Source organism: Megalops cyprinoides, chromosome 2 (genome assembly GCF_013368585.1).
Source record: "Megalops cyprinoides isolate fMegCyp1 chromosome 2, fMegCyp1.pri, whole genome shotgun sequence".
Taxonomy (NCBI): domain Eukaryota; kingdom Metazoa; phylum Chordata; class Actinopteri; order Elopiformes; family Megalopidae; genus Megalops; species Megalops cyprinoides.
The window spans coordinates 62,944,085-63,011,014 of record NC_050584.1 but is presented as its reverse complement, the minus strand read 5'-3'; the positions used below and the strand labels follow the sequence as shown (position 1 = coordinate 63,011,014).

The window sequence follows — 66,930 nt, the reverse complement described above, 5'->3', positions numbered from 1 at the left end:
AAAGGCAGGTAATTTCACCTTTTTTTTCACTTCATCAACTTCAATGGCACCATCTTATGAGGCTGAGTTGTTTACACAGTGGCTAAGCAAGGCGTGAAAAGCATAATTCAACAAAAACCTATGATGGAGCTCTGAAAGTCCATCACAGGGGTTTTCACTAGAAAATGGGATTATAAGCGTGACAGACATATATATATATATTTTTTTTTTTCCCAAAATATGGGAAATGTTGGTATTTGAAAACTCAGAGTTCTACTCAGTCTCAGTCTGTACAGAGTGTATACACTCTGCACACAATTGCATGAAGTCAAACACGAGTCTAAAGAACACCACAGAAAAGGCAAACTAAGGATGGCCAGACAGTCAGCCAAGATCATGTCCTGTCTGCTGTGTCGGTCAGCCATGAGTGGACACAGTCTGAAGCCATTACCCAGATCCTACATATAGAGCTGGCTTGGTAGGCTGCTGCAAAATGAGCATTTCGCCAATCAGAGAGCGAGAGGGCGTGACCCAAGGGCCATTTCAGTTTCTGTGTGAACAGAACATTTTTGCCGGAAAGGGTACACGCTGTGCTCTCAGAACTCGCCATTCAACTCAAACTTAAAGTAAAGCGGCGCTGAACTGTTCTAAAAATAAAAAAAAAACACGCCATACATTCGCGGCAATTACTTATTTGCTCGAGTGAAAACGGACATGCATGGTTAGTCCGGTCTTTTAAATTATACGGTTAAAAGGTTAAACCCACTTCTCCTTCCCTGCAATCCCCATTGCATCTGTAGCGGCCTGTCTCTCCACCCCCCCCCCCCCCCCCCCCACCTCCCGCCACAGCTGTGGGTCAGACTCGTCCTCCGAGCCCCAGGCTTTTGTTCCAACAGGGAAGTGAGTCACGCTCTCGCGCAGGAAGGAAGACTCAAATGCCAACTGAGAATGTAATTATTCCATTTTGATACATTTTTTCACTAATTGTCCTGAGTGTGTGTGAGAGAGAGAGTGACAGAGAGATGGAGACAGGCAGGGAGAAGTGGGAAAGGATTGCCTTCTATATTTAGGTGAACAGACACAAACCCCCTCCTTGGATCTGTGAGGCAGGGAGGAAAGGGGGGGGGGGGGGGGGGGGGGGGGGGGGGGGGGCAGAGTTCTTCTTGTACTGTACCCTCAGGGACATTGGACCGAGACAGCCTGCGGACTGAGACCAATGTACCAATGCACATACACAGAATATCAACAAGTTGGCCAGAGTGTTGGAGCAGCCTATATAAGACAAGGAAATTGCATCCCTGTTCTGTCCAGATGACCAGGTGCTACTGTCTCACACAAAGCAAGGTCTGTGGCAGAACCCACTGCCTGAGCAGTATTGTCATCTCTAGGCGCTTACAGTAAATCTGTGCAATCTGTGCACAGACTTTTATCATTAAGTCAGATCACAGGGAATCTTTTCGCTTTGGGAGCATTACTCCTAGACAGACCACTAATTATGAGTTATGGCCACGAGTTATGGATATTGTTTCTTAGTGACGTTGTGATATAGGGTAGTGTATGTAATTAATGACTTCCCGTAGTTTTCTAAGATGTCTGGTTTCAGATTAGCACAAGTTAACTTGTGGTGATGCTTCAATGGTGTTGTGCATGAACTTGCTAGACTGGGAGTGTTGTTAGCCTGGTCTGACACTGTTGCTCGTATAACTTGGGTGTATGTGATTCTGTTCTCTTACACTGGAATTTGCTCTGGATAAGAACATCTGCTATATGCATATGATATAATGTAATGCAATGTAGCTAATGTAATGTAATGTAATGTAATGTCGTGACACTTTCTAGTATACCCATGAATGCATTTGAAGAGTCAACATGCCAAAGCTCCTAAACCATGAAGGAACTACCATAAACTCAACCCCAGATGGCACAGCTAAAGTAAAACAGGCAGTCCTTCTCTGCGGGACATACTGTCAAATATAGATTAGAAAAAAAAACTGTGGGATAAAAATCAAATTCAGTGCTTCCATGCGCAGTATGACAGAAACTCTTCAAAGAAGGCATGCTGAGCTGAGCAAGACTATGAAAAATGAGGAGCAAAATTCCATGTCTGCCTGAGTCAGGCTGACCCACATGGCTGCCAACTAAATGTGTATCACATCAACCTGCTCTGCTCGAAGACAGACGCACCTGAGCAACCCATGCTACACGACAAGGTCGACAACACTGCAAACAGTAAAATTACAAACACAAAATTAGAAAAAGAAATGATAAATGTGTGACATGGGTTCTGGGATATGTTTCAAAGTTTCAGGGCTCTATACCTGGGAGTTCATTTATTGTAAATTTTGTATGATGAAAAAATAAATTGGCCACCATATTAAATTTAGGAGCCAAATCCTGTGACGAATGGGGACCTATCAGGTCTCATCAGATGCCACCCATTGCCCTCAACAATCCTGTCAAATTTTATGAGTTTTCAATAAGCTGGGTTTTATTTTTATAACCTAAACAAATCAATGCACCTCTGGTGCTTAGCCCTGTAATAAAACAAAATATACACCGGTATGCTCTCTGGCACTAAAGAAGGACTTCACCCTGAAACAATATCTTGTAAATGATCCCAAACAAATACAGGCCTTAACAAGGTATTCTCGGCGGCCCTCGCCTAGTCTTTCAAACGGCCTGCCATGGGGATGCTCGGTAACTTGAAACACTCCTTGTTTATTTCAGGTAGTGGTCGTGTTGTCTCCGTGATTCAGCTGCTTTGGCGGCGCAAATCATTTTGTTTGTCGTGCCAATAAAGCCAATTAGAGTTTTGAATTTGAATTTGAGAGATCAAGGGGAGAGAGAGAGGGAGAGGGAGAGAGAGAGATAGAGATCCTTATCATCGGTAAGTTCAATAGTGACCCAGGGTTAGCGCCGAGGATGCAAGAGAGCTCAATCCATAAAGACACGCTAATTACCCACTCTTCTAAATAAACGAGTGGAGGACTCTATTCCCCGAACCCCCTGTCAGTGCTTGGGCCATCCAGAGCAATATGCCTGCTGTTCCTCCGATTGATCTTCGAGCCTTCAAAATGCAATCTAGTAAACCACGTTCCTTGATTTGCGAGACCACTTGGGTGATCATAAGGTTAGACAGGATGAGAAGAGAGGCTGGATCAGTAAACAACTACGCTAACACGTTTAGCTGTTAACAAACTGAGTCTGTACTTACGGGACCGAAGCGACCATAAAACTTGCGAAAAAAAAAAAAAACGTCAAGCTGCTTCGACAGGACCTGATTCGCCTTGTCTCTCATAAATCGTATTTACACGATTGACACTAGGCGCTTCCCTCGTTTTTCTCTCCCATCTCCATTCCCATCGGCCTGCTGAGTGCAATTATCTCCCCATGGAGAGACATCTCTGCAGGGCAGCCTCCGCAAGGCCCGGTCAATGGCCGCAAACAGGGAAGAGGCCTGAACTAAGCCCCTCCCCCCGGTTCTGCCATTGGTTGCTGGACATTCCATTCATGGCCCTGAAGCTTCCCTCCGCACTGCTGGGGCCCGCTACTGGCATGAGGCGTAATGACTCCCGTCAAGAACATAACTCTTCACACATAATTTCAGAGCCAGGAAATATTTTCTCAGCTTCTCTCATTTACTGTCACCAGGGGGCTTTCTCCTCTATTATAATTATTATTGTTATTGTCACCAGCTCTGGAAATAATGCACTGTGCAGCTTCATGTGACAATATGTTTTCAAACGGTGCTATGCTCTTGTGTTGATTTAATTTATGGACTGAATTTTCCCACTTAATTCCAGATGTGGGGATCCAAAATAATTGGGGTAACCACTTATTGCATTTATTTTCCACTGGTATTATAATTTGATTTTGCTGTTTATTATTATTATTATTAGTAGTAGTAGTAGTAGTAGTAGTAGTAGTAATAGTAGTAGTAGTAGTAGTCGTAGTAGTAGTTGTCGTAGTAGTAGTACTAGGAGTAGTAGTTTTTATAATGTTAAATAGCACATTTACCACATTATTTGTTTCTAACGACTTTAAAATATTACTCATGTTTAATTAATAGGTTGCCATATATTTCTAAAAGTTTTTAACAATAATAAATATATTTATGTTTTTTTTCTGCCCTTTCAATAAATAAACCAAAATCACTGCCTTAGGAGATATATCTGCATTGGATATGTACTGAATATGAAACAAAATCATATCCGGTGTATGTTCTCGTTTAATTAACCTGCACTTTTAGGATTGTCTGATCTAAAATTATCAAAATGACAGCTCCAATCCCCCTCAGTTAAAATGAATTATGTAACTGGCTTAATGAAGGCTTCAAACAGGTGTTTTAATTAATGCTGGAGTGTTGTGAGGCAACACTCCACCTTGGATGTGTGTTTATTTTCCACGCCTATGGACTCAGTCTCCAGTGATCTCCATTGTTGTCTGCCTTTAAAGACAGCCAGCGTTAATCACCACCCAGCGTTTATATTACAGATTAAGGGTTTCAGATTATTTCAGAGGCATTACAGTCTAAGTGGTTCATGAACATACCATAATAGAAAGAGTGAGAATGATTCCTCTGGGCATAGTCAATCTTAATAACTCAACACCTCTTAATACTTAAAAGCTGTTTTGTCCTTTGGCCAACCTACAAGCAAGCTCTACTGTTACATATGCTGCAACGTACAAAGTAGCCTAGAGCTCAGCATGGCAACTTGCGGTGATGGGAGAGCCATGCTTCAGGAATCCCGTAGTAGGTGGAGCTACCACCAGCTGTCAATCACTGACAAGCATGAAGCAATCAAAAGACTCTCCACGGCTAAAACGCTGGATCGCTATCTCCCCGAACACTAGCAACAACATGATGACAGTATGACATCTGGAAGGCGCCATTTATCCAGAGCAGAAACTCCATCATAAAAGGCAGTGAGACAGCCTGCCACGAGTGAGCATCAGTGCAAGTGACACTACAAAAGCTTGTTCCGTTTCAGTGACACATTACGTCACCGAGTTGGTGTAAAGGCGTTTGCACCGACTTGGGCTAATATTAATCGCTCTTATCAGAGCATTGTTCCACACAAAGCGACAAAGCCAAATTTGCCACTTTGGCAGGGGAATAAATATTATCATTCATCAAATCGTAGATCAAAGCGGTGGAACACAGGGTAACAGACAGTCATTAGTGTGTTTCAGTGCACTCGGGGCTTAGAAACAAAGGACCGCCAGCGTGATAGAAGTGGATTATTAAAACATATTCAAAAAATCTGTCATTGAACAAGGAGGCATTAAACTATCCAACGAAGTTCTTTTCCAATTTCCTATGCTGACAAAATAAATAATATAAAAAAAAATCCATGGTTACTTATGCAAATGCATTGATTTAGGGATGACTGGCGTATTCATCTCTTTAAGTCAGTGAATTTTTTTTTTTTTTTTTTAATTCAAGTGACATGAGCATTCGTCAGTACCAAATCATTATATTCAAAGGCCAGGCAATTCACTGGGGAAAAAACAAATTAAACCTTTTCTGAGAAGATCAAGGGGGGCATCAAAATGTCAAATATATGGTGAGGAGATGGTGGTAAAGACAACCAAACAACACAACTCTGACTTCATCCTTTTTTGCAGTTTTAGAGAATAATATCAAAAATGCTTGATGGGTCCACACTCAAAACGACCACAGTGCACCATAACCTAAAGTCCAACGTACTCTAGAAGACAGACAAAATGACAATCTTTGCTGGGCAAAGTACTGCTTTTTGTCTGTTTTGACTATTTGGGGGTACATTAAATTAAGAACAACAAAAATACTCTGCAATAACTGAAAAATAAATGTATGTGCTTCGTTGGATTCAATCCGGCTCCGTATCGGATTCATGGGTTTGTGCTGTACCGAATTGGTTATTTTAAGGAGGTTCTGCTGTGTCTCGCTTTACCGCTGAGAAACTCTGGGACCAGCACGCCCTATACTCATCTTGAGTGCTGTGTGTCGAATCGCATAATTAATTGATTGCATTCTCTGGAGCTGAAATGAAGAATTCAAATGAACCAGGAGAGTAATTAGTAGTTCCACCTAAGGTATTCCGAGATCAGCGGGTAATGGAGGAAAAATAGGACAGGGTCATGATGGGGTTTTTTTTTGGGACAGCCGTCTTCCATCCAAAGATTTCTTGCACATTCTTTTCCACCGTTCAGGGTTATATATGTGTGTGTGTGTGCGCTTTAAATCCATTTGTGTGTTTTCTTACATTGTTTGGGGGTGTGGACCGGGTGGGGTGTGTGTGTGTGTGTGTGTGTGTGTGTGTGTGTGTGTGTGTGTGTGGGGGGGGGGGGGGGGGTCCATGGGCAGACCCGGCGTTATTGGGGTGCTTAGGGGCACCCCAAGACGGACGTCAGTGCATCCCCACTTATGTCCTTATATCCCGATGTCTACGTACTATTCATGACTTTTTGTGCCCCCCCCTTCTCCTTGGCGCCGAGCATGGCGCGTGGGGGTGGGGGTCTCCTGAAACGAAGAAACTTCAAAAGTGCACGAGTGCATTTAATTAAAGGACAGGCTGAATAACTGCGCCTCATGCAAACAGTCATCTCATTAATCACATTCTACAGGTAGGGGGTTCACGCTATCTGAACTCCCTCACTATACAGCGGAGGCCGTCAATCTCAGCTTCGAGTTATGTAAATAACACTTGGAGGATGTTTATTTTAGAAAACGTGTTTTCCGCCAGGTTCACCTGGGGAAAAAACTTAGTCTCTCAGCATCCAATCAATTCAGAGCGAAGAATGTGACGCATTTAAGACAGGCGCATGTAAAGTGATAGTACCGGGAGTGGCTTTCCGCGATATCATGCATTGTATTGGCCTGTCAAAAAAGATGCGAGCGATTCATTTATTAACGTTTTGATCTTCTCCACGGAACCCCCTATCATTAAATCAGTTTTGCATGCCTCGGGACTTAGCACAGAAAGCTTGGGCCCGTCATTTCAAGACAGAAGGCACCACGGTCGTAGTGTAAATGTGATTAGGCGAGCTAACTGTACGCTGCGTATATTTGGTGGCCTCACCATGTGAAGGCGCGTCGGTACTCTCCACAGGCTCATGTAAACGAGATTAGGACTGGGATAGGAACGGTACACAATAAAACTCCCCAATTTTCTGCTAAATCTACAGGGTGCGTGCAGGCAAAGTGTTAAAAAGGTACCACTGGTGCTTCCGGCAACCTGTCGGTAGTTATGCTGTCCGAATCAGTAGGTAAACGTTTGAATGGCCAGGAAACTGGTTATGAGAAAACGTTAACTTGATTCATGCCCAAAACAACTTATTCACAGTAACCTTGGCAACACAAATTATTGTTCGGAAAGTTTAGGGAAAACACAATCTATTATGCCCGATATGTGGTGCAAGAAGAAGTCGTTGTCCCTCGTGAAAAAGTCATACATCCTTCCACATCCAAACTAGTGTCACACCCACTGCCAGTCAGCCAGCCCAGCCACGCCCAGTTCAGCCCGGCTCAACCTCGTCCACTCATCAAGCGCACCTGTGACTCGTTCTTCAATCAAGTCCTGCCTACATAAGGACTCAGTTTGTGTTGCCTCATTGTGAGGTATTGTTTCTTGCGACACTATCAAGCCTGCTCGCTGCCACTCTGTAGTCTAACTGCCGTGTTTGACCCTCGCCTGTTCTTTGGACCTAGCTTGTGTTTTTTTGGATCTGGTTTTTGTACTGCTGCTTCCTTTTGCCGACCCGTTTCGTCCTAACTACGTTTTGGCTTCCGTGATTAAATCTTATTGACCGCACTTGGATCCCAGTCTGTCTTCATTACAATTAGATCCCAAAGCTACATCCAAACAATATTTCAAATGTACCAGTCAATAGCCTACTCAAGTAAACGAATTGCTTAATTGCCAGTCTATAATTGCCTGTAATGGAATATGTTGTAAAACGTTCCACAGGATAAGAGTAAATTACAGTAAATGGGCGGCTATGGAAAATAAATGGAAATAAATTCTGTATATTTCAGTATCCATTCGACCAGTGTTTCAAATGAACAGTTTGTTATTAAGCAGCTTCAGGAGTTCATAACGAGTTGGTCATTTGAATCAGCTGTGTTGGAGCAGGGAGAGATCTAAAACATGCAGGGCAGGGGGTACTCCAGGAGAGGGTTGAGAAACACTGCATTAGAAAGTATCTTATTGCGTGCTCTATCCTGTATGGACGTAGTTACCACCGTTACACGTATAAAATTCCCATCTTAAATGTGATTGAGTGGTTGAATATTGGGCATGTAAGGCAAGGTTGGGATGTCAGACAAGATCTTCCTCTTCACGTAAACTGTTATTAGCATACGATGAACTAGATGTATTCTTGTCTCCAGGGCTAAAGCTTTTAAATTTTTATTTCTAATGATTCTCTGTGAACTTTTTTCAGCAGTTTTTGGGATCACAAGGGGTTCCGTTTGAACATGGTCTGTTGCCATAGTCTGAAAAGTAATAAAAAATCAACATTGCGTGTGATAATATATTCACACAGACAGGCGAAGTAGAGGTAGAAAATACTGTATTGAAAATATTATATACGCATTGCTATCAGCTCGATATCACCGCGCAACGGCAGTGCGCATTTTCCCCAAACGAAATGTAACTAGTGACTTCTGAGGGCGCACGTCCTCAGCAACAGATCGCTAGCGCTCTTCGCAAACTAAATTGACATCTTTTAAGGGGAGGAATACCGGGACGCGTATGATATTCTCCCTGGTGAATTCCGAGTGCGGCTTTGTGTTCGGGCGATATTTTACCAAGAACCAAGTTACACGGAAGCTCCGGGCAGTGGTCAAAGTGGTCACACGCACTGCTTTTCACTGGAATTTTGGACTTACCGATATGTTTCAGCCTCGTCTGTTTTAAAGCATGTTTTCTGATCTATACAGTTAATGTTACGTGACGGCTGCACATACGAATATCAGTTTCCCACAGCGTTCCACCTCATTCAGCCCATTGGGTGGTACTTTAAAAAATGAATAGGTAATTCTACACTTGATTCGTCTTAATCACGAGCAGACCTAAATGCTCTTGTTATCGATGAAGACTATGGGAGCTGATATCCATGGAATTAACACGAGCTTGAATTCCACTTACGACGATTCTACGGGGATCAGTGGCACCGGCGTAGCTTTTCCAGGATATATCATGGTTATCCTGGCCGTGCTCATGGTAACTCTCGTAGTTGTAGTCGTAGTTGGGAACGCACTGGTCATCCTCGCTTTCGTGGTGGACAAGAGCCTCCGAAACCAAAGCAACTACTTCTTCTTGAACCTGGCGATTTCAGATTTTCTTGTGGGTGAGTATAGTTGGAATGGCACTCACATTCTTCGCTTTTATAAAATTTTATAACTACCCATCTTCGCATGCGCAACCAATGTGCAAAATGAAATGAAAATACCCCACGCGCTCAAAAAAGATCTGTAAAAGGTGTTTTAGTGACCCATATGCATTCTGATTCGGCATGAATGTAGTCATATAGGGGGGCTAATTTATGCATTTCGTTGTTTTATTGACCTGATTTGATCTGGTTTTTAAGCGTCATTAGTTTTATTTAGTTTTGCTCAGACTCGGTACTCGTACGCAGTCACGTTCTTTGCAATCGTTTAGCAGACGCTCTTATCCAAAGCGACTTCCAACACAAGAGAACATAATTTTTGGTTATATTGATTAAATGTTAACATAATGTAACTTCATGCTTGTGACTACTTAGCGTTTTCATACGGCTCTATCTCTTCGAAACAAAATGCCTGTTGAGGCAAACACTGAAAGTAAACATACAAAAAAAAAAAAAAAATCTCTATCCAGCAAAACGAGATTTGGGGAGGTGGCACCCCTAGAGAGAATGTGTCATGGCATGGTCATAGCTGCCAGTATTAAAAACCCTTAACATGTTGTGGCTGTGCGTTTTTAGACCCGTTTGCTTTCAAGCTTTTCCATTTTTCGAAAAAAAAAATGGAAAATGGAAACGATTTTAGTAACAGAGCAGTCAAATTATTTGATGTTTGTCCCAAATGGCTGGAAGCAGTCCAATACAGTACAACAGCAGATTCTGTCACTTACACAGATATGCATTCTATGATTGTTCCACCTGACTTGACTTTTTGGCGAATGTCTAGTTAAGTCATTAGTCTAGTTAAGAAGTACCTACAAAAATCACCGATAATTACCTCACCTCACTCGAAGTGATAAGATTATATTATGTATGGAATCTTAGCACTAACTCTGCATTCGCACAGCTAGATTGATCAATTCCCAACATCTTAAATAATACAAATATTGAAATTAATACTTAATTACCTTGGAATATATTTATATTGTAGCTTTAACAGCGTTTCGTGTCTGAGGGTGGGGGTGTTGGGTTGCCGGCCCCCCCCCCCCCCCCCCCCCCCCCCCCCCCCCACACACACACACAGGGGATGCACCAGAATTTTCATAACATAATAGGAAAGGTGGAAAGGAAAGGAATTACTTAACCAATTACCCAGGGGCTGGCAGTTTGGGAATTGGGACACCGCGGAATCTCTCCTAAAGGTCGTGTCTCCTACAGTAGTCTTCCTATTGCTGCACTTCGCTATTTTTTATTTATTTATTTGTTTATTTATTGATTGATTGCTTTTTTCGTCTTGATCGTACGGAGGAGAGACTGCCCTCTACTGGCCCACCAATATCACATCCAGGTGCAACCTGATTTTTTCCAGGAATGTACCGAGTCTTATCAAAGTACTTAAGAAACCCATCCACACTAAGCTTCAGGTATCAGGGAGGAGAAAAGCTACAGAGTGGTGTGGCGGCTGGTCAATGATGATGTTGTATGTTGCAACAGGTGCTATTTCAAAAATGCACTGCTTCTTTCTGTCAGTGATAACGAATTGCATTTTCTATCACCAACACCTACAAAGAAATTTTAAAATGGGACGACCGTTACATACTCCTCTGAATTAAAATGCTAAGCTAGGCGTATCCGGCGGTCCAAATGTGATAGTAGCCCATTGAACTGAACCCGAACCTCCAAACGTTTCGCGCACTTTAACTCACGAAAGCAATTTCTGACTGACCGCGCTTCTAAGTGGCGGTTCGAAACAATTGGTACACCAGCTGCCCCCTCCCTAATTAATGGAGCTGGACATGACCCAGATCTCTAACCTGAGTATCTGTGGCGACAGCTTGCTGCGTCTCGTTGCCACTTTTACCCGTGAGCGTCTTAAGACGTAGCGCTGCCTCATAAGCATATCGGAGCTCATCACCCCCTTCCATCTCAATCTTTCCAGACCACCGGCAGCTGTTAACATCCTCACTCAGAACTGATAAGACCTTTTCATTCTCTTGTATTACACTTTCATCTCTTTCTTTTTATCTCATCACTTTTAAGCCACGACCTATCAACACTGTAAGCAAGAGCAACACCACAGGACACAACGGCAATAACCGTGAATCTTTATGGATGCGAACTAAATCACACCATTATGCATCATTATGTATATAAAAGCTAGAGGAGCTATGCCTTACTTATGCCAAGAAAATATGTATTTTTAAATATACGGCACATTGTCGTAACATTTGTCCGTGGAAATAACTTCACATTCTATACAGTACTGATGTATATGTAAATATAATTATTCAAATTGCACAACTCTGCGCTCCAATTGTTACTGAGTGGTTATGATGTGACAATGTGGCCATTATGTCCTTTTGCTTACAGCGATGATGTGGGAGGCTGAAAACTAAGGAAGTGAAAAGAGAACAGTGGTACTGAATATAGAACGGAAATTGACGAGTAGAGTTTTTAATGTTAGATGAGGTAAAATGGCTGTTCTTTGTGCTGTCCCTCAGAGGTTCAGGTGTGCACGCACACACACACACGCACACAGCCACACACACCCATCTGGACTTGGATTAATGCTGTGATTGGAAAAATGCTGTTTTTTTTTTTTGCATCCAAAATTCATAAAACACTGTTGCAGTGTAGACAGCCGCGAGGGCAGTGCTGCACCAGAAGTCTCACTTGTAAGTCGCTTTGGATAAAGCGTCTGCCAAATGAATTAATGTAAATGTAAATGTGTTCTCGCCTTGTCATCTCACCAGAAGCATAAACCCCGCAGAACAGCAGTGTATGTTTGCAAAAACAGCCATGTCATCAGTGCCCTCTCCCCATTCCCAGTGCACAATCTTTCATATAGAAATGAATACTTGGATGAATAATAGAAAAAAGTTCTGTGGGGGTGGGCAGTGGTTATGACCTTACCTTTTAAAACACACCGATTTTTTTCTCATCACTTTCTCATTCGATTTACTTACTAATAAATAAACCTAGAATATTTTCCATCATCTACCCCCTTTTTTTCCATATTATGTAAAAAGTCTGCTTTGGCAACATGAGCCAGCCTCCTGAAAAAGACTATAGTATGTCTCTGCCTCACTTGTGAGTTGCTTTGGATAAAAGTGTCTGCCAAATGAATAAATGTAAATGAATAAATGTTTATCATTTGGTTGACAATATAGCCATGTATTCTAGAAGAACCATCTGCCTTCCAGCTACCAGATATAGGTAGCAAAATGAAATGCAACAGATTAGCAAACATGTCTTTGTAGAGTACCTCTGAAGTAAGACCCATGATGACGTAACAATAAAGAACTGAATTAAGCATTGTTTGATTGTCTCTGGAAGAAAAAAAATTAAATGTGCAAAAACTGCATGACAAAAATCCAGGATAATTTGCAAGAACATAAGGATGTTCAATCTATGTATCTGAGCGCTCATAGCACATTATGTTATGTTTCATGGTACAGTACAAGGCATTACATTACATTACATTACATTTCGTGCATTTAGCAGATGCTTTTATCCACTGACTTTCAGCACAATAGGACAGGAGTGTATCCATTCAGTTTAAACGAGCAACAGTGTCAGACCAGGCTCACAACACTCCCAGACCAAATATGGCAGAGCTGAAATTAGTATCTTGCATTAGTCCTGCGTAAAGCCAGTAGGGTGGCGGGTAACAGAGTGGTTTCAGCAATGACATCACTCCCTGAGACCTGGTTAGACCTTGCAGCTGATAGAGCTGGGGGAAAATTGCCTTTAGCTCAACTGGTAACGACATTGGCCACTAGAATTTAGCTGTGTGATGTGAACATGGCTTCGGGTCTCACTTGTGGGAGTGCCAACCTCTTTCACGGTAATTACATGTAGCACTGCTGCCATGCCCTCAAGGGGCTCCATCTGAACTGCTTTAGTATAAATACACGCTCATTACATTACATTACATGCATTTAGCAGACACTCTTGTCCAGAGCCACTTCCAGCACAATATAACAGGAGTGTATCCATTCAGTTTAAACGAGCAACAGTGTCAGTCCAGGCTAACAACACTTTCAGACCAGTGAGTTTGAGCGTAACACTATTCCAGCCCTACCACAGGTCAACTTGTACAATCTGACAGAAGCCAAGTTATAAGCTTTGCAGAATGTAGCATTGAAAATTGCATTGGAACAGGCTTGAGAATTTGTATGTTGAATGTATGTAAGTTAGTCAATGTTTTTAATTTCCTTAGAAGTACTCTTACTCAGAGCATCTTAAATAGTTTGTATTTTTTTTTGGCTATTTACTTAGTTCAGGTCAGGTATCTTACTCATCAACAACGACTGAAAAAGGGCTACCCTACATGAGCATTAAACCTGCAATGTTTTAGTTACAAACCCAATTCCTTTAACACACCTCACCCCCACCAGCCCGCGATCGTGGATAATTTCCATACTATAATATTACATACATGTGTAATTTCAAGCGCCTATTGCCATCTGTTTTCGAAGATGTTTTTCCCAGAGACACTATAAATCAGTGCCATTATGTCAGATTCTGCATATGATTGCGTGGCGTGTCTGACAGGGTGCTTTCTCTGATAGTATGTCTGGCCTGATAACATGGTGTATCTGACAGCATGTTGTCTTCGATAGCGGACTGCCTGATAGCATGGTGTTTCTGATAGCTTGTCATATTTCATAGTGTGGCACATGTGATAGCGTGTTGTGTCTAATGACATGTCATTTCTGATGGTATGAGGTGCATGATAGCATGGTGTTTCTGATGCTGTCATATTTCATAGTGCGGCACGTGTGACAGCATGTTATGTCTGATAGTGTGTCGTTTCTGATAGTGTGACATATCTGACGCTGTGTCTACCAGTGGTCGCATACGTAAGCGGAATCTGGTAGCCCCGTCGCATCTCGCTGTCCAGAACTCTCTCCACCATTGTCCCCCTATGGTGGAACTTCCATGCCTCATCTGTTCTGCCGAGTCCCTCTCTGTCTTCAAGAAACATCCAAAGACACAGCTCTTCCGCTCTCACCTGAGCACCTGAAACACTACCCCTTAAAGCAGTGTTTCTCAACCCTCTCCTGGAGGGCCCCCTGCCCTGCATGTTTTAGATCTCTCCCTGCTCCAACACAGCTAATTCAAATGATCAACTCGTTATGAACTCCTGAAGCTGCTTAATAACAAAGTGATCATTTGAATCAGCTGTGTTGGAGCAGGGAGAGATCTAGAACATGCAGGGCAGGGAGCCCTCCAGGAGAGGGTTGAGAAAGACTGCCCTAAAGCTATTTCTCATGTCTCAAAACTGTTTCCTACTGAACCATATGTAAAAAATGTAATATAATGGTTTAATGCACTTGTTATCTCTACCAGCTAGCTTGTACCTTGTCTGGCCAACGATTGAAACCTGGTCATGTAATGCTTCTGATATTGTTGACTCCTTATGGTTTTTTGCTTGTGTTGTACTCAGCCTCACTTGTAAGACGCTTTGAATAAAAGCATCTGCCAAATTAATAAATGTAAATGTACCTTTCCAGGGGCCTTCTGCATCCCTGTCTACATCCCCTACATTCTGACCGGCCGCTGGATGTTCGGTAGGGGGCTCTGCAAACTCTGGCTGGTCATAGATTACCTGCTGTGCACGGCCTCCGTCTTCAACATCGTCCTCATCAGCTATGACCGCTTTCTCTCCGTCACCAGAGCTGTGAGTATGGCCTCTTCTAGCTTCATTCTGAGCAGGAAACTTCCAAAAGGAGGGAAACCTTCTTCAGTTCATGGTTTGGCTTTGGGTTTTGGCTGGCAGTGGAAGGGCTTGTTGCAGTAAACCCACCTACTTCACCCTACAGCAGCTACAACAACCAATGGGCCACACTCATTGTCATCAAAAAACTGTAGTTCAAACGTTAGTTCACCATAGACCATAACTGACTGTGATATCAGTGTTCACTGTTTAAATGGGGTGGCAGTGTAGGGGAAGCAGTGTTACATAGTGGTAAGGAGTAGGGCTTGTAACCGAAAGGCTGCTGGTTCGATTCCCCATTGGGGAACTGCTGCTGTACCCTTGGGCAAGGTACTTAACCCAGAAGTGCCTGAGTAAATATTCAGCTGTATAAATGGGTAACGTGTCAAAAAATTGTAACCTATATAAATCACTCTGGATACGAGTGTCTGCTAAATGCCAAGAATGTAATGTAAAAGTCAGCAGGTTTGATGTTGCAACAACATTAATGGATCAAATAGCATGCACCTCTCCATTAAATGGGTGTAATACTTTGCTGAAAAGCGACCTCTGTCCTCCCATCCTCTCTGACTGAAGGAATTGCAGTTTCAAGGGGGAGATGTGACTGATCTTCTATTTGGCTGCTCCTGACATTGTGGGTATTTCACAGAGTGACCCTGTGCGTGACAAAGCACAACATTAGCGCAAGTCTAGCGGCGGTGACTCAGACCCGCTCTCTAATGCGATATCGCTTCACAGGAGACCAGCATGGCCTTATGTGCCTGCCTTTCATTTCGAGATACCTCAGCTGCCCGCTCACAGGCCTACTGCTGGCTTCTGGCAGACAGCAGGAATATAACAACCAGTTCTGAAAGTAAGAAGCAAAAACGTATTTACATGATTCAAGGGTGCTTGTTTGTGACAGTTTCAAAACTTTCATAGTGAGTGGTGGGGGGGGTTTAGTATTTTTTTAGTTTGTAGTTCTTTTTTTTGTTTTGTAGATATAAGATATTTTCAACAACAGCAATTAAAACTAAAGCAGACTTGTTTTAATTATTTTTGATGTAATTTTGATTTCAGGACCCCATGTGTCATTTGGCTTGGTTCCCTTGTCTTACTTCTTGCTGTTTTCCTCATTTAATTAGATTAGGAATGTTTAGCGTTTTCACATTTTCAAATAACACAGTCTGTTGGTCAGGCTAAATGGTAATGGTATAAACAAAATAGTAGATAAAGAGTCTGACAACCTTATCAACATTAAAACATTGGTTTTTAAAGGGACGTTAATTAATGCATGTCACTTTGAAAATATAAATAATAAAAATGATAAATAAATAAAAAAGGGAACCTTGTGGCACAGATGAAATTTGTGGTGCCAGAAATATATGAAAAGACATGGAGAAAAATTCAGTCTTCAGTTGTGCATGACACAGAACATATTACATGTTTCCACTCTACAGCTGTACTGTGAGACAAGTCCTTCTCTTTTTCTGACTTATTCTTCAATAAAAACTTGAAATCCGAGATGACCTCTTCGTGCGTATGTAAAATATTGATGTAACAATCATGGATAATTTGTATCTGAGTATTCGTAATGTTGATGTAAAAATAATGGCATAACATCTATTTGAGCATGTATGGTATTAATGTCAAAATCAAGGGTGACCTCTATTTGCTCATGTACGGTAATGACTGAAAAACCATGGTTGACCTGCACGTGATTATTAACAGTGATGTTGGAAGCGGTGTTTACATCAGTAGGGGAAATGGTCTAGAGCCCTGGCAAACCTTTGTAAACCGCACTGGTCATGATTCTTTTATCAGTCTGTAGCTTTATAGTAAGCTTTGATTATGATATTGTATGAAGGGGGCCTACACATATAGATGGTGCTTCATGCCTTGGCAGCTGTGATATATGATAATTGACATGGAAACATGTTTTATTGCCAGCAGATAATCAACCTTTTAATAAGGGCTCTCAAACTGCTCACTAATATGTGATGGCAGTGTTCCATTTATGATGCTTCCAAATTTCATCCAGAATGATTAGCAAGCACCTGGATGGGAACACAGGCACACCGAACCATCTTTAATGGTGCCTGAACATTGCATCCTATTTCAGGATACAATCTTGTTGATTATAGTGTCTTTTTTCAGCAAAAGGAATCAACTGTCACTGTGCTGCTCTTTTCAGCCCTGGATTTAAATGATCAGGTATTTCACTCCGTTTTACAGAAGATGCAGAGATAATATGCTGATTGGTGAAGGTTGGTTTCATGTTACAGGATGTCAAAAGCAGGCAATGATACAATGAGATGTGTGAAATGACAATATTTGGATGCAGGTGGGATAGGAAATTCATAGCTGTTTATCAAGTATGCCTTTCAATGCAAAGCAATCAATTATGATGTGCATTGGCTTGCCCTTGGTGTTTGTTTTGTGTTTTGAATCAGAAGTATTCAGGTCTGCCAGTATCTCAGACCCCCGTTGACACGATTCTAGAGCCAAATTGGACAGGCCTGGGGGTGGAGGGTAGTAATTTATAGGGGGGGGGGTTGTTACTAAACATACGCCAGCTGGTGGTGTTGGTTCCACAGAAAACATCAGGCATGGCATGGTGGTGGCATGGTGGCAGCATGCCCCATCCAATTACAGCAAACACTAATGCAGAGCAACCGGCCTCACACATTTAACTTTACTGCTGTCAGACATACTCAGCAGAGCCTCTGTAAAACAGAATGCCAACAACGCCATAGAGGGGAAGTTACAAAAAAATTGTGTAAAATTAGGCAACATCAGCCACACAATGGCAGCGCCACGCAGCATTTGATGATGATTTATTTATGAGTCAAATTTTATTTTAACACGGACAAGCTGGATATGTTATGATGATTTACGGGTTTGACAGACACAGATGTTTGAACCTCGGATAGTGTTTGATGCAGTCCTCTCTAAAGCGCACTTTGTGATCGGTATGCAGCTCTTCTACACTGCATTTAATGCGACAGGTGTCTGAGGGGGAGAGCATTGTATGCATAGCCTGAGCGGAGTTGTTTACATGTCAGAGATGGTGGGTTGGGGGGTCAGGTTTTGCATAATGTCTTAGCCGAACAGGCAGGCTTACAGCATGAAAGCGGTTTGGCTTTGGGGCTCTTTGTGTTCTCGAGTTTCTCAGGAGCCAGGATATGGCAGCTGCCGTAGCCTGCTATACCCAGATAACGCCCCGGGCCCGAGCCTTCAGCTTCCTTCACGAAAACGGCCAATCTGGAGGCAATCACTCAGCGATCTGTCTCCCCCCGAAACAACAGAATATGCTGTCGAGCAATAAAGGAGTGGGTTTGGTGGCTACCCTGACGTTAAAAAAAGGGGAAAAAATGACATTTCTGATGCGGTAAAGGTCAAGTCGCTCACAGCTGGCTCTGTGCTCCTGCGGCGGTGGTGTTGGTGCCAGCTCCTGGCCGCAGTGACCCAGGGAGGGGCCTCGACGTCCCCCAGGCTGCCGGCGACTCGCCGCCCCCACGACCCTCCACCCGGTGTGCGTCCATCTGTGCAGGTTAATGACTTTCAGGAAACGAGCTCCCAGGAGCCGTCGCCGAGAATAGCCGTCAGCGCCGCACAGCGGCCCGGCTGGCGAAAGTTAGCGGTTCCCCTCTCCGGCCCCGGTGGATCCGTTATGGTACCGGGTGTGCCGGGCCGGAGGGTTGGCGGGTTGGCGGGAGGTCCACATGAGCGCTTTGACGCCTTGTTTGCCATGAGGTGACCAAACATGCAGCATTGATGCTAACGCCTCAAGCACATAACCACCGGTAGCATCTCAGCATGCACCACATGTTCTGAATTACTTACCATTTCCCTTCAGTGTGACTTTATTGAAACTGTAATGCGATTCTGCCATATCTGAGTAACCGCCTCCACCCCGCCCCCAAAGCCTGGCCGCCTGCACAGAGGCAATCCCCAGCTAGCTCGCCAGGCTGTGGCCCTCCGCATAGGATCAGGCTGCATCTAACACTTCTGGGCCCGGGAACCAGAGCAGCAGGATGTGTTTGTGAACGTGAAACCACCTCGTCACAGTGAACCCCCTCCTTCTTCCTCTCCGAACTCCGCAGCAAACACAGACCGCAGTTCACATAATCCGCAGAGGCTTTGGATGTTTTCTCTTTCTCTTTTTCAGTTTTTTTTTTTTTTTTTGCCCTCGTGCACGCACGCAGTGAATCGATGTCGGGGAGAGACACCGTATCATTACGCCCTTTTGTAACGACCCAGCTGCTCCGTCACTCTCAGCTGTCTCCTCGGTTCTTGAAGTGAGAGTCGGCGTTCGGCGTAAAATGCGTTTTTTTTTTTCCCGCTGCAGCATTTAGCTCTGTTTGTGCTTCTCTCCCACAGGCTCTGCTCGTCTTACTTCCGACCGAACTCTGTTGTTAAGGTCATGATAATCTGTGACCTGAGATCTGACACCTGGATGTGACATCTATCTAACTGTCACGCGCTAGGTCAGGTGCGTGTGGTGCGTGTGGAAGTGTTTGTGGCACTGAAACAACACAAGCAATTGTTCGTTTTTTTTTTTTTTTTTTGGTCTGCTAATTTGTCACAGCGTCTTGATCCTGCACGTGGACTGAATGTCGTATCAACCTCGATCTCAGAGGGGGAGAAGGAGATCACAGTGTTGTGAAGTGATAGTGAGGCAAATGTTTGCCTTGTTGTGCCAAGGCGAATGCATTTTGAAGCCTTTAGACAGAGAGGATAGGAGGACAGAGGTCATTTTTCAGCCAAGTATTAAGCCCATTTAATGGAAAGGTGCATGCTGTTTGATCCATTTATTTTGTGCAACATCAAACCTTCTAAAAATGACATTTACATTATATTAGTGGCATTTAGCAGACACACTTACACAGTGTGACTTACATAGGTTACAATATTTGCATGTTACCTATTTATACAGCTGGATATTTATTGGGGCAATTCTAAGGGTTAAGTACCTTGCCCAAGGGTACAATGGCAGTGCCACAGCAGGGAACTGAACCAGCAAGCTTTTGGTTACAAGTCATGCTCCGTACCACTGTGCTACACTGCCACCGTTGTATGATTGCATATATGTATATATGCGTATTATATGTATGTGTGTATGTGTGTGTGTGTGTGTGTGTGTGTGTGTGTGTGTGTGTGTGAGACATATATGCTGGAAATGACATTGGGTGAGAAAGAGTGAGAGACTCTAGCTGAGAAATTAATGATTTTTAAAGGTACATTTTGGGCTTGTTTTTCAGCTGAAATGCTGTAGATTTGATGAAATAAATAAATTTTTGTACCCAACTGGTTGTTCTCTTTGGAGTCTTAGTAGGCTGCACATATGGATAGGCGTGTTTGTCTCTGGAACAACACAACAAAAAGCTTATTTTTTTCCAGCTGGATGATGGATGATAATATGTCATAGAGCGCATATTTGATGGCAGAATTGCTAAAACTACATTTAGACTGTCTAATCTGTTGTCAGTTTTGCCCCATTAGTCTGGGAGCCTTAACCACCCAAATTTGTTCATTGTTTGACTGAGAAAATGTCTACGCTGTCTTAAAATTTGAGCTGGCGGGCTATTATTGCCTTTAAGCAGTCCTTAAATCAGCAACTCAAGGTGTCATAATTAGCAAATCTGACTGTGAGTATATAGACATATTAATATTTCATTACTGCTGTATATTAAAATACCGCTGTATCACAATCTTCATAACTATATTCTCCTTCACTTTATCCTGTAACCCTTTGAACAAGGCTTTCAGACCTTCTGAAGCTATGCTTTGAAATAATATTCAAAGCAATTCACAAAGGAGTTCTCCTTTAACGTGAATATTTCATTTGAAACAATCATTTTGAAGATTTGTGGAAAAAAATTGTATTTCAAAAAAACCTGCCAGCTGTACATTATAGCTAAGCACATATAGCCACACACGTTCCCTGGGTTTCACTTTAAGGAAATCCCCAGGTAACTTTTAAAGCACTCACTGATATGAGAACTAAAAGTGATGAACCCAAAAAGCCATATCGCTTTTCTAGTTCTTCCTCTAAGATGACATAGTAGCTGTAAAATTGATTGTGATTTAAACCTAAATGACAAAAGGCTTGTGGCATATCAAGCTTGTGCCGTGACTTTAGCTCAGTTGCAATGGTGTAATGATGACACAGACCTGTGCTGTTTAAGGTTGCACAGCCTAAACTTAATGTTGTTTGGTAAAAGTTTAAGACCGTATGTCCTTTGACAGCACTTAATTCCATTGTGGCAGTATTTCCAATAATCACACTACATTTCAAAGATGGCGCTAATGTTTTAATATCTGTGCACATAATCGCCTTGCCTATAGAATGCACTTTTGTGAGTTGTTCTGGATAAGAGCGTCTGCCAAGGTACAATGTAGTGCAGTTGTATCCTTTATTTATTCATTTCCCCAGCAGTGTGGCAAAGTGGTCAAACCCAAAGGGTGCCATTTTGATTCCTGCTGCTGCTCTACTTTTGGACTGGGCACTTAATCTAAACTGCTTTGGTAAATATCCAGCTGTATGAATGGATAGCATATAAGTGGATGAGGATAAGAGTGGGAAAAGAGCGGGAAAAGAGCAGCTGCTAAGCTAGTGTAATTCAATGCATCCTTATGAGGATATGCTACTCCCTTTATGCCATGAAGAACTCAATGGCGTGAAAATTATCTGAGTACTCAAAAACAAGCTCGGGGATAATTATTTCTCATCATCCACACAAATTCAGTAAAGCACATTCTCCTTCAAAAATACTTTTTTTTTTTTTTAACCGAGACACACTTGCCCTCACTGTGAAGCTGAGTATCTTATGTGACAGTTTAACAGAGGAACTGACACAGGAACTGAGTGTGGCCTCTGGCTAAAGTGTGAATAGTGTTACTGTCCCATCTGCTTGGACAGTCTTTGCAGTCTGGTGCCCATCTTGCGGTATCTCTTGGCAAATACTTTGTGCGTGAGACTTTGAAGTTTGGCACAATTCAGTGGTGAATCGATGGAGTTACTAACGAAATGATGAAATGTGTTTTCCTTGTTGTGTAAGTTCCTTGTTAAAAAGGAAAAGCACATATTGTTCAGAGTTCACTCGGACAACAAAATGATAGGTTAGCACAGGCGTGCATGATTGGTTGATTGCATTTGTGTGCATTTTGCACCATGTTTTCCCATGCTCACAGCTGCTTTATTGGTGTCTGGCCAGTATTCAGGAGAAATTTTTTTTATTTTGCATCTGTCATGACAACTTGCGCGCCGATGAATGCGAGTCATCTTCCTTGACCTTTCAGTGAAATGATGAGAGAGCCGTCTTTGATCTTCCAAATGCGTTTCTGATGGAGGCACCTTCAATGACTTAAAAAAAAGAAACATTCAATCAAAGGGACACTGGGCATAAGGGGAGAGGAGTATGCTCCCGTTGTATTTTCCTAAAAGCATTTCCCTCTGATCAGTTTGAATAGGTGCAGCAATGCCAGCAATGTGAGTTTGCCTCGCTTTTTGAAGGGGGCGCTGATGGGACTGGCTGCTCCAGGGTCAGGAAGGCTATGGGATCAATCCTGTCTGTTTTCTACCTCTCCTTAAAAAAAAACAGCAAAAATCACTAAACTCCTTGATGATATGATCGCCTTTGTTCCTTTAGCCCAGTAATTGGGGGGAAAGGGGGTCAGGGAACAAATAAAAAACCAGAAGTAGGAACGTTTAGATAGGAGGTAAGAACAGACATGAGATGAGAGATGAGAGCTGATGCCATCATCTTGAAAGAGGAGCGCAAGAGATCTCCGTCCGCCTCCTCTTCTTCTTTTGAAGTGTCACTCCAGGTGAGAACGCTCTTCTTTTGAAGTGGCTCATGGGTCTTAAATGGTTTGACATTCTGGGGAGGGCGTGTTTAGCAAAATCCACTGAGTACAAGCGTGGTCAGGCATGGGCTCTGGAGTAACACAGTGTAGATACCAGGACCTGGGTGCTGGGCCGTGGTCAGTTTGTCACAATGCGGTTGCGTAAACCGAAGGGGTGTGTTGTCATAAGGTGTCCAGGGGCATCCTTGTGTGGTCCTTTCAAAATAAATGAATGCGTGTAATGTAATGACTGAGAGAGGGGGCACAGAAATTAGTTCTGTTGGGAAAAATAACACAGCAAGAAGTGTGGCAGGCTGTTGTGATGGGTGGCACTGTGGCGTAGTGGTAAGGCACAGGGCTTGAACCCGAAAGGTTACTTGTTTGATTCCCTGCTGGGGCGCTTGCCTTCTGCACCCTTACACAAGGCACTTAACTCAGTGTCGCTTCGGTAAATATCCAGATGTCTAAATGGATAATGTGTTTAATTGTGACCTATGTAAGTCACTCTCTTAAATGTAAATCACAATGGCCAGGTTTGGGGCTAGCTATTGGGGGCTGGGGAGAGAGGTCCCAGAAATACTGAGTCTGCCTCCTTCAGAGCTGAAATGCTAGACTAGAATGAGGAAGATTAAAGTCTGCTTTCGTTTGTAACGTTCAAATTGTTGATTTTTGTGTCTTTTCATTTTGGTTCAAATTTGTTGGACAGGCTGTTATTTATTCAGTAAAACACACTTTGATAAAGCACAGACCATGCCTAAAATGTTCTCCACTCTCCAGCGACTTTTTCGACAGTGTTCATTTGCAAGGTGTGAAATTCCTTGAAGAGAAGAGTGGGAAACTCTTTTATCTAACTCTGTAACCATTTTCCTCAGATACAATCAAATCCTTTAATGCTAGTTTGTCACCCTGTCATGAAGGATGCATCTCAAATTCCATTCAAACCATTCAGTGTGCAAATGAAGTGCATTTGGCACAGGTGGTGTTTACAAGGGCGTTTTCTGGACCCTAGGTACAATTCCCAAAGCTGTTATCGACAACAGTGGTTTAAAATACATGCAAAGAAAAAACAAACATTTGGATGCTTTAGTCCAAGACAACCCATGACCAGAAACTCACTAAAGCTCAGTAAAGTGTATTGAACTAGAAGTGTATTTTTAAGGTGAGTCATACATTTTGGAGAGGAAGCCAAACTGCAGTAGAGGCTTTAATATCACTCATATTTAGGTAAACATTTACTGAAGTACGTTGGTTGAGGTATCTTGCTTAAAGGTACCGAGGATGTACCCTGGTTGGCTCAGTTCTTTTTGGCCACACTACTGTTCATGGGAGGGAATGTTACGTTTTTACATTGCATTATTGTCATTTAGCAGACGCCCTTATCCAGAGAGACTTATACAGGTTGCAGTGTTATCCGTTCATACGGCTGGATATTTACTGAGGCAATGCTTGGTTAGGTACCTTGCCCAAGGGTGCAACAGCAATGCCCCAGTGGGGAGTCACTGTAACAACATTTCAGTTGAGTAACTCCTCTACGCCACACCCCTGCCGTTTTACATTACATTACATCATTACCTTTTACATTTACATTTATTCATTTGGCAGACACTTTTATCCAAAGCGACTTACATAGGTTACAGCTCTTTACAATGTTATCCATTTATACAGCTGGATATTTACTGAGGCAACTGTGGGTTAAGTACCTTGCCCAAGGGTACAGCAGCAGTGTCCCAGCGGGGATTGAACCGGCAACCTTTCGGTTACAAGTCCTGCTCCTTAACCACTACGCTACACCGCCGCCCGACAAACTAGCATTAAAGGATTTGATTGTATTTGAGGAAAATGGTTACAGAGTTAGATAAAAGATTATAAGTTTCCCACTCTTCTCTTCAAGGAATTTCACACCTTGCAAATAAACACTGTCGAAAGAGTGGAGAACATTTTAGGCATGGTCTGTGCTTTATCAAAGTGTGTTTTACTGAATAAATAACAGCCTGTCCAACAAATTTGAACCAAAATGAAAAGACACAAAAATCAACAATTTGAGCGTTACAAACGAGAGCAGACTTTAATCCTTCTCATTCTAGTCTGCCAGACACACTTATCCAGAGCAACTTACATAGGTTTCAATTTTATCCGTTTATACAACTGGATGTTTACTGAGGCAAGTCTGGGTTAACTAGCTTGCCCAATGGTTCAACGGCAGTCCCAGAAGGGAATCCACCCAGCAACCTTTCGGTTACAAGCCCTGCTCCTTACCACTATGCCACCCCGCTGTTCTGCTGCTGATCCATAATATGAATGGCTGTGGAGTTTCCCCACAGGCTGCCCAGAGAGACTGAGACAGGGATACTGAGTGAAATGAGGAGTGTGTATTTCCACGTATTTCCGCTTATTTACACTAACCCTAACCCCAACCCAAACCCTCAAATCGAGTCAAGAGAGAATTTATTGTCAGCCCATCCATATACAAGTACAGTGTAGGGTTGGAATAACACACAAGACAATAAATAGACAAAATAACAAGGCATTAAATGGCAAAGTGGCAGGCAGAACAGTGGAAGTAAATTTGTAAACAGAATTACACCTTTTAAAGTGGCTATGTGCATTTTAAACCCTAAACCTAGCCCTAACCCTAGCCTTAGCCTTAGCCTTAGCCCTAACCCTAACCCTAACCACTACACCACACTTTTTAATTGGAATATGTTCTTCCTGTTTGCTTTCACCCTCAGGTGACCTACAGGGCTCAGCAGAGCATGACGAACCTGGCGGTGGGCAAGATGGTGGCGGTGTGGGTGCTAGCCTTCCTCCTGTACGGCCCTGCCATCATCTTCTGGGAGTTTGTGGTGGGCAAGAGCAACGTCCCCGACGACGAGTGCTTCGCCGAGTTCTACTACACCTGGTACTTCCTGCTCTGCGCCTCCACCTTCGAGTTCTTCTCCCCCTTCATCTCGGTGGCCTTCTTCAACCTGAGCATCTACCTGAACATCCGGCGGCGGAACCGGAGCCGGGCCATGCAGATGAAGGAGCGCGGGGGCGGCCACCACTTCCTCCCCTCCTCCCAGGGCTCGTCCGTCTTCTTCGTCAAGACGCGCAAGGTGTCGTCCAGCGAGGGCACCACGGGCACGTCGGCGGCGGCCATTGAAGAGGAGGAGGAGATGTCCCCCTCCTCCAGCTGCCCCAGCCACAACTCCCTGGTGCTGAAGAAGAAGGCCGCGCCTGCCAAGCAGAGGTCCGCCAGTGCCCGGGCCTGCCTGGGCAATGGTGGCCGACGCCGCCACCACCACGGCGCCGCCAAGAGGATCACGCAGCACTCGCGCCTCTCCCGGGACAAGAAGATCGCCAAGTCCCTGGCCATCATCGTGTGCATCTTCGGGGTGTGCTGGGCACCGTACACCCTCCTGATGATCATCCGGGCCGCCTGCAGGGGGCGCTGCGTGGACTACCACTGGTACGAGATCACCTTCTGGCTCCTGTGGTTGAATTCGGCCATAAACCCTTTCCTGTACCCTCTCTGCCACAGCAGCTTCAAGAGGGCCTTCATCAAAATTCTGTGCCCCAAACGCCAATCGGTGCAGCCTCAGATTGAGACGCAGTCCTGACAGGGTTGCTGCCAAGCGATTCCTGATCAGATTAAGATATCCCTCTCCAAAGAAAGCTGAGGGATGGAGGTGGGGACGGGAGGGATTCCTCCGGACAGTCAATGCTCAGCCCGGGCCAGAAGCACAATGTACACGGTAACAGACCCTAATCAAATGCAGAAGCAAACTCCTCTTTGTTCTCCGATGTCCATACCTGTGATGCATATGTTTAAACTTCCCATCGTTTCTGTCAAACAGAAAAAAAATTCACACGCAATGAGTTTATACTGTAAATATCCATTTGTCATATCTGCTTTGCGCCAACATTTTTGGGGGATGATGCTCATCTAGGTTGAATTAATGTGGTGGATTCTAGCAAACTCAGTTGTCCATTTTAAAAATCTCAAAGCAGATGAGAGTCACTCAAAATGTGTCACTCAATATGATGTTATTTTAACTTCTATCCAAAGGAGTGCGTATGTGTAGACACGTGTTTCTCAATGCTTTGAAGAAGTTCACCAACTGTATAAATAATGTGTAGTAATAGTTTCTGAACTCAGTGCATGTAAAATACAATGGAAAAGATGTTTGTTCCTAAATTACAGGATGAAATCGTAATGATAACTCGCACTCACACTGGATATTGGTAAACTATAAAGGGAACAGGAGGATGTGCTGAACACAGAACATTTTGTAAAGTATCTGTTTTTCTTTCACTCACCGTATGTGCCGTCTACATAACAAATTCAGTTGGTACTGTTTGTCCATTTCTTTGAGACAAAAGAGAAAAAAATAGTCAATAGCAAGGATAAATAAGGTCAAGTCAAGTTTTCTCTTTGTGAAGTAAAAGGAAAGAAAAAAAAAATCCAAGAGGATCTACAAGGAGAGTGTTTCCTGTGATTGACACGAATACAGATGCCACAGTAAAGGGAGCAGTGGTTGTACCAGCGCGTTTTTGGATTTCAACCCCCAATGGAGGAAGATGAGCTGGTTCATCCCACCCTGTCATATCTTTGAGATATGTTGTCGTGGAAAATTACGCTGTGGTCCCTATTTCAATTTCAGCAGGCTATCTCCATGTTTATCACAAGGCACGTCGCTCAGCGCTGTGTCTCAATCCGTACCGAGTCACATGTGGTGCCATTTTATCGTCATGGTGATAGCATGATGTGACACCACCAATCAGCATGAAAGCCTCATGACCGATGTATTCATTTCCAAGCGTGAGTGCTTGCCATGAGAGTAAGTGTTTCGTCTTTTGTGCGTGCCCTTCAAAAGATATTCGGGGTCGCATCACGTTGGATGTACAGAAAGGCAATTTCCATCCTGCCATGCTCACACCTGCCTTTCCTGTGCTTTGAAAAACAGGCCGCTGGTACTATACCTTAAAAAAGATGTCATTGGGTGGAAGAGGGAGGGGGTGCGCGCTCAGAGATTTACAATACATCCTTTGATATTTATGTGGTCTGCTACCCTGCTTTGAATGTATGTTGAAAGAACCTCTGGTTTCAGTTGCTCCAGCTAGCCTGTAGAGCTGTTAAAGCTGCAATAGCTGTCGAACGTCATCGGGTTATAATGAGTTCTCAGCGTGGATACATATGTTTGTAATTATGTGCTTTGTCTGGCCAGTATAAAGGACTCATAGCATGCACATTATGTGTACTAATAGAAAGGGGTTGTGACTTTACAAACAAAATGGTTTGTCTCAAAGTGAATTCGCCTTGGGTCTGCTCCATAAGTGACCTTGAATAATGGTTATAGAAAAACAGCATTGTTTTGATCTTTTTAACTGTTCTGCCGTCTTCTGTGTTTCCGTGAATATATGTCTCCGACCCTTGAAACTGAGAAAAAAGACAATTTTTTTAATGTACAGTAATTTAAAACTCAGAAACCATTATAGGCTGTGTAGTCCTTAATTTTGAGTTTTGTGTTTCCAACCAGTTTAAAAAGAACCATTGAATGCATTTTTCTATTAATTATTATTGCTAAGAAATTTGGAGAGGAAGATCTTTTGCTGTGGCTGTTTAGGTGAAAAAGGCCAGTTCAGTGCTTTTTTTCACTTTACTGTGTGCTTACAAACACATACACATCAGGATTATTCTTTCATTTGTCCATGTTTATGTTGGTTAAAGCAAGTTCAATGACCTGATTGTCAATGTGTTGTAGAAGAAGAATTTCAATTAAAAAAAGGAAAGAAGAAGGCCTGTCTCTTTGTTGTAATCCAAACTTGGTTTATCGGGACATTTTGGCTCTTGAAAAGGCACTTAAATGTAGAATTGAACGCAGAAAAGGGGCTAACACCCATGAATCAGAGACACACTTTAATAACAATAATAATAATGATGATGATGATGATGATGATGATGCCAGACCAGGCGACAGAAATTGCGACCAAAACAACAGAAATTTACAGAATATTATTTTCTCTAAGCTGTAAAGCAATGAACATGTGAATGCTTAATTCATGCAACTGTGCAAACCGAATGTTAAAAAAAGAGCAACAATTAAAGTGTTAAAGTATAGAGTGCATCCTTACTGTACTACCGTGTGTAAACTTGAATGATTTTAGATACAAGTTTTCTTGGGATTAGTGTATAAGACATGAAACTGATGAAAATTTCAAAGAGGGATGAATTGGTGGAGGAAAAAGTATTATATTGATGTGAGACGTTCTTTTCGCCGCTAGTGGAAAAGTCAAATATGATGTAATAACTGTTCGCCTCCACAGCATAAAATGAAGATGCAGGCTTCATTTCTACAGCCGAGGCTGCAACACGGGAAAGGAGATTGCCGATTTTCACTGAGAGGAAATGACCGCGATGCGGGAAGCAGGGGACTTTGTAGACGAGCATTCAATGCAGGATTACGGACAAACCCTGGCTACGGGGGCGTTTGACAGTTCTAACGAGTTGTGTGTTTCTTCCAATGCGGACGACCGTGATCCCTTTTCGCTACGGACCTGGAGGATTTCTTTTAATCATGTTGCTTTCTTTCCTCCTTGGGATAAAAATCATTCCGTCTTTGGGATTCCAGAGTGGTAGCGCACGTTCTAGCAACGCGTCATGTGTGTCACAAATTAGCGCGAGGCGGTAAGAGGAGCGAGTCGCGTGATCACCCTTGACTTTCCCCTCTTGACCTGAGATGCTGATTATAAGTACAAAAGCTCTGCCATTTTGGTATCATGGTCTTACTGAGCAGTGGTCACTAGTCATGAACAACATACGGGATAAAAAAAAACAAACAAAAAAAAAAATCAACCGTGCAAACACCTGAGCCTGAGACACGTGGGAAATATAGCTCGTGAAGCTCGTGTCCGTCACACTCTATTAGTATAGTTAAAATAATGGCGAAGCACTCTAATTTTTCATAATTTTCACATCAAACACATCCATTTTCTGACTCAGTTATTGATATATATTGCAGGGTATATTTCTCTGGATGACTAATATATTATTTTGATATTTAGAATATTTTACACAATACCCACGAGTCTGGCTTTTCTTGTTCAAATATTGTAAAAAAACAAACAAACAAACAAAAAAAAAACAGATTTCATGCACATCAGTAAGGGCTTCTGCTTTGCCTGACAACATGGCCTTTGGTCAGTTAGTGGGTAAAACCCCTCTCTCTATCTATTTTTTGGCTGTCAGTTCATAGATTTAATGGTGTTTCATCTCCTTGCTCGAGTGACTCCCCTTCATCTCGGTGGCCTTCTTCAACCTGAGCATCTACCTGAACATCCGGCGGCGGAACCGGAGCCGGGCCATGCAGATGAAGGAGCGCGGGGGCGGCCACCACTTCCTCCCCTCCTCCCAGGGCTCGTCCGTCTTCTTCGTCAAGACGCGCAAGGTGTCGTCCAGCGAGGGCACCACGGGCACGTCGGCGGCGGCCATTGAAGAGGAGGAGGAGATGTCCCCCTCCTCCAGCTGCCCCAGCCACAACTCCCTGGTGCTGAAGAAGAAGGCCGCGCCTGCCAAGCAGAGGTCCGCCAGTGCCCGGGCCTGCCTGGGCAACGGTGGCCGACGCCGCCACCACCACGGCGCCGCCAAGAGGATCACGCAGCACTCGCGCCTCTCCCGGGACAAGAAGATCGCCAAGTCCCTGGCCATCATCGTGTGCATCTTCGGGGTGTGCTGGGCACCGTACACCCTCCTGATGATCATCCGGGCCGCCTGCAGGGGGCGCTGCGTGGACTACCACTGGTACGAGATCACCTTCTGGCTCCTGTGGTTGAATTCGGCCATAAACCCTTTCCTGTACCCTCTCTGCCACAGCAGCTTCAAGAGGGCCTTCATCAAAATTCTGTGCCCCAAACGCCAATCGGTGCAGCCTCAGATTGAGACGCAGTCCTGACAGGGTTGCTGCCAAGCGATTCCTGATCAGATTAAGATATCCCTCTCCAAAGAAAGCTGGGGGATGGAGGTGGGGACGGGAGGGATTCCTCCGGACAGTCAATGCTCAGCCCGGGCCAGAAGCACAATGTACACGGTAACAGACCCTAATCAAATGCAGAAGCAAACTCCTCTTTGTTCTCCGATGTCCATACCTGTGATGCATATGTTTAAACTTCCCATCGTTTCTGTCAAACAGAAAAAAATTCACACGCAATGAGTTTATACTGTAAATATCCATTTGTCATATCTGCTTTGCGCCAACATTTTTGGGGGATGATGCTCATCTAGGTTGAATTAATGTGGTGGATTCTAGCAAACTCAGTTGTCAATTTTAAAAATCTCAAAGCAGATGAGAGTCACTCAAAATGTGTCACTCAATATGACGTTATTTTAACTTCTATCCAAAGGAGTGCGTATGTGTAGACACGTGTTTCTCAATGCTTTGAAGAAGTTCACCAACTGTATAAATAACGTGTAGTAATAGTTTCTGAACTCAGTGCATGTAAAATACAATGGAAAAGACGTTTGTTCCTAAATTACAGGATGAAATCGTAATGATAACTCGCACTCACACTGGACATTGGTAAACTATAAAGGGAACAGGAGGATGTGCTGAACACAGAACATTTTGTAAAGTATCTGTTTTTCTTTCACTCACCGTATGTGCCGTCTACATAACAAATTCAGTTGGTACTGTTTGTCCATTTCTTTGAGACAAAAGAGAAAAAAATAGTCAATAGCAAGGATAAATAAGGTCAAGTCAAGTTTTCTCTTTGTGAAGTAAAGGGAAAGAAAAAAAAATACCCAAGAGGATCTACAAGGAGAGTGTTTCCTGTGATTGACACGAATACAGATGCCACAGTAAAGGGAGCAGTGGTTGTACCAGCGCGTTTTTGGATTTCAACCCCCAATGGAGGAAGATGAGCTGGTTCATCCCACCCTGTCATATCTTTGAGATATGTTGTCGTGGAAAATTACGCTGTGGTCCCTATTTCAATTTCAGCAGGCTATCTCCATGTTTATCACAAGGCACGTCGCTCAGCGCTGTGTCTCAATCCGAGTCACATGTGGTGCCATTTTATCGTCATGGTGATAGCATGATGTGACACCACCAATCAGCATGAAAGCCTCATGACCGATGTATTCATTTCCGAGCGTGAGTGCTTGCCATGAGAGTAAGTGTTTCGTCTTTTGTGCGTGCCCTTCAAAAGATATTCGGGGTCGCATCACGTTGGATGTACAGAAAGGCAATTTCCATCCTGCCATGCTCACACCTGCCTTTCCTGTGCTTTGAAAAACAGGCCGCTGGTACTATACCTTAAAAAAGATATCATTGGGTGGAAGAGGGAGGGGGTGCGCGCTCAGAGATTTACAATACATCCTTTGATATTTATGTGGTCTGCTACCCTGCTTTGAATGTATGTTGAAAGAACCTCTGGTTTCAGTTGCTCCAGCTAGTCTGTAGAGCTGTTAAAGCTGCAATAGCTGTCGAACGTCATCGGGTTATAATGAGTTCTCAGCGTGGATACATATGTTTGTAATTATGTGCTTTGTCTGGCCAGTATAAAGGACTCATAGCATGCACATTATGTGTACTAATAGAAAGGGGTTGTGACTTTACAAACAAAATGGTTTGTCTCAAAGTGAATTCGCCTCGGGTCTGCTCCATAAGTGACCTTGAATAATGGTTATAGAAAAACAGCATTGTTTTGATCTTTTTAACTGTTCTGCCGTCTTCTGTGTTTCCGTGAATATATGTCTCCGACCCTTGAAACTGAGAAAAAAGACAATTTTTTTAATGTACAGTAATTTAAAACTCAGAAACCATTATAGGCTGTGTAGTCCTTAATTTTGAGTTTTGTGTTTCCAACCAGTTTAAAAAGAACCATTGAATGCATTTTTCTATTAATTATTATTGCTAAGAAATTTGGAGAGGAAGATCTTTTGCTGTGGCTGTTTAGGTGAAAAAGGCCAGTTCTGTGCTTTTTTTCACTTTACTGTGTGCTTACAAACACATACACATCAGGATTATTCTTTCATTTGTCCATGTTTATGTTGGTTAAAGCAAGTGCAATGACCTGATTGTCAATGTGTTGTAGAGCAAGAATTTCAATTAAAAAAGGAAAGAAGAAGGCCTGTCTCTTTGTTGTAATCCAAACTTGGTTTATCGAGACATTTTGGCTCTTGAAAAGGCACTTAAATGTAGAATTGAACGCAGAAAAGGGGCTAACACCCATGAATCAGAGACACACTTTAATAACAATAATAATAATGATGATGATGATGATGATGATGATGCCAGACCAGGCGACAGAAATTGCGACCAAAACAACAGAAATTTACAGAATATTATTTTCTCTAAGCTGTAAAGCAATGAACATGTGAATGCTTAATTCATGCAACTGTGCAAACCGAATGTTAAAAAAGAGCAACAATTAAAGTGTTAAAGTGTAGAGTGCATCTTTACTGTACTACCGTGTGTAAGCTTGCCTGATTTTAGATACAAGTTTTCTTGGGATTAGTGTATAAGACATGAAACTGATGAAAATTTCAAAGAGGGATGAATTGGTGGAGGAAAAGGTATTATATTGATGTGAGACGTTCTTTTCGCCGCTAGTGGAAAAGTCAAACATGATGTAATAACTGTTCGCCTCCACAGCATAAAATGAAGATGCAGGCTTCATTTCTACAGCCGAGGCTGCAACACGGGAAAGGAGATTGCTGATTTTCACTGACAGGAAATGACCGCGATGCGGGAAGCAGGGGACTTTGTAGACGAGCATTCAATGCAGGATTACGGACAAATCCTGGCTACGGGGGCGTTTGACAGTTCTAACGAGTTGTGTGTTTCTTCCAATGCGGACGACCGTGATCCCTTTTCGCTACGGACCTGGAGGATTTCTTTTAATCATGTTCCTTTCTTTCCTCCTTGGGATAAAAATCATTCCGTCTTTGGGATTCCAGAGTGGTAGCGCACGTTCTAGCAACGCGTCATGTGACAAATTAGCGCGATGCGGTAAGAGGAGCGAGTCGCGTGATCACCCTTGGCTTTCCCCTCTTGACCTGAGATGCTGATTATAAGTACAAAAGCTCTGCCATTTTGGTATCATGGTCTTACTGAGCAGTGGTCACTAGTCATGAACAACATACGGGATAAAAACAAACAAAAAAAAAAAAAAATCAACCGTGCAAACACCTGAGCCTGAGACACGTGGGAAATATAGCTCCTGAAGCTCGTGTCCGTCACACTCTATTAGTATAGTTAAAATAATGGCGAAGCACTCTAATTTTTCATAAGTTTCACATCAAACACATCCATTTTCTGACTCAGTTATTGATATATATTGCAGGGTATATTTCTCTGGATGACTAATATATTATTTTGATATTTAGAATATTTTACACAATACCCACGAGTCTGGCTTTTCTTGTTCAAATATTGTAAAAAAAACAAACAAACAAACAAAAAAAAAAACAGATTTCATGCACATCAGTAAGGGTTTCTTCTTTGCCTGACAACATGGCCTTTAGTCAGTTAGTGGGTAAAACCCCTCTCTCTATCTATTTTTTGGCTGTCAGTTCATAGATTTAATGGTGTTTCATCTCCTTGCTCGAGTAACTCCAGGTCATGGTGTTGATCATGAGGTCACTGCCATTTCTCCTGCAGAGCACGGTGATTCACCTGAATGCTTTCAATAAATACCCAGCTGCACATTTGTAAGGCAGCTGAATGCAAGCGGCCCTGGTTGAGCGCATCTGCTAAGCAAATAAGTAATATTCATAATAATGATCAAAAACAGCTAATGTGCTCATAATGCTCCAAGATACTACAAAAGTGGGGGAAGATGCATTAGTTATGTGCTAGACTTGTGAATTTCAATACTGTGGAGTGTTAATGGCATAAATACAAGGAGTATTAATGTGTTTTCTTTCCTACCACCCAAACCAACACACACACACATACACTTCCCTTGAACACCCACACACGCACAAAAACATGGGTTGTTTTTTTCCACATATTTGTGAAAACCACATTTTAAATTGACGGAAATGCTGTTTTTTTCCTGACTTGTTCTGACACGACAGCATGCCTTTTAAATGGAATGTAGATAATACGATTTACAGGTACTTTGGAGGAAAGGTCACTGCACAGTATTTGCAAAAGGAGTTTTTTTTTTTTTAAAGAGGAGTGCTGTGCTGGCACAGAGAGAAGTAAAAAAAAAAACAAAAACATAATTTTCATGGGACTCATAAAAAAAAAAAAAAAATTAATGAGAGTCATCTGAAACTTTGCTGTTTGATGTTGTTGTGTGTAGCTGAGTTCACTCTGTCTTTTAAATGCTCCTTCACTCAGATTCTGTTATCTTTCCATTCTGCGGCAGTCATTCAGCAAGGTTTCGTAATTAGTCAGAAACGCCTAACGAGGGGTGCTGAATTGTTAGCATCGGCTTTTAGGAGAAGAGGAGAAGATCGGTATTGTACAGGATCTGAGAGCCCCAAGCACGAGTGGGTTTGCTAATGAATTCTGCAGTGGTTTGAGAGAACGACGGCCAAAACATGTATCTCACCTTGAGTGGAATGAAGCGTGAGGGCAGAGGCCACAGTGTTCATTTTGGAAAGACAGTAGGGAAGCTCTTGGGACATATATATTGAATGCTCAGGTTCTGGGCAGGCTATTTGCTCTAGTTCTTTCAAGTTCCAGTTCCTGTAATGGAAAATGGGATGAGACTTTTAGGCCATGCTTAACCAGACATGGTCACACTTGTTAATCACATTGCTTCGGGCTGTGTAGCTGAGGCTGTATGTATATGCATTTGTGCGTTCCACGTGATTCTCACACCTGCGAAAACCCTCATCACAGGCTGACATCTAACCCCCCCCAACCTTCTTGGGGTAGATGGAAGTGATAAAGAACCACTGATCAAAGCGTCAAATTTTGTGTTTGCCATGGTTCCGAGCTGAAGAGGGAGAGGTTCTAAGGAATCGGGATGGATGAAAATAAGGCGTGATGCAAACACAGGGGTTGCTAGGTTACATGGAATGTGGGTATGCTGTTGTATAAGAGCAGAGGCCATTTAACACGGGACTCAGTAGGTGATTTGTTAATTTTTTAAACGGGGGGGATGGCAGCTGCACACGCAGCACTCTCTCTGCTACTAACTAGGAGATGGAGAGGGGGGATGGCAGGTTAACAAGGGGGATGCATTTCGGTCATTTTGCTAAAAAGGGGGATAGCATCCCCCCTCATATCGCCTACTGATGGGACTGTCAGCTCTGCCTCACCTCTGTCCTCCATACTGGTCATTTAACGGGAGAGTACAGCACACATAAAAGGTACCACAAACTATATGCTGCCTATGGATGCTCTAACTGACCGTGGCCCCCAATGAATATTCATAACAAGAACAGTGGTTGGGATGAGAATGGGCAGAACTGCTGCAAATCAGAACACTTTACCCCCGGTAATGGCAGAGACATTACTCTCCATGATTAAATCAAACCGCGGTAAATATACTAGCTGAAACTCAAGATTACTCAATTTGAAGGAACATGAAAAATTGGTGGGGTCCACTTAAAATTATACTGTTGACTCCATGTTAGGTCCGCTCTCCATAGCATTATTATTAGGAGCTATAAATATCACCACAAATAGGGTACACGTCTGTCCATTATTTCCTTCTGCAGCTTAGCAATTTTCGTGGATAAAAAGGGCCAGTCAAAGTTGCCGTGGTGACACAGATGGCTCAGAAATGCTGGTCTGACAGATGAGGACAGAGCAAGCACACATCTTAACTCCTTTGACCAAAGCGATTTCTTTTAACTGGCGCAGTTCTTTTTACAGTGTCTTCACACCACAAGTCTTTCGGTTTTTAGTGCAACGAAATACAACCTTCAGAAACCTGAAGAAGGACCATCAGAGATAATGATTACAGTCAAAGGTCGGGGTGTCTTGACCCATAGTGAGTGGGCCTTCTTCAGACACGCCATAACACTGTGGATGACAAATAGCCCTGCCTCTATAAAGCAGAATTGTCACATTTCAGAAAATGTACATAGTTGAAAATGTAGCAGATGTAGTGTTTTTCACAGCACTGTTTTCGTCGGCAAGGTTATTACAGCGCAGATCTTAAGCAGTCTTTTGAGAAAAAAAACTCCTCCGTCAGTGTGTGACCGGACTGCTGCGGCTCTACACACCCTGTAATTCTGTTCTTCGGTGTGTCGGCTATTAAACACTCAAAGAGAAAAAAATCAATTCTTCCCCCTCTCAAGACCTCAGCGCGTTAACTGACTTTTCCAAACGAGAGTGCCCGCCTGTTAACAGAGTGGCAGCAGAAAGGAGACAGGATGGAGTGCCGCACCAGCCTCGGCCTCTCCGAAAGAAAAAAAAAAAGGAACTCATTTACAAGTACCCGCACGCGCACCGTCTCTTTCAATTGAGTGCCTCAGAGTGGGGGAGGCGGGGGGGGCTAAGCAATGAAAGCGAAGGAAGGGAGACGCTTATCAACTTGGTACGCCGTATGCATGGAATGGACACAAGATGCATCAGTGGAAATGGGGTGGGGGGGGGGGGGGGGGCGGATGGGGGGGGGGCTCTTTTGTTAGACAGACATCTAACAAAAAAAGGCTGCTGGCTGATCTCCAGACATCGATGCATCCGGCGCATCCGAGGTTCCGTCGCCATGGATACAACCACACAAGCGGAAGAACAGGAAGTTGGACCGGTGGGGTCAATGCAGCGTGGCTTGCGTGGCGGGAACACTTCAGAGTCGTGTGGATCCGCAGGTCAGCAAACCAGAGGGCGTGTGCTTTGAACACCTTAACTACAGTGGGAGGAGAGGTGCTCCGCGCTCGTGTCAAGGCATCAGGACATCAGAACGCTTAGAGCCTCAAGAGTACCAGTGACAACAGGAGGCACAAAGAGATGAATATCTCGGTTATAACAAAGTAATATATGTGGAGAGGCCACTACAGTGTTCAAGAATGAGCTTGACATCGTGTTGCCTTTCCATATCACCGTACGATATCACTGCACTCTGGCTATAGCTGTTGAGTTTTTATTTTTGTAGTATTTCGGTCTGATTTCAGTATGGCACTGTTTGTTATATGACACATGTTCAGTTGTGGTTGTGCTGTGCTGTCTGCATATGTCTGCCCTTGTTCACATGGCCTTATTTCATGCACATTTGGACCCTTTCTTTGTTAACGCACTCTGGATAAGAGCGACTGCCAAATGAGTAAGTGTAAATGACTTAATGAATAGAGAGGAGGAAAGTGAGTCAGGTTCACCTTTTTGGACAGGCAGTTGCCGTAGACACCCATTAGGCTGTTGAAAAGTGTGCCGTTTTTTTTTTTTTGGGGGGGGGGGCTGAGTAATACATAAGAGGTAGAGAAGTGCTTACTTTAAGGAGACCTGTGTGAGGATTAAAACATGATGTCTGTCATCAAAGTGTTTGTCTTATATGTGAAGTCATTTATATTTTTAAATGTTTTTTTTTTCTTTGATCAAGAAATTCAATGGTATGGAGAATATTTAAAAAATAAAAAATAAAAGACAACCTGTACACCTGTAAGAGCTTATGGTTTGTTCTCATATCCTTTACTCTTATCAGATTCACTAGTCTGAATAAGGAGTAGACACCACTTTAATGTCGTCTGCTGACATTTTCAGTTTGGTCAGGTAAAAATGATGCTTCCGTCTAAAGAATGTCCATTGCACTTAATGGTAACATCCTTCCAGGTAATGCAAATAGAATTTATCTTTCACTGCTCTGCAGCTGACATTTCCTGATTCAAACAAACAGCTGCTGCACTTTATCATTTACTTTGAAAAGCAAATTTTGCTTTGATTTCATCAGACATGACCAAAACACAAAACAAACAAATGTAATACCTATTTCAATTTGTTACCGAAAGCTAAGGACAGAGCGAAGCGCCTTAGCGTCTGCATTGAAAAGAGCTGTTGCAAACACACACGGTGAACCAGATATGGACAATATTCTGACACACGGTGAAACAGATATGGACAATACTCTGACACACGGTGAACCAGATATGGACAATACTCTAACAGCAGAGAGACGATTGCACTCGCACACGGTTTAAATGTTGCGAAGTGGTTTACTTAAAGATTGTTAGAAAGAATAGGTGTCAGCCTAGGTGGTCTTCATTAGTTTCGCCATTTAGCCATCTAGCCAACCGACGAAGACCGAAGTGAGTCCGAACGTTTTGTGTAATGAGTGACTTCGCAATATTTAAAGTGTCCAGGTGCACGTTTTTCTCTGGATACCCGTCTGGTCTCCTTTTTTCCCTGAGCCTCCTCGGAGCGCAGTAAGCAAATCGCGGAAGACCTGGCGTGATCCTGGACTTGAGCGGCCGTGAGAGACATCTGAAGAGCAAGGGCCGCAGGAAAGGGCTAGCTGAAGAGCTGCAGTGGATAACGCCGCTATGGGGAGCAAAGCGAGGCCAGGAATCAAGGACTAAGCTAAGCCTTCTCCACTCAGACCCGGCTGGTGGAGAGCTCACAAGTGCTATTAAGGAAGGTGAGTCTGAGAGCGTGTTGCGCACAAGAGGGGGATTCCATTCCACGAGTTAAACAACCGGAGGTTTGCAACAGCGAGATGGGTCAGTTTGAAAAGTAAGAGTGCCGGGGGAAACGATTGCAGGTGAAGAATTATGTCTCGCTGAAAACCACAGTCCTCATAATGTCACTTTTCCTCCAGCACAACGTGTCACTGACAATGCGTTTCAAAGTCTAATGGATCCTTTTTATACCATATAGCCCCACTTAGCAGCACCATTAGACCATTAGAGCACCAAAAATGTTTTAACCGTAGGTGTATAGTTTCAAAATAATCGAATTAACCAATAATATTGGCGGCAAATTAAAGTCAGTAAAGAAATAATGTTAGTACCATCATTTTTTACATGACACTAACATTATGGTCCAGGAGCTTATACGGTGTAACAGAGATGACGTCAAGCAGGTCACACGCAGATTGTTCAAATGCCATATCATTGACAGAGGAATGAAAACCCGGCAAAGCCATTCGGACAGTGCCTCTTTAAAAACAAGTTTTAGGACACATAATGCCTTGTGTTATTTATTTGGACATTTTTTCCCATTCCTGGTGCTTAAACCATTCGCATTCTGTTCGTTTTGGCTTACCATTGGATCACCATTTCCGACAGTAAACCTGAGACCCCTTTAATTTTGACAGTGCAACATATTTGCATGAATAACTTCTTTCCTTTCAGGGTTTGCAGTGTAGCATTGTAAGTGAAGAACCGGACTTGATCAAGGCGGTCGCATAGTTACGTTTCGACCGGGGCGCTGCCATCTCAGCTTCTAGAAAGGCTCGCTGCCTGCACTGATTAATGCTGTATGCGGATGGATGACAACCCAAACATCATCTGCGTTCGTTACGCTTGTCAGAGTATCTGCTATGAAAATTAATGATAATACCTTCCATAGGTCAGCTGGATTATATAATGATGACTAAGTAGGCCTATTCTTGCTGTCGGAGCTTACGTCTTCAGTTGACACGAATGAAGCGGAAGTTTCAGGTTCCTTTGTGTCCGGTTTGACATTGGCGTTCATAACCGTGCCATCAGCACAATTTCTGGTTTCATTACAACTTCCGTCACCCCGCGGAGAACTCATCACCAGAGTAATACGTTTCCCATGCAGACCGCACATTCAAAAACGGTCAGATTGAGGTGACTGATAGAGGGCTCATTGCATTTTTGCCCCGCTACCCCCCCCCCCCCCCCCCTCCCCCCGAAAATTAGGAGTGTCTGTTTTTACCGGAAATATCTTTTCACCCTTAATCGACTCGCGAGTCCAGTCAGGTAGCCTACAGCTCGATCTCCGTAATCAAACTCCGCTCCTCATGTAGGATCGCCTTTCTGCATACAGTTGGAATGATTAGGTTTTTTGAGTTGGGCACTAGCAATAGATGGGTTCGTGCCCTTTTGCTGCTTCGAAATCCATGCAATATATTCACGCACAGGAATGACAATATATGCATTCTACTTTCCTTTGAGCCCGGTCATCATTTTTCACCTACATTTTGTGTTCCAACACTGCACCTGTAGATCGATGGCGCCCTCTGCTGCTTTAACATGGAGTTGATTTTTTTTTTTCCCCCAAACCCTAACTGCCAATCACACCGTGAATGACAGCGGCAGGCAAAATGAAAGTGTCCCATGATCATATGATGTTAGAGAGAACAGTAGGGTTATCTGATATTTAAAAATGGGAACTTAAAAAACAAGCTCACCAGTGAAAATTCTGAAGTGTAAAACAACACTGGACTGTAATCAGAGCTCTCTCCTGAAGAATAGGTGGTCTTCGGTTAGGTTGAGTAAATGGTAAAGGTGCAAAGTAACGCTTCTGGAGTGGTTTCAGTTAAACTGAGTCTCCCAATGCAGTTCATTGTGGGAGGAAAACCTTTCCAACCAACTATCAGGGCTGTGGGGGTGGTGTGGTCAGTAGACTCATGGTACATGTCAGAACTCAGGCAGGGACTCAAGCGCAGACAGAGGAGATGGATGCAAACAGGTTTATTGATCCAATGGGGAAATCCAGAAATCGAAGTCAGGGCAGGCAGAGTCAAAAACTGGGCAGACACGGCGAGCAAAACCCCAGGGCAAGAATGCGGAACGAAGTCAGGAAAAAACAGGCAAAGAAACAGAACCGGCAGGCAAACACGAAGAAACAGCAGCGAGTAGCGACACAGCGAACTAAGACGAACTGGCAACGAGACGCGACACGAGCAGGACTAAACAGGGCAAGGCTGATGAGGAGACGGGGTGCAGGTGCGCAGGCAGGCAGGTGCAATCAGTCAGGTAATCTGGTGGGCGGTGACAGGGCGGAGAGCAGGGCAGGGCTGAAACACAGGGAAAAACAAAAGCACATGGACAGGGGAAAGAAAACGACCGGCTAAGACGCCGCGGTCCTGACAGTGCAGCAGTGAGTGTAGCTCTTGTATTCTGCTAAGATATCAGTCAGTCTTGCCAATGCAAAGTGCAGGTGTTGCCTCGTATTTGGTTCCCTCAGTCATATTTGGCTCCCTTCAGCTTTCAGCACATGGAGATGATTTTTTTAACCTCTCTCCCATGTTAGACATGTAGTTCTTTCTACTCTCCCTAAAAGGGTAATTTAAACCCTGATCGTAATCCTAACCCTAACACAATACCCTAATCTTAACCTGATACCTAACCCAAACGCTAACCCTAACACCTAAGGATAACCTTAGCCTGAACCCTAGCCCTAACCCAAATCTTAACCCTAATCCAAACCCTGGGGAGAACAAATGGACCATGAGCAGCGACACCTGTCACCCTGGGCAGTTTGGGGTGACACTAATCGTGGTCCGTGTGTTCAGCTGAAAGTAACACAGTGCAGACTTGGCGTCAGGAGATGGGGGTACAGAGTGCAATCCACAGGGGTGCACAAAAAGTCATAAATACTATGTAGACATCGCTATTTAAGGAGACAATTGGGGGTGCACTGAGGTCTGTCTGGGGGTGCAACTCCATAGCGCCGGGCCTGATGCAGGGTGTATTTTGAGGGAAACTGGCCTGGACGAGTTGGCTTGCGTTGCGCTACCTTAAGCAAAGCCGCTTCAACCGACTTTCTTTCCCTCTCGGTATCACCAGTCGGCTGTCCTGAAGGAAAATACAAGTAGATTGCAAATGAAGGCGTGCCACACAGACAGTTCTCCTCATCAGCGGAACGCTTTTCTCAAATCAGTGAATTTTATCATATGCTAATGGAAATTCATGCAGCGTTCTCCTTTATATTTTGCGCTGGAAACAGTGAATATCATTTTTATAGGAAGCGGAGGAAGATGTAAGATGAACCTGTGATGAATGAATATAAGTGCATACAAACTGTAATTTGTTTCTTTTATGAGTGTTCAATCTACAGTTATGTTCAATAACCTACAGCATTTCTGACAAAAATGCTCTGTATGTACAAACACAGCAAGTCGCTCACTGGCACAAATCATTTATTTTCCAAGTCAGTGCATACACATTTGCAAAAAAATAGTGCTGCCACCCAAAATATTGATATCATTATGACACCACCTTACAACTAAGAAATTTGCCACATTGCCTCACGCATTAAAAGGGCACCAGACCAGACAAATGCTATTGACTGGTTCCTCTATCATTTTCAAGTGACTTGACTCTGTGGCTTTTCAGCATCTTGAACAATTTGAAATTCTCAAAAAGCCTGTTAAAACAGAAAACTGACTACTGACTACTGGCGACTGCATTCCATGGTGGCTTTGCCTATCATTGTTATTACCCAGAATGCTTTACAACAGGCTACAATGAAATGATAAAATAGGCTTGTCATTTTGTCTACTAGGACTTTGTGAAGCCAGATTTCAAACACTGTATGGGTCTCTGCTACCACTACTCATCCCAGCAAGCTCTTCCATGAATATAACCCCTGAGCGGAAAACAACTTGTTTGTATCAGTATAAAACCTACCTATAACTAACTTGTCTTGCTGTGAGAACTAACGTTAAACGAATCTCTATCTGTAGTGACAATGTTCTTGCCCTACACGTTCCACATTAGTTTGTACAAAACACTACCCTCAGTCTTACCCATGGGCCATGTTCAGTGTTCATATTAAACCTTTCCTGGAAGGAGCAACTTATGTGTGGTGGACGGGCTATCCTAATGACCCATTTTAAGGGTATCTGCCATTTCAGGACCAGGCTGTCTCTTTTTAGAGTTATTGTTGGAAGTGCAGGGAAATTCGCTGTCACTTAGGGTTGTACTGTATTTCATTTGTGGTGCTTGGCTTGTCAAATTTGACACAGCTTAGTCTCTCTGTAACAGAATAATAATGTCGAGGGGTCTAGTCATGAATGCAGTGAACACTTGACATGACTGAATCCTCTCAACATACCTGAAACCTTTTGCTACCCTCTAGAGGACAGTACAATACTACATGACTGAGGCATGTTCATCAGTTTGTTTTGAGTAAATTAAGAGAAAATCTTGTCCTGGAAAAGTGGACTTCCTACAGTTCCCAGCACGCATCAACTCCAGTAAGTGACACAATAGTAGTATAACTAGTAGTATAACTATAACATGCATTCTTACATGCTTGAATTTCAGACATTTTTTATTCATCTGTGTTGACTATATTATTGGTTATATATGCAACTATATTATTGTATTATGTATACATTACAAGTATGTATTTGTACACACTCGCATGGATTCAACAAGGTGCTGGAAACATTCCTTAGAAATTCAGTTCCATGCTGACATGATCGCATCACGCATTTGGTGCAGATCGTCTACTGTCCAGTTTTACATTTACATTTATTAATTTGGCAGACGCTTTTATCCAAAGCGACTTACATAGGTTACAGTTCTTTACAATGTTATCCATTCATACAGCTGAGGCGATTGTGGGTTAAGTACCTTGTACCTTGTAGCAGTCTCCCAGCGGGGATCGAACCAGCAACCTTTCGGTTACGAGTCCTGCTCCTTAACCACCATGCTACCCTGCCACCCCTGGTTTGTTGAGTTTGTGCCTCAGTAGCCTCAGGAAACTGTAGCCTCAGTTTCCTGTTCTTAGCTGACAGGAGTGGTACCCAGAGGGGTCCTCTGCTGCTGTAGCCATTCCAACTCAATGTTTGACATGTTGTATGTTCAGAAATGCTTTTCTGCATAGTGCATAGCACTGTTGTAACGTGTGGTTATTTGGGTTACTGTCGCCTTCCTGTCAGCTTGGATCAGTCTGGCCATTCTCGTCTGACCTTTGTCATCAGCAAGGCGTTTTCGCCCGCAGAACTGCTGCTCGCTGGATGTTTTTTGTTTTTCGTACCATTCTCTATACACTCTAGAGACTGCTGATCTCCTGGGATTTTCACGCGCAACAGTTTCCTAGATACTCAAACCACCCTGTCCCGTAGGTCAAAGTCACTTAAATCAGATTTCCTATCCATTCTGATGCTTGGTCTGAACAGCTACTGAACCTCTTGACTATGTCTTCATGATTTTATGCATTGAGTTGCTGCCAGATGATTGGCTGATCAGATATCATCATCAACAAGCAGGTGTACAGATGTACCTAAGTATATGTGAGTGTATATATATATATATATATATATATATACACTCACATATACTTAGGTACATCTGTACACCTGCTTGTTGATGATGATATCTGTATATATATATATATATATATATATATATATATATACATATATATATATATATACATGTGTGTGTGGGGGTTTTAAAAGGAAAGTAATGGACTAATGAGAAAAAGGAAACTAACAGAAAAATGAATAGATGTATACAAGTGGTGGCTTAGTCTGATAGGCACTGAACTGAGTGTGCGGTGAAACAGAAGAGGGGGCCAAAAACAGACAAGCTGCCATACTCACATACTCATTTGCTTGACATCACAGGGTGGCATTGTTGTGCTGACTTTAAGAGCTGTCCATGCAGGAAATGACACTTTGTGACTGTATAAAATGTGTTTCTTGGTACATAAAGATATCTACAGTGGTTTCCCTGCTGCACTGTAATTATATTTGCATAATTATTTCAATGGGGAAAAACGCAAACCAATATTAACCTGATGAAATGCCTGAGACAGTTTTTCTATATGTCACAGCAAATAAATTTACTCTCACGTGTTAATTAATTCTGCAACATTATTGCAACGGTAGCCAATTGGACTTTTGGCTTTCTTGGTGTTTTTTTTTTCTATTGTCACTTTTTAAATTGATTTGTATGTGTACATTTTCAACTCACAGGGCATAAATGACCTTTGGTTGATGAAGAACAAAGAAACATTTTGGGGTGGCAGTGTTGTGTAGAGGTAATGACTAGGACTTGTAACTAAAAGGTTGCTGGTTTGATTCCCGGCTGGGGCACTGTCGCTGTACCCTTGGGCAAGGTACTTAACCCAAAGATTGCCTCAGTAAATATCCAGCTGTATAAATGGCTAAAATTGTGGAAATACTCTGGAAAGAGTATTTGCTAAATCACAATATTGTAATGTACTTGTGCTTATTGACAAACCAAAATGATTGTAATGTAATGTAACTAGCAACCTATTAACAGGAGGTTAACTCATGGCCTTATAGGCTAAAGTGTGATGGTGTTTCATTCTCCTACTGGTAGAGGAGGTCCAGCCTAATTTCACACATAATTCACAATCATGCATAATGTGAGTGGTCCAGAATTTGTTATAAGTCTAAGCACTCCATCTGTCTAGCATTTTAGACTAAATTCCAATGCTTTCATGCAAATGTCACAATAAATGGATACTAAAAGTAAATTACTTTTTTTCTTGTTGCTTGGAAAATACAAGGCTTATTTATAAAATAATTTATTGGAAGCCTTTCTGAGAGGTTTATGATTTTTTTTTTTTTTAATGAAAAAGTCCACCTGGCCAGATGCCGAAGTATTTGAATCTTAAAACAGCATCAGTGAGTCAGGACTGATCTGTAGCAATTATGTGTTTGCCTTTTGAAGTTTGAAACTGCCATGAGTCAGTAGCTGAGCGGCTTTTTTTTTTTCCATTTGAAACCTCTTGGGAAGGTAGTGGACTCGACTGGACAGCATTAAATGTTGTAACCTCATGGATGAGTAATCTAGAATATGCAAACGCATCGACATGAAATATAATTCATTAGTCAGCATACAGGTCTATCTTGGCATTGTTTGCATTATTACTGATATTTTTCATATACAGTGTGAATACGACAGGGTACCTTGAGCAATGCCATTAAGCAGCTTCAGGAAGTACCAACGCGATGCAGCGTTAAGGAGTGGGGATCATAACCTGAAGGTTGCCAGTTCGAAAGGGAAACACCAAAGGGTTGCCGGTTTGATTCCCCACTGGTGCACTGCTGGTGTACCCTCGGGCAAGGAGCTTAACCCAAAATTGCTTTAGTAAATATCCAGCTGTATAAATGGATTGCATGTTAAAACTGTAACCCATGTACTCTTTGCTCTGCTGATGCATGTAAGTGAAAGTGTGATTCATTCTCTCCCATTGTTGTGCTTTGAGGCCTGCCGGAGAGGATAAGAGGCAGTATTGTAACTACTAGCTGTGCTGCTGGTTGTTTGATAGACCTCGAGCATGATTGACTCTATGGAGGCTTTAGAAAGAACTAGATGTTAGCTTGCTTGCTCTATGGTTAGTGGCATTTTCATTGGCATGTCGAGCCCCACACATATTTTCACTGAGAATAACCGAAAAGCCAGCACAGACAAGGCCAGAGAAGCATGACGCACACACATATTCGCTCACAACATCTCGGTGATCCCCAGGGCTCTGCTGTGTCTCGGGGATATGATGTCGCCAAACTTTTCTTGTTTTGGTATTTGAATGGTGTCCTTTGTTTCTTTGTTATTTATTTATTTTATTTTTTTTTTACTGCGGTCAGGTTTAGTGTTTCACTGAAGTGCAATGTGGAGTACAAGTTCTACTGCCTGCCCTTAGTTTGATTTTTATTTTTTTTTTTTCTGTTTCAGACACTCAAGTGACTTCTTGTCCTACACACCTCATGTCTGCACGCTATTTCACCAGTAGAGGGCACTGTGTTGTGCACAATCACTTACTAGTACGCAGTCAGCTATGTATTAGCAATACCTTACCAATAAATTGTGTTTTATTTATGGAAGATAAAAACAATTCGCAGTGCAAATGCAAATAACAAAGGGTGATTTTCAGATAATAGGTGGTAATTCTTTATAGTGAAGTAAGAACTATGTAGATGGACACTAAGACATTTAGTATCCATCTAAATGTCTTTGGACATTTAGATGGATACAAAATGTTGATGATGCATTTGTGAAAGGTAACTGTGGACTTGAATAGTGTTTGTAAATTTGTAAATGAAATTTTACCCTTTCTTAAATTGTAATGAAATGATTTAAGGAAAGATCAACATCAATACACAGCATGAGCATAGGATGAAAGACATGGTTTTCATAAGGTAGTTATACTCATTTCAGCAGTACATTTTCATAGAGGTTCTTGTGTTAGTTAAACACGTTTTGGAAAAGCCTGAGTGAAAATACCACGAATTAACAGTGGTCATGAATTTTGATATTTTGAGATTTTGATTTTGCCACCAGAGGTCGCTCTTGGTCTTCCTGTATTTTCATGGTTCTGAGCACGTGCGTTGCAGTCCCACAGTAACAAGCCTGTCACTCATCGATATATTCAACATTATGTACTACTTGGAGAGGTTTTTTTTTTAAACAATGCATCCAAAGATGACAGGGTGATTTTTTTTTACATGGGAAACTGTTCCTGTCTGTCTAGTTTGAACGTTCATTAACTGTATTATCAGACACGATTTTATTATTTACACGACTTTGTTTAATCTTTGTTTAAGACTGTCATTCACATAGAAGTTCCTTTGTCTTTGATATATTACCTCTGTCACGGTTTCAATAGATTTAACAGCATGGTTGTTGTCTCTCAAGCAGGCCCTTATTAGATTCAGCCACATTATCGCATCTCTGATTTTGCTGGTCAGGTTTCAGTGTACAGTGTTACATACGGGTCCCAATCAAAGCACTGCAATGTTGCAAACGGTAATGCATTCATATCTTATGCATTAATGCATCTGGCAGGAATACTCTGGGCCTCAACACTCCCACCTCCAAAGCTTAATTTGACTCGACATTCGAATGATTTGAGCTGCAGTTTGGAAGAGGAAGGAGGTTTTTTTATTTTTGTTGTTGTTTGTCTGCTTTCTCCGCAGCATCGTTGGATGCACCGACGCCCGCAGACAGGGGGGTCACTTCCGAAGCTGACTCCCCTCCTCAGGAGGGCCGCACAGGTGGGGAAAAGGTAAACGGTCCAAACGGCGGGTTCATTTTTCACCGGGGTAATGACCTAAAGCGGACTCTCCGCGCTCTCTCTCGGCAAAAAGTGGGAGAAGGTGTCTGCTTCAGAGAACCCCCCCCCCCCCCCCGAACACACACCCTCTCACCCCCCCCACAAGAGCAGGGGGAATTTCCTAAAGGATGATTTACGACACGGGGACACATCAATAAAGAGCAGCATTAATGCTGTCACTGCGGCAACCGGCGCCCAGTGTCAGACGGCGACGAGGTGCACCAGCGCGTGTCACGTGCATTTCCGGCGCCCCCACACCCCCGTGCCCCCCCCCCTCAGGAGAGCGGGGTCCTCCAGATTCGCCTCCCGCCCCTCCCTCCCGGGGTCAGCGGTGCGCGGAGCAGATCGCTACACCTTGGGTATAGCGGTGAGTCACCAGTGTCTGGTGGGCCGCAGATAGGCAAGGCAGAGAGCTCACTTTCGTCTAAGAGTGATCTGAGAAACCTGGCCGGGATTGTTTAAGTGTGATTAGCGAGCAACACCAATTCAAGTAAGGATCACCCATGAGCAGCCTGTCTCTTTATGTATTTATTTCTATATTAATTTTATATTTTTTATACTTGGTTGCATCTGTACATTGCCTTTGTACATGCCATGTGAAATCACTTCAGATGTGGGGAAAAAAAATAAATAAATAAGACTTATTTACTTGAAACTGAACTTTGCTCCCTATTACAATGTAAACGTAATGTAATATAACTCCATTACCTGGTGACTCGCAGTGCTGTAATGTGACAGTGTTGAGATACTATTAAACAAGGGAGCCGTGCGCTGATGGGTTATCCTTATTTAAACGGGGCAGGGTTTTGTAATTACCAAAAAACAGTGAAAAGCAGGATTGCTCCGCCCCCCCCCCCCCCCCCCCTTACAGCGCTGCGCTTCGTGAACGTCACGCGCAGAGGAGTGTCGGTTGGGAACGAGGCGCTGTCGTTCTCGCCGAGCGGGATCGCGTCACCGAGCGTTTCGCACCGAAACGTCCTTCTGCATTGTCCGGTCAGTTGTGTGGTCCAACTGTCATTCGAGGGGAGCTTTGATAATGCTCCACTGCAGGGTGGGTCATCAGAGACGGAATACATTCACTTACATTTACTTAACACTTACCTATATTTGGGTGTGTAGGGGCAGCAGTGGGGTGTAGTGGTAAGGAAATGCAAGAAGGGCTCGTAACTGAAAGGTTGCTGGTTCAATTCCCCATTGAGGCACTGCTGGTATACCCTTGGGCAAGGTAGTTATTCCAAAATTGCCTCAGTAAAATATCCAGCTGTGTAGATGGATAACATGTAAAACTGTAACCTATCTGGAAAAGAGTGACAATGACAATAATGTAATGCATGCATGTGGTTTTTATTTTTTGAATGGGATTGCATGCTTTACAGCAGAGAAGGTGGACCTGCATCACGTTACAGCCAGCTCTTCTGGGGGCTGTGTGCTGGTTTGTGTGGCTTGAGCGGAAAGGCTTTGCCTTCGTCCCGTTGCAGCGTCGGGGGGGCCGTTGCGGGAGCTGAGAGGCAGTGGTGGAGCGGTGTCCCAGGGCTGTTGAAGGGGGCACTTCAGATCCTCAGCTCCTGCGTCTCCTTCACGCTGCTGTGTGTTTTTCTCTGGCTCTTAAGCTCGTCTTGGGGACGTGCCAGCACTCCCCCCCCACCCCCCCCCCCCCACCCCCCAGCCAGCAGGGTCCTCCAGCTGGACCACGTGCCCTTTGAAGGTGTAGAGGGCCTCAGCGGACATCTCGGTCGCCTCACCGAGACGGGCGGAACAGACCCCTCCTCCGGCAAGACTGTCCTCCATGTACGGCACGCTTACCCCTGAAACCATGTTCCCTCTCTGGTCTCCATGGAACACCGCGAACCGAGGGTTGGGAAAGCGCGTCTCCTGGTTTTTAGTGCTGTTGTGTGCTGCACCCTCCTCTGTGGGGCACCTAGCAAGCTCTGGCACGACAGGCACTGGCGTTTAGGGCCCGCTCTAGCTGCGATATTGGCACTCGGTATAACTTGTGACTGCAGTGTTCCGTGTTCCCCTGTAAAACGGTGTGAAGTGTGATGATGACAGGCCTGGCAGAGGTAAGGTAGCTGTACCACAGGCTGCTGCTTCTGCAAAAGCTTTGCTTTGTGAGTAATTTCCGCCTGAAACGGGGTGGCTTGCGGTGGCCGTGTTTGCACGACGCGCGCCGCGTGGTTTTGGAACCGAAGGACCGTGAGCTGACACCTGTCCTGCTCCAGCACGGGGAAGCGTTCGTGCACGCCGACTGCAGTGGGGGCGTTCGCGGTCGGTCAGGTTTGGTGTCGTGTCTGCCTCAGCAGTTGACTCCAGTTCTGTGCTCTCGAAGTGATCCTGCAACAACGATGCAATAAAAAAAATAAATAAATAATGCACACAGGGCATGAAAGCCCATGGGATCACTGTCAAAAAAGAGGCCAAAAATTTTGGCAGCCCTAGTGATAAGGTCAGGCAGAACCTGTGTCCCTGTTCATCAGTCCCTGGTTGAACTCTAATAACCCAGGATTCCGTTACAGTCGGTAGGATGAAAACTCGCCCCTGTCCCCCCTGCTGGTATCCCGGCCTGGGCATCTGACCACCTGGCTGGATGATACTGTATATGGGTCAGATTTGTCACACCTGTACCCCACTTAAGGAATTGTCTGTGTCCCTTAGCGCTGGGGTTTGAAGCGGTGACTGATAATTGCACCCACCTGTGACGCTCTAATTTATAGGCTGCCTCAGTGGGGCGGGAGAGCAACCTTTGAGGGGATCGGGTAACCCCACCCCCCGGAGGGCCAGCTGCTGTAAATGGACTTTTCTGGATCTTTAAAGTTTGCTGGGTTTTCCCCTGCATCAATCATGCTCATGCTGCGGGCTACCCGCTGGGAGGGGCTACGGGTGTCGGGACTGCCCGCCGTACACCCCTTGATGGAAAACAGCTGCTGATTGGTCCATTTGTTGTTCGTGTAATCCGATCCAGAGGTGGAAAATTGCTGGAGTACTTGAGGTTCAACGGGTTGCTACCACACCCCTATTCCACCCCCACCCCCACTCGCACCTTACTGTACATCTCCCCTCCTTACACTCCAGAATGGCAAATCATATTTTCTACTTCCATGTTAGACACCCTTAATCAGAGCAACATGCATGCAAAATGTACACATTAAATCAATTTTTTTTTTACAATATTATCCATTTATACAGCTGGGTATTTACCACAACAGTTTAGGGTAATACAAAGAAATAGCTCACCGTACATTGCACACATGCATATCGGTCAGCACTAATAAAAATACATATTTGTTTATGCTCACATGTTGACCAGAACAACAGGCTCACAACAAAAAAGTGCACAAGCGCATAAGCAAAAGGTTTCGGTCCGTTTCAGACCTTCACCAGTGCTGAACAGTCCCACAGTCACAAGCACTTAAACAGTCACTTGAAATCAAACCAAACCAAACCTGTAACAGTTTCAGGTAAATACACTCATATGTAAGTAAAATATATGGTGCAATGGCAACATCGCCTCCATCCCCGAGGCTCAAACCCATGACCTTCTGGTTACGAGCGCAGTTACAGTGTGACACTGCCGCCCGTGGTGAGACCGCGGTGTGCTCGAGCGCGGCTCTCGTCCGCTCGGTTTCCACTTTAATGATGCTCTGTGCAGGAAGTGAGGCGCGTGGCTGCCCCCGTCGGGCCTGGGCCGCTTCCTGGGAGGATGCTCATTGGTAGGAGCGGCGCAGTCTGTTCTTTTAGCTCCAGGCTGTTTACTGCAAGCAGGACGTTATTCAAATGAGCAAAGGTCTGGAAAGGGGAGAACTAAATCAAGATATTTTATTTTATTTTATTTTCTCACATTGAAATGAGTCTGGTTTAGATAAGTTTTTTTTTTTTTTTTAATTCTCTTCCCTTCAGTGCCCCCACCCCCTCCCCTCGCCCCATTCGCTTTGTGTCGTAAGACTTGGATTTTAAATAATTTTGCTCCAATCCTCTCAGGGTGGAATCCCCCCCCCACACTTGGCAATTAAACAATTAATTTTAATCAGCAAGGGCACCTCGAAGAGTCATCCTCATTTCAGACATTGATTAAAAAGGAATTCTTCTGTGAGTAACGAATTAGCTTGGAAAGCTTGGGTTTTTCAAAGTTTATGGGATTGTTAGGGTTAAACGTGGCATCTGCATGCAGAGAGAGCCCAGTGTATCTGTGGTTTAGGAGGCAGGCTGTTAGACCTGTCTGCAGACTGGAGAAATCTTCACAGACAGGGTCTGATGCACCTTGTTCCATCCTCTGTGTTGAAAAGACAAGGTGACTAGAGAAGGCCCAGAACTCGAATGCACTCAACGATCCTCTGTAAGAATAAGACACAAGTACACTTTGATTGATAAATTCTGATTGATTTCTAGTGAAAATATCTGCTCCTTTTGGCCAACAAGATGAGCTGTGGATCAAACATTTGAAATGTAAAGCTAAAATGCTATTTGAAAAGATCTGTTTCCTAGCTGACTTAAATGTTCAAGCACAGAAATAAGCATTTGCAGATCAGACAACACAGTGTTAAACCTAACCCCCCAAAAAATGTTTTACAAAAAAAGACAGACTGATTCAGGATCAGTGCTGGAGGGCAATAGCTGTCTACACTACATCACACAACACTCAATACGCACCCTTGAGCGCTTCCTTGTCACCCTCCAGGGAAATAACGGTAACAGAAGTTTTCAGCCATTTTGGTTGCGGCGTGCTACGGAGTGAACACCCATTTTTCGTAATCGATTCGTGCTGCGCTTGGAACACGCCCCGTGGAGTTTGACAGTCGCATCCCTTTGAGCTTTGAACACCTCTCAGCGTGCATTTATGTTTGACACGACAGACGAGCATGGCATTGAATATGTAGCAGCTACTGTGTATCACGATACTGCTTTGGTTTGTCCATGAGCGTCACGGGGCTGTCCCAGGTTGCTCAAGGTGGCGTGTCACGCCAAGCAATACCCTTGTCCCTTAATATTGTATTTCACCAACCGCAAAGTAAAGCCCCGAGTCCATAGAGTGGGGGCTGCACTGTTACTGAATGTTTTGTCTACCGGCTATTTTTGTTGCGTTTTTGAAAGGAGGCTAATTCTGGTTCTGAGTAGGTGGCTTACCACTACGCCATACTGTACTCTCTGGGGCGGCCAGCGCGCTCCGGCACAGCGTGACGGCGGCCTTAGGGATCCAATAATAGGTGTGATATTAACGCTGGTTATAACTTCTCCGTTTTAAATATTACCAGCGCCAGTTGCACAATCATATTGCACAATACGAGATGACAATAGGTTGCGCGATGGTACAGTATCTATCCGTTTAATTAGATTTACTACGCAGTGCTTCTGCGAAGTTTTCGCTTTGTAAGTAATTTCTGCATAAAACAGGATATTAAACGTATTGTGAAGACTGAAGAGTTTCACGTTGTAATGAATCTCTTGCCGAACGCCTCTCAATAAACCTCGGCGCATTTTTTTTCCTTCTCCTCTCACGGCTCGGAGTATGAATGGATTAAATAGAAGATGGAAACATAATTGTCTTTTCTGCTGACATTTCCTCGGAAGCTCAAGTCGGTTTGGCGGTTCTCTGGGGAGAGGCGGTACAAAACTGATAATTACATTAAAAATACATACACAATAAAGAGTCTGTTTACACAGCTATGCCCGTAAATATCTGATTGAGCAGACATTGTTCTGTTCTCTCTTTTTAAGCCGCTCTCAGCGGAATGCCGTTTTAATGACATGATGGTTTAAAAGATGTTGCACAGTCTTGTTCCATATTTAATTAACTTTCCCTTTCTTAAAAAAAAAAGAGAAAACATGTGATAGCGGGGAGACAATAACAAATAGCTGCGAACAGAGACGGCAGCCGGGAAACATGAGCGAGACCTTGTCATGCTTTGTGAACCATTTACAATACAAGATATGCAAAGGAGAAGCGGCAGCCGGGGGAGCGCCGCCGTCCTCTGGGGAGCGTCATAATGAGACATTTCCTAGTTCACCAATAAGCATTAAAAATTACAATCTTGCATTAAGGACACAAAAGGGCTTTACCGCGCATCCCGACAAAAGAACGCGGGAGGGGGGGAAATCGGCCTCCTAGCACTGAGACGTGTCACAGCCGGCTTGGTACCCCAAACCCCACAGACCCCCGCAAACGACCGCCAGCCAGATTGGATTGTGGCCCCGGCGATGTTCGCCGCGCTCACTGGAGCCCGTTCACGTCCCTCTCCAATAAGTTTAACACAGTGTACCAAACTTGCAGAGCACACTCTTGGAATAGCGGGGCCGCTTCATAGGAACAGAGCGTGTTTGCGACGCCATGGCAACAGGATTTATTTTTAGTTTAATTACATTTTTTTTCCTCGTAGCCTTAATTTATCAAAGGCTGTGCAGAATCTTTAAGGGGAATTGAATTGTTGCGTTGTGGTGGCTTGTTGGCTTGATTAACTACACATCAGCTGTGGATCAGGAAATCACTCCTGGGCCAGGTTGAAAATGGAGTGTTTTTTTTCTTCTCCTTATGCAGTGTAATCCAGGTGAAATAAAAAAATGGTGTCTCTTTGTTTTGGGCCTTTGCTCCATCTATTGTTATGGAAATGTCACTGTGCCACATGTAAATCATTCCCAAAATGGGTGTGAATTATGTAGAGAAAATCGCAGCGTTGCTAAGAATAACTGCACATGGCCCCAGCCCTTGCCACCTTTTCCTGTGTCTGTCTTTGTCCTGAAGTACATTTGTTTCGGGTATTTACAGCAGAAGTGATTGCACTGTATGTTCAGATGTGCAGTGCCATGTCACTGTCTTATGAAGCATCCACAGACACTGGAGATCAGACATGAGGGCTCAAAAACCAGATGAGTTTGCCTTTAAAGGCATTTAAGTCCAGTGTTTTGGTGAGCTTGGTGTTGGTTCACTCTGAACTATATGCTGGTTCCACTGCATTTAGGCGATGGAACTTTCTAACAAAAACTAAAGACATTTTGAAAAGATGTTTGCACTTATTTGAACTAGAATGCATTTGATCTCAAATGATGCAATGAGCCGAATCCCAACATTTGAGGTCAAGTTCCAATCACAAACTTTCATGAACTACTGATGCTTCTGTACTGTCCGATTACATCAGGTGCTGGCTGTACCTCACTTTTTTCCGAAAGCCAGGAACCCCAGGAGTTAAATGTAAATGATTTGATTCATTTCCCAGGCTGTTTCCACGTTCAATTAGGTTGAGCAATTTGCAAAATAAATCCAATCAAAACAACCCAACCCTACTTTAAATGAATTTGCATTTATAAAAAGTTTTGCTGCTAGTTTACATGGGTAGTTCATCGGAATTAGAGGAACATCAAATTAAACGTCGGGATCAGGGTCTGCAATTCCCATTTCAGGTGAGCTCACCTTGGGAGCATTTAACACACGCAAAGATTGCGTTGTGGCGATGGGTGTCTGGGGTTTGCTGGTTTCATCATTAGGAGATATCTTGGCTCTGATAAACGAGGGTGTGTTTTTTTACAGGTTTGACAAAAATGTGGTCTTAATGACCACATGTAGTCAGCAGATAAGATGACCTGTATTTCAAGCTGATCATTTTTTCATTGTGACTAAGGCGAAAATATAGGTTGTCGGTGCATTTCTCCAACCAGATGGCTTTGGGATATGAACAAAGATAACGTGCCCATTCTTGGAAAGATTACAATGACAACAATTATGCTTTTGTTCAAGATGGCAGACAAGCAAGAATGAAGTTAATTTGGTTCACATATCACCTTTCAGCATAAAAAAAAGAAATATAAACACACCCTGGCCATATGATGTGATGTTTTTTAACTATCATACAGAACCCACTTTGGCAATGTGGTCACGTTCACATTGCTCCCTGTTGAGCACTATTCTTTTTGTGGTCAGCCCTCAAAAATACAGTTCTGGTGAAGCTAGTTGTAGACAACAAAGGCTTTTTAAACTGGGCGGTTCCAGCCCGACATGGAAATTCCATTTTGTGGTCACCGACCGATCATAGGTCAGCACGGGTCTGTGTTCTATGCCTGTCCAATCAGCAAGTTTGAGAACCAAACTGAGAATGGACAAACAAAAAGCCTCCTCCCCAGCTAACCAAGTCTAAGCACAGATTCATGGTCACAGCTTTTAAAAGAGAAAAATTCAGGTACATCTGTGTACATTTGAGATGCATTAAGAAAAGACTAAACACAAAATAATGTCATATTATTGTCTTGAATCATGTGACTCAGGGGGTGACACACACACACACACACACCTCGAGAATTATCAAGCACCTTAGTGTGTGGAAGACCAAAAAAAAAGCAAAAATAAGACATCAGTGGGTAAGGAAATGTTTAGAGTATGCAGTAAGGCACCTTTCCTCTCTATGTACTCTCTGAGTCTCTGAACCACCACTGTACTTCAGTCTACTTTGTCACCCATTAATCATTAACACCACTGACACTTTTCCACTTTTCCACCGAGTATAAATTGGCAGGGAGGCTAGCAAGCGTCGGTTCATTCTTCTCTTCAAGAGGCACAACAGAATCACTCGAAAGACATAGACCTTGTTAAGGAAGAATCTTGAACTTTAACACTGTGCCACTGTTTCTCGCGCGCTGTAAGAAGTCAAATTAGCAGACAATACTCCCGGTTGCAATTAAAACAGTTGAGCGCTATTTCTAGTTGTTTTGTGTATTTGTGTTAGCTCAGTGGGCTATGGCCCATAGTAACGCAATTAGTTTGTATATATTGAAAAAATATTAATAAAAGGCTTGAAAACGCATTTCCCCTTTGAAGACGACAAATTTATGCCGGCACTAGTCGATTCTGCGCTCGATTGAAGCTACTTGACTTCAGCGGCAAAGCCTCCAATAACGCTATATTTCCTGCCCTTAGAAGTCGTCACAACAATAAGGGCTCTCGTTCTCTTTCTCTCTCTCTCTCTCTCTCTCTCTCTCTCTCTCTCTCTCTCTCTCCGTCTTGTAAAAATTTAATTTCAACCCTCAGTAAGCTGAACCAGAGAGGTTCAAACAAACCTTGGATTCTCTTCTAGGCTCTCCTGAATTAACCTAATCAAAAAACCTGTCTTCCTCTCTTATGTTGGGAGTTTAAGGGCTGTCTGTTCCCTGGAGGCTTTTTTTTTCCTTTTTTTTGGTTGTACTTTCCCTCACTAATGACTCAGAATTAGCGGGAGAAGTTTTCGCTCGGTGCTTGCACCGGTAGGCCTCCTCAGTCACACTTCTGCTGGGACTTCATCCCGACCGCGAAGCCTCTCCGCCGTTCCATTCTCCCCCTACCCAGAATCCCCTCATCAGACGCGCGGGGCCCATGTTGTCAGTGCCGGCTCTGCGAGCCTTGCCCGAATTCAAAGGACCCCCCCCCCCCCCCCCCATCCATCCCCCAACCCCTAACACCGCACCCCACACCCCCCGTGCCTCGCACTTCAATATTTCATCCGAACAAAAAGCGGAGAGTCGCGCCCGATCACGTTGAGGAGAACAAAGCCGCGGAGTGCGGTGGCGTCCCGCGCGGCTGGGCCGAGGCGAACGAAGGCGCCTCTGATCATCACGGGCGCCCGTTCTCTGCGCCCCTTCGTCCGCGCGGCCCCTCCCTACACCCTGAACGGAGGGTCACGTCGGCAGAACTCTGGGGAGCATAAGGGGGGGGGGTGTATATATATTTTTAATGTCTTTCTATTCAATTCCTTTTCCTCTAACGTTCTCCTGGTGGGGGCTGGCAGTGGAGCTTTGCTTGCCTTCAGCTAGCCCAACCCGCCAGGGGAAGGGAATAATTGGCGATCAAGGTTAGAAAAATGGGAACGGATTGGGGCTTTGTGGTTAAGCTTGTGTGGCCTCCGAGCGAGAGGTTAGGCGAGCAGGCGGGAGGAAAACGGAGCCCGAGACAAAATGATGAAGAGGGAAAGTATATGTTGAGAGGTATTTGTGTTACCGCGTAGGCGGATGTACTCAGCATTGCCAGCTCTCGTCGAATTCCCCCAAGACGGAGAGAGCAAAAAAAAAAAAAAAAAGAAGAAGAAAATTCCCAGTTCCTTTTCTTTCCTGCAAATTATCACCTGAAAAGTTTTTTTTGTCTGCTGAACTAGTTCGATGCTTACTGCTGCTGCTGCCTCCTTATGGTCTTGTGTGTGTGTGTGTGTGGGGCCTACTGTGTTTGTGTCTTAGTATAGTTTTCAAGATTCGATTTTAAAACTTTCAAAACCAGATGTTATGGGATGAAAATGAAAAAAACAAAATAAAACATTGATAAGCTCAGATATATATTTGTGTGTGTGGATACACACACACACACACCCGCACACACACGAACACACACACAAGCAAGCACATATATAATATATAATAGAAAATATATGTAATATATATAGTTGCTTATATCTTGGATTGATCTGATGTTAAGATCTCAGTAGTTTTGCTATTGTTGCTATTGATAAATTCATTCATCCAGACCCATTCAAACTGAGCAAGCGTCTTGTTAGTGGTTAGTCATCGCTGTCATAGGTCGTAGCCACACCTGTGAAAGCCCGTTGCTGTTTTCGTGCTCTCAGGACAGGGGAGCGCTCTTACACGTCGGTGGTCAAGGGCGAGTGCACCTGTGTTTGTCCCAGCCCCCCGGCCCTGTCACTTATCGGGGTGACGGCGTGCGGTCCGCATTAACACCGTGGAGGAACCCCGTTGCGAATGTGGCCCAGCTGTCCCTAATTGATTTGCGGCTCCACTGTTTGGCCTTGAAGGGCTTATTACCTCGTGCTTTTTGTTTTTTTTTTGTTTTTTTTTGTCTCTCTCTTTTTCCGTGGAGATTATCGCAAGCTCTGGCACTCCAGCATCTCTCAATTTCAAGCGTTTTTTTTTTATTAATATTATATATATATATTTTTTTTTATCTCGGAGGACTGTTATTTACTTGATTTCTCTCAACAATAAAATGAGGTCTCACGCAACACAAAGGCTGGAAAGTCTGTGCAGAGAGAGAGAACGAGAGGAAGAGAGAGAGAGAGAGAGAGAGAGCTTCCATTTGCAGACATATCTGGGTCACTCAACCGATAAGGAACAAAGTGCTGTACCACTTAAAAATGTTTAACCGCAAAGCCACACACGCACAGCACTTCAGCATGTCAGCTCTGCAGCTTTTGTTTATTTGTTGCATAGAAAAAACAACAACAAGAAAAAACCCTGAAAGACCGGACTTGTCATTTATTTGACACAACGTAATCATTTATCAAGAATATCTTTTGAAATGCCATTGACCTGGCAGCCCGCCAATTGATATTCATCAGAAAAAATATTCATGCGCTGTATGTGTGCTAGCAAATGTAACATTATGCTGTGATTTATTCTAATATGATTTGTAGGGCTAGTTTTGATTGCATTTTATATCATTTAAGCCAGCGAATCTCTATGTCGGCTTTTTTTGTTTTGCTTTTGCAAAAGTGGACTGAGGAGACTAGGACTTTAGCTGAACCCCTGATCTAGGGACATTTTCCAATACGTCTCGTGCTAAGTTGCACCATTTGCACACAGTATGTCAAAAACTGTTTGGTTTTCCATCAGTTTGTACATCATTACCTCTGTCAACTTTGCGTCAAAGTAAAGGTGTATGATTCAATTCAGAAATCCCAAATTTGAATGATCAGCCCACTCTTTCCCAGCTGCTCAGGAACACTTCACCTCTGCACATAAGGCACTACACAACTTATAGCTCTTTTAAACACAAGCTTGAATCTCGGCTAAAAAATAGTCAAAACTGAGATCAGGACTGACAATCATTTCTGTAATACATAATTGCTTTTGTATGTATGAAGCTGATTTTTTACTGATATCTGTGTATTCTGTCTTGTGTTATGTATTATTTACACATGCAAAATTAGTCTTCTGGTTAACTGTGGCATGTTCCGATTGATGTGTAAACTGCAATGTTGATTAATGTGTACTGTCCCTGTTAAATACAGTGCTTAAATAAATTAAATAAGATAATACCAAAAAAACAACATACATAAACTTTTGTCAGTGATACCTAGAATAAGAAGGGTTTCTTAATCTTGGATATTGGTGTACAGAAATTACAGAATGATCTGGCCTTGTTTCAATCGGGAGAATAATCTTGTTAGTAATGACATTTTTTCTGAACAGAAGGTGAGCTAATGGAAAAAAAATATTTTCATTGAAATTCAGCCTTGCTGAGCATTGTGGGATATGCGTCACCATATATTTGACTTTGACTGAATCACTGTAATTTCAACCTTTTAAATATGTTCTGTATGTGTAGAACAGCACAATAAGGTTATTTATTTGAGTATTACATATCTTCAGTAGTATAATTGTTCACAAAATTAATTTAAGATGTCATACTTTTAGTACGGATAGCATACCCAAGACCTGGGTACTCCTGCTTTATGCTTATTTAATTAAACGTTCATATGAATCTATGACCATTTATACCACGATAATTTAATCATGCTGATGTTATTACACCTCAGATTTTGATATTAATTTTTTTTTCCAATATGCATATATATGTACAAAGGGGGGGGGGGGGATGTTTAAAAGCTAATTAAATCTCTGATAATGTGTATGTGTATTTAGACGTCACATTAATCTCTGTTTAACCACAAACTGGGAGGCCGATCTTTAATAGTGCTCTGGGCCCAGCGGAGAAAGACGCCTTTCACTTCAACAGCATTGTTTATGACTTTCACTGAATATTATTCCCCACCCGATGCCATTATGAATTCATTATTTCCAACAGCACTGATCCCTGCTAATCTGGCGCTGAAAGATGTCGGGGCACCAGTCGGCGTGGTAATCCTGTTAGCAAATACGCATCGCGGCACAGAGAGTGGCGTAGTGCGTGGAGTCTGGGAGAGGCGCCTCCTTTGCCCCCCATCATCACCCCCCCCCCAAGATATCAGGGCACGTTTAGACAGTTGTTTAGGAGGAGGAGGAGGAGGTGCAGACTCTCTCCTGGTGCTCCTCCTCCACCTGCACCCTAAAGCTTAGTGAGGCTTTAACGATCGACCTGCTATGTGGGCCCGTCCTTTCTCGTCTTGCGCAGGCAATCAGAGGACAACCCCTACCTCCGAGGACCTTCCGCACGGCTGGAACCCTGTTTCATGCAGTTCTTCCGAGGAGGTGGGGGGGGGGGGGGTGGGTCTCCTCTCGCCTCCTCTTCTCGCTGCCTCCCACAATGCAACAGTGAACGGTGAAGGTGGGGAAGGGGTGGAGTCCCCAGAGGTACAAAATAGGCCATTGCCCTGAGACCCAGTGTGGTTTCAGCAATCCCAATGTGCCAGTGACATTTCACACCCCCCCACTGTTACCCACACACAGGAAGAGGACTGTGACGAAACTTTACAGCAAGGTCATTTCCACTGCCACTCAGAAGCTTCAGACAGGGAGCTCTCCAGGAGCAATTTCCCTCTCTTCAGGACCACGGCATCCCACTATCATTCACATTGTTCTTGGTAGCTTTTCCCCTCATATACAATAAACCTGAAATATTGTATGTTTTCCAATACGCTTTACAGCTCAGGATAAAAGGATGATAACATGGTACAACTGCGGTTGTTGCTAACTCGCAAATTACCTGAACTTCTCTCTGAGTGTGTTATCTGTGTCACAGCAAAAAATAAATGTAACAGCTACACTGAAATTCAGTTAGTATCAGAGCTGTAGAGTGCTAGCTTTTTTTTCCTAAAGACTCAAAGAGAAGATGTGTAAGGCAAAGGATGTAGTAGCTGGACTTGGTTAAGAGCCAGACCTGGAAATCCACTCTTAGGAAGAGACACAACAGTGCAAGATAAAATGGGGGGGGGGTGAGATGGGGGGAGGGCTTCATCTTATGGCTATTTATGGAAGAGAGCAGGATCAGGGCTGCAGGTCAGGCTCATATCAAATTCCAAATTCCAGCTTGTTTATCCCTTGATATATATATATATTAAGAAGCCTCATTAAGAAGCCACTCACATGAGAGACAACAGTAACAATAAGGGAAAGAACACAATGTGTCACTAGGGACCGGTTGACCTTAAGTGCATGCTGCTCCAGTTCTAGAGACAAAGAGAGACCGAACGCCGCCACCTACTGGGTATGTGTGTGTGTGTGTGTGTGTGTACATGTGTGTGTAGAGGTGTGTCTAAGGGTGGCAGGGGGGTGGGGGGGTTGGGGCTATGCAGGCCCAAACTTATTTTAAATCATGGACTCCAGTGGGTACATTTAAATCTTCATAATCGATTTCAATTATATAGCGCCTTTCAAGGATGTAAAGCTGTTACAGCAAAGAGGATGGCGATGGTGGTGGGCCCGCGCAGAGCAGTCATAATGCTTACCGTGCATAAACTAAGGTGAGGAGGGAGTTTATTACAGAGCCAATTAAACGGAGGGATTATTGTATGGGCAGATTGAGAGAGCCTGATTGGGAATTCGGCCAGGACACTGGGGAAGTCCCTGCTCATTGCGATAAGTGCGGGGGGGGGGTGCTAACGACCACAGTGAGTCAGGACCTCGCTTTAGCGGCGAATCTGAGAGACGGTGCCTCGTGCAGCACAGTGTCCCCATCCCCACACCGGGGCACTGGCTTCCTGCTTTAGCAGGGGGAGACCGGCTCCCGCCGACACAACCTCCGCTTGTAACCCGGTCGTCCCAGGAGGGCCCCTATCCAATTATTAGCCAAGCCCAGCCCTGCTTAGCTTCAGCCATCAGGCAGGGGAAAATTACAGGGAGATATGGCCACTAGCCGCAGGGTCAGGCTAATGCTTTCTCCATTTGCCCAGGTTCCTTATTGGCAAAATGTACATTCATTAATTCTGCAAATGTTTATTATGCTGTGTTATTTGGACAGCAGTAAATGACTTACTGTAAATGTACAGCAGTAAATGACTCTTTAAAAATATCCATGTCTCTGTTATACATACAGTCTATTGATTTTCTGTAAGAGTGAGGCCTGACAGAGGGACATTTCAATGCCCTGTATCTCCACCTTATAGAATGTCTCCCCTGCAGTGCCAGCGGTAGTGAGAGTGACCGGTACCTTAGTAATTGTACTTCCCAATGTTTCTTTGGCTTCTGCTCTAACAACAAAAAAAAAAATTTGATTTATTCTAGGAATGCAGTTTATGATTTGAATTATTTCAGGGCACAACAGCACTCTGCTGCAGGAGAGATAACGCACCTCACAAGGAAGCTATCAAAAATGTGAAAGACACACAGTGGCCTGGTAAATAAGCTTGTGTTTTCCCCTGTGGAAAAGGGGTGATTCGCAAATGGTCAGACCTTCCTACTCTGAGGCCCCTTTACACAGCTGAGCTTGTCACCGGAGCCACATCAGAATGCTTCCTGGGATATGAACCTATGACAATGTGGTGTTTCACGGATGTATACCGTGCGCATGTTATTTTCAGTTCTGCCCAGTTTAGTGCACAACTGAGACCTGCTTTTGCTTGCAGCGCTGTTCCAGTGCATGCATATTTCATTGTTTTATGAAGCAAAATATGATAAATTATGATCCTCCTGAATAATAAACACATAACGTCATGCCCCCTTGTGTGCGATTGTTTTAAACATAAACCTTAAAAGCAAAGGTTAAAAAAGAAGACCATTTATATACGGAGGAAAAAACCCTCAGATGAAATCAGCCGGAGCACAGGTCTGCGACGGAGCAGGATACGGCAGCAAACAAGATGAACGGGCCTCGCTTTCACCGGCTCACTTCAGAATTCAGCATTTCCTCTTTTTCCGTCAGTTCCTGTGCCAAGACCAAATCTCAGCCCACCTCTTCAAAAAAAAAACCCCAAAAAACTCAGGTCCCAGGTTCCAGCCGCTCAAAGGCAGAAACCAATCCCCAGGCCAGCGGTTTCCCCTGTTTGAACCGTGAAAAAATGTGGAATTCATCTAGGCGAGTGAGCCAGCGGAGCGGTCCGTCCGTCGAGAGCCGGACGAGAGAGAAAGAACCTCCCGTTTTTTTTTTTTGCGACTCGCGTTTCATTTGAAGGCACGGAGTCGCGTCAAATTAAACGCAGCTGTTGCGGCTCCCCTCGCAAAAAAAAGAGAATGAAACAAAACCTAGAAAAAAAAACAGAAACTAAGAGAGAGAGAGAGTGGATTGTGGCAGTTTGGGGCTTTTTTTTCTGGAAGGCCGGTCTGATCCGTCCAGTGGCAGCGCCGTGAGAGCCGGCGGTGGCCCCCTTCGCCCACGTCCACGTGACCATGGAAACCGAGCCGACGTGTCCATTTTAGCGGCAGCAGTTTTTAAAAACAACAGGGGCTGAGCCTGTGGCCTTGATGCTCAAGATGGTTCCCGCTGTGGGAGATTGGGTTACCCAGACGGTCCCCAGAGGATCCAGGCCAAATGGAGCGGGATTACATGCACACCAGGCCCTTCTCAGTCAGGCAGAATCCCTGCCTTGCTGCAGCAAAAAAAAAAAAAAAACACAACCCGCCGGGTAAATAACCCGCTGAGGGGTAATTAACCTGCAAAAGGGTAAATATAGCAGCGAATAAATAAGGGTCGGCGGCGTGTGGCAGGGCTGGTCAGAAAGGATTCTGGGCCTGTAACCCCAAAGGTTGCTGGTTTGAATCCCAGGTGGGCCACTGCCATTGTGCCTTTGAGCAAGGCACTTAACCCGAATCGCTTCAGTAAATATCCAGCTGTGTCAGGGTGAAATTGCCCTCGATGGAGGCGTTCTCCCAGCAAATAAGTAATAATAATGTAAATACCCTGCAAAAATGCAAACAGCCTGCTATAGGCTGGACAACATAATGGAAAACCGTGAAACAAGGACAGCTTATTTCACAGGCTGAAAAGGTACACATAACTGAAGGGTCATTTCTTTTGATAAATTCACTCATTTTCATTTCATAAATTCAGCTTTTTAAGCATATGCCCATTTTAGACCATGGTTTTTATCAAATGAAATTAGGGTAGAACTGTGGTCTTCAATGAATGATGAATGTGAAAAAGTAGTATTTGCTGTTACAAGCATCACCTGATGTATTCAATGACTGAGGAACAAAAACCTGAAAACTGTCTTCAGCCAATGATTGACGGAAAAAAAGAAAACAGCTGTATGGCATCGCTGGGAAGTGTTTCAACAGAAATGTGTGCAGCAGAGAGTTCAGATCCATTCCCCAGCCTCGAAAAACCCCACCAGCACTGTACAGGGCAAGAAAGGTGATTTTATACCAAAAAAAAGAAAGAAGGAAAAAAAAAAGATTTGAAAGAATGCATACAATTCATGTTGATCTGCGCTGTTCACAGGTACATCTACCTTCATTGATTAATTAAAGCTGGCAGAAGGGGAGCTTATCCTCCGGGGGCCCGCCATATGGGAGGTGATTACACTTGCATGGGTTCTGTTGGGCTGATATTATGAGAATGCCTCCTTTATAGCCGCCGTGCCGAACAGATGTTCGTCCCGCTCCTCGAGAGCCGAATTCAATTCACGCCAGGAGCGCAGACGCCTTCTGAAACGCCGCTCGAACTGTCGTCTTTCATTGCTCGTTTCTTATCGGTGTCACTTCATAAGGCCTTCACGAAGCAGACGTTACACCTTCATGGGCGTTTGTTACTATGTTATAAAGCAGTTATAAGCTATTGTTATATAAGCAGTATCATGGCTGCATTTTAGACCTTGTGAAGTTCTGGCTGACATGTACTGCACTTGCAAACTGATTCCCAGAGAGGGCAGACAAGGTGGGACTGACAGGATAAAACATGACAAAACTTTTTTTTACAGAAATACAACAGGGGAACAGTGTCTGGGGGCCAGTTCCAGACTCACTCGCAGTCCCCAGTTCAATCCACGCCCCCCAACCGGCTCACAAACAAATGTCAAGCGCCGATTGGCCCGATGTTTGCGTTTCCTCTCAGAACCGAGCGGGAGACACAACATCGGCCCACGCCGAAGAGCAGTCCGGCTGACCCCTCCCCTCCCACGCTTCCTCACACACCCGCCGAAATCAAACAGAGTCAGCTGCCGGAGACACGAGCCATTTTCTGAGGTCGGGAGTGAGTGCCAGCCCTTGAAGATCGCTAGGCCGTTCCAACTGGCCTTTTGCGCGCACTATGGCAAAAGCAGAGTGTTTTTTTCTTCTGCTTTTTCTTTTTTTTTGGTATTTATTTCTGCGCGTTGGCAGGAT

At 43.7% G+C, this 66,930-nt stretch overlaps 1 protein-coding gene across 1 annotated transcript; it reads left to right on the top strand.

The window, feature by feature from the left end:
• The first annotated feature begins 9,065 nt into the window (after positions 1–9,065).
• On the top strand, positions 9,066–30,969 carry LOC118772012 (histamine H3 receptor). Its single transcript, XM_036520246.1, has 4 exons — positions 9,066–9,315; positions 14,868–15,034; positions 25,630–26,492; positions 30,204–30,969. The coding sequence occupies exons 1-4, from the start codon at positions 9,066–9,068 to the stop codon at positions 30,829–30,831; spliced, it is 1,908 nt and encodes a 635-aa protein (XP_036376139.1). The 3' UTR covers positions 30,832–30,969.
• The last annotated feature ends 35,961 nt before the right edge of the window (positions 30,970–66,930 follow it).

Bases quoted from the DNA above. Each gene is read 5' to 3' on its own strand.
- LOC118772012 (XM_036520246.1), top strand. From the start codon at position 9,066: ATGGGAGCTGATATCCATGGAATTAACACGAGCTTGAATTCCACTTAC. The intron at 15,035-25,629 runs GTGAGTATGGCC...TTTCACCCTCAG, and splicing joins TTCTCTCCGTCACCAGAGCT to GTGACCTACAGGGCTCAGCA. The intron at 26,493-30,203 runs GTCCTGACAGGG...CTTCAACCTGAG, and splicing joins CAGCCTCAGATTGAGACGCA to CATCTACCTGAACATCCGGC.